General features: G+C 28.1%; 2 protein-coding genes across 3 annotated transcripts in view; both read right to left on the bottom strand.

The window, feature by feature from the left end:
• LOC100210127 (uncharacterized) overlaps positions 1-850 on the bottom strand; it is a 28,666-nt gene extending 27,816 nt beyond the window's left edge. Inside the window, exon 1 of one of the 2 annotated variants that reach the window (XM_065800229.1) lies at positions 713-850. The gene's annotated coding sequence lies outside the window, so the exon portion shown is untranslated. The remainder of the gene's footprint in view (positions 1-712) is intronic. The other variant, XM_065800228.1, reaches the window with a different exon arrangement.
• Positions 851-6,389: 5,539 nt separating this feature from the next.
• On the bottom strand, positions 6,390-60,427 carry LOC100213646 (endoplasmic reticulum lectin 1). The gene is made up of 19 exons (XM_065800231.1): positions 60,360-60,427; positions 58,490-58,619; positions 47,095-47,184; positions 46,928-47,014; positions 46,491-46,580; positions 46,341-46,395; positions 44,000-44,046; positions 43,697-43,834; positions 33,951-34,033; positions 29,954-30,010; positions 29,724-29,772; positions 16,655-16,759; positions 16,497-16,556; positions 16,309-16,360; positions 13,717-13,765; positions 13,564-13,641; positions 11,340-11,412; positions 11,155-11,225; positions 6,390-6,524 (listed from the first exon to the last, which is right to left on the bottom strand). Coding segments are annotated over exons 2-19 (1,305 nt in total). The 5' UTR covers positions 58,610-58,619; positions 60,360-60,427; the 3' UTR covers positions 6,390-6,523.
• Positions 60,428-62,086: the final 1,659 nt, after the last annotated feature.

The following is a 62,086-nucleotide window of genomic DNA, read 5'->3' on the forward strand; positions in this document are numbered from 1 at the left end:
TAAAACGAAAAATGATATAGATAACAAGTTAGTAATATAAAATATTTAGTTACAATAGCAGCGTTAAACTCGTCACTAGAGAGAATTCATAAGTTACACCTCAGCCAAAAAAAAAAAATAATTTATTTGTGAGTTAAAAATATTCTCATGTGTGTAGATTTTATACTAAGTAATTCAGACTTATTTAAATTTTAGAAAGCTGGTTTCAAACATCTAAACCTTTAACTTATTCTAATCTTATTAAATTTTACTAATTTTTCAATATATATATATATATATATATATATATATATATATATATATATATATATATATATATATATATATATATATATATATATAATAGGAGTTAATAATTTAATTTTTATTATATGTATTTCATTATTTCAATTAAATATATTTAATTAATTCTATTAATTTATTTTGTCACTTATTTCTAAAGATTTAATTAAAAAATATATATAGCAATCAATTATAGGTTCACTGGAGTTTATTTTTGAAAATCATAAAATACACAATAAAATACACGACAAAACGAAGCAATTAACAATAAAAATAAAAATATTTTAGAGCACACTAAAAAACTAAAAAACAAACAAACTCAAAACAAAGGGTTTTTTTAAACAATTAACAAAGTGTTTTTATGCTATTCTAATCAGATTATTAATTTATAACTATATAAATTTATAAAAAATAAAATATATGAAAATACCTTTCCTGTAAAATAAGCTATACTTGTAAACAACTATAACACGAAAGTTATTGTCTGAAATTTGCTAGCCATATAAAACAGTTTATTTGAAATGCACAAACAGTTTCGAAGCAATGTTATGAATTATTTATTACCACCTACTTACATCAGCGGTCGAATAAGAAAAGAAAATGTTTATATTTACGCTTCTACTGCTAAAAGCCTATTGATAGTTGATAGCAGCTGTTAAAAGTTATGAATTTTCTGGAAGTAAAGAAAAATCGATTATAATTAAAACACATAGGTTTGCAACAAACCAAGCTATGCAGCTATGCTCATAAATAGCCGAGCGCATTGGTTAAGCCCGTAAACAAATAAATTTAAGCTGCAAACCTTTAAATAAATTTTGTTTAACTATGGTAATACTTAACCTCCTACTTGAAAGAAAACCCATAGAAAACATTTAGGGCTTTAATTGCTGCTAATTATAAATATCATTAAATAACTTTCGTACAAAATCGTCTGCTTTTAAAAATGAAATAAAAAAATAAAACCTTAGTATTTAATTAAAGTAAAAACAAACTTTTAGCTGTAGTTTAAAGATATAAATTTGAAATTTCTGCATGGTTTATCACAAGTAAAACGGACTTTTTTTTTTGTTTTTTACTTAACTACTCTTATATTTACCCAGTCGTCACGGCACGTAAAATAGACTTCTTTCAAACGTCTTTTTGAAAGTTTAGGACGTCTCTTAAACGTTCAAAAGACAACTTTTTTAGGTCCCGTTGCCCACTGGGTAGTTTCTTTAGAAGCATAGAAACTTTTTTAAAATAAAACATTTTTTCGTTAATTTTAAAAAGATTTAATAAATTGATGTGTCCTTTTTAAAATGACAGGTTCAATTATTGGTAACGATAATTAAAAACTCTCAATAAAGTAATTATTTTCAAAAATAAAAAAATCATCAGTGTGACTTACGGTCAACAAAGGTTACTTCAGTATGTGATTTAAGCGTTGTGAATTTATATGCACTATCAAAGCTACAAAATGGTACCGATTAAAACATCTGAGTAAATGCACTGTCTAACAAAAGTTTACAAAATTTATTCAATTTTTTCAATTTGCTTTTTTAAATAAAGTCTGTTATGAGCTTTTGAACTTTAACGCAATGCGAATTAATTTCAAACAAAAATGTTGATCAACAAAATGTATGGTGACGCCGGTGTACGAACCTGAGGTTTGTGATGTCCATCCATCTATCTTTATATTTAGTTAAACATTTAAGGTTTTATTTGTGATAAAAAACATAAACCATGCAGAAATTTCAAATTTATATTTTTAAACTAACTGTTAAAAGTTTGCTTTTAACATTTAAGGTACTTGAAAGTAAATCTACCTGGATTATCTCAAGCAGTATTGTATTTATTATCTAAAATTTAAAAAAATATATCTAAAAGTTGCAGCCTATGAGTAGTAAGTGATGATAAAAAAGATAGTTGTAGCTTATGACTGCAAAGATGATTATCTTTGATGAGTCATTGTTGAATCGTCGCGTCCATGAATTTAATAAATAAAAAGAAATATTTTTATAGTTTTCTTATAACCTCACTAATCTACACAAAAAAAATCTTCTGTCTATATCAAAAAAATATTTCTCTCGAAACAAAGTTTAAAAAGTCCCATGACAATACTTTTAATTACAATCGTTTAAACAATAAAATAACGCGCGACTTTCAACACGTATCTACGTGATTTCTACCATGTACAATTCACCAACATAAAAATAGAACATGCCTTCTTGGTGAACTAACTCTTAAGTCTAATCTTTGTGGGAGCCTTACTGTTCGTCCGAAGCGTGTTCCTTGCAGTACGTTATGTTCTTGAGAACCATTTTGAACTTGAGCGGTATCATTGTTATATCTTCCTTTATCAGTTTTCCTTTATCAAATATCAGTTTTATCTTTTAGTCTATAAAAAACATCGTTGACTGATTCATTTGAACTCTGTAAGTCTGTACGGTGACGCAGGTGTGAAATGTGACACGGATATACCCGATTTGTAGTTTCGACGTCAAACGACAAGGTATTTTGCTTTCATACTACACCTGGTATCCACGGCTGGTTACATTTTGTTTCTTAAGTCGGTTTGACACAAACATTGTCACCCTCTTTGAATTTTGTGTTTACGCCTTTCTGGTCTGCTTTCCTCCGAGTATCGACACCTGGGATGAAACAACTTGATTTTTTATTGAATTGCTTAGATGGACTTTGAGTACAATTGGATGATACTGTGTCGTTGTACAGCAAGACTGCCAGAGAGATTGAACAATGTGAGCGAGCGAGTGTTCTTTATATCGTTCTGTGTATGCGTTCAACTACACCGTTACCTTAAGCTCGTTGTGTTGCTCAATTTTCTAAATTAATATACCATTTTTCAGCAAAACTTGTTAACGTGTTGGACCGAAATTCGTTGTCTATTCGTAGACATACTGGTGGTGCAAATAAAGATAATATTTCTTCAAGTTTACTGACAACTTTAGTAGCTGTTTTAGTTACTAGTTTACGCCATATTGTATACCGCATATTGGACCACAGTCAATCACCAATATATCATGTCAATGGCAAACCGATTCCAATTTTTTTCTACACTTAGTTGACCGTGCTTCCACTTTACGGAGTAAGGATCAAAGGTGTACTGGTTGCAATTCGCTATTACTGCTGAAACCTCCTTACGTGATACATTCTGGTTATTTCGCAAGCAAAGTTGTAATGTTCGAGCGGCACCAATATGACCAATTAAATGAATTTTCCATATGTCTTTTTATTCAAGTAAGCACACAGCTGTTCTGCACCATTTTTGAGGGATTCGTCAGAGTTGGTCGGCCAAATTTATTTCAGATGGAATCCATTGTCCTACGATCTGGATATCTATTGCCACTTCCTTAATAGTATTCAACCGTATTTGTACTAACAATTCAGAAATTCCCCGAGTTTTACTATTGTTTCGCAGTGAAAGCTATTAAAGTTTTACCACTTATATGGAACCATTATGCCGTAATAGCCTTAAGAGAAGGGAGAAATATTTTAAATAAATAAGAGGAAGTGTTAGATAAATTATAATATTTGAACAGATATCCAGTATTGAGAGGTAGTGTTTGAAAGGGGAGTATTATGCAGTGATTAAGTTTGAGTTAGGTGAGTGTTGGTTATGTTAGATTTAAGTAAGTCTTGTTTCAGTGTTCTGTCAGTTATTGTGCATTGTGTTTGTACTGTTCTAAATCTTAAAGTTTTATGTGTCATTTAATGTCTTAATTTGTATGAATCTGTGTGTTCGTAAATTATTTGATTCTCCGTCTTTTCAGTTTCAATGTTATTATGTTCTCTTTATATATACGGTGATTGATTATATTAGAAATTGTTTTTGTTTTTACTTAATTACAGTTTTGTTTAACTTAGTACAGGTTCAATTATAATTCATAACGTTTAGTGGAGTTAATTGTTTTAGTGAATTTGTTTTATAAAAACATGCACCCTTATAGTGAAAATATTCGTATTACATTTAGTTTATATTCTCAAAGAGCGACAAACACAATTCCACCCGAATCCCTTCAGCCTCAGATAAAAAATAGGAAACATCTAATTCAATCTATAAGAATTTATAAGATAAATATACAAAAACATATTACAAAAATCAAAACAATTATTAACAATTGCCATGTAAGCATAATGTGATACACAAATTAGCATAATATAACAAAATTACTCAATTCATTAGACATAAAGTACAACTATAAAGTAGAAGTATTACAACAAAAACAAACATATTATAAAAGGGAAGCGTGCGCATAATTACTTAAAGAAAGAGAATAAAAATATATCAAAGTTAAAATAAAATTGAAATCTATTTTGTATACTACCAGATTCTCGTTAGGAAATGGATATAGTATTGACCTTATAGCAATTCAATACTCTGGTATATGACGTTTCGAATGTTTTAATGCTCGTTTCTAAAAAACCCCGTCGGGGTATCATCCTCAAAACAAGCAAGTAAAACCCACTTCTACGTCTGCATCAAAGCCTTCTTATGTTGCAACACTTGAGAGAACATACTACTGCTCAGCCAAATACCCTAACTTGTTCCATTTTAAACAAAGTACGCTGTAATACTTTTATAAAAAATTAATAAAACACGTTGCACAAGAAGTAACATTAGGAGATAAAAACAAGTTACATTATTCCTAAGTACTAAAGTACGAATTTAAGGCAAACAAACACAAAATAAAAAATGTTTAAGATAAAAATCTTCCCATAATTTGATATTGAATATATATAAGTAAATATATAATAGAATATAAGTCTTATGGAGGATATTTTGCGCAACGTCAATGTACAGTTTATAAAGCGCACGTAAGTTGTAAAATTGTACACATGTGTTGTATGGCGTATTTTGCGGTAAATCAATGAAAAGAAAAATGTCCTTTAAGATAAGCCTCAGTAAATAATAATGCTATTGGTCAGAGAAAGTGTTACTTGATTGCAAGATCAAAGTGTAAGGTGATTAGTTAGTAACTTTTGTGTGTTTGGAGAGCATAAAAAAGAAAAAAAAATAGAAAGCATCTAAAAGTGTCCTAAATCATTAAAAGAACATTTTATGACTTTGCAGTTTTCTCTTGTTATTGAATTGCGATTAACTGTTTATATACCGTTTTTAAATTTTCAAGTAAATTTTTGTTTAAAAAAAATTATATTTCTATAGTTATAATGGTAAACTTTTGGGGCAGCTTGGAATATTTTTAGTTTTTGGTGCGGTTTATAGGATAGGCCAATCTTGAAGATTTAGATAAAAACATTGAGATAGGGTCGCCACATCAGCTAACGAAGGGTCAGTCGGAAAACCGACCTCCTTAAATTGTTGACCTATTGGCAACAAGGCTTCCTTGCTAATACCTTCATCACGCAAGATTACCGTAATATAGCCAGGAGAACGCCCAACAACATTCAGGAATATAACAAAACAGACTAGCGAGACAGAAAGCAACACAAAATGATCACTGAGTTTGCCAACGAAGGGCCAGTAGGAAATCGAACTCCTCAAATAATTGAATTTTTTCAATAACTTGTTTTTAACGATGTTACAAAAACTTTAAGAAAAAAACAAAAAACACGCATCATATGCAATATTTTAACCGTTATTAATCTCTATATAAATAATTTTTCATATAAATAATCTTTGAAAAATAGCATACGCAATGATTTTTAATGCAATAAAACTCTGCAGCCGTTTTTTAAAACGCCTTAAACTAAAAAAAAAAAAAAAAATCAATTTTGACTTTTTTACAAAATATTCTAGTTTAGATGTCTACAAACATTATTGAATACTTATTTTCAGAGAGTTCTGATAAAATTCATAAAAATTATTAGTTTCAAGAAACGTTTTACAAAGAGTTTTTCCTAATAATTTTTTTTTGCGTTTTTCTCGAAGTACGTAATAAACATCTTGAGGCGTTTGAAAAACGGCTGCAGAAAAATCGTGTGAAAAAAAGTACCTTTTCTCCCCCCAAAAAGAAAATTCTTTATTTAACACTACCACTAGAAAATTGGCAAAGCGCCCAAACCGTAAAACATATAAACCATAAAACGTACAAACCATAAAGCATATAAACCATAAAATTAAAACAAAAATTAATATACAAAAAAAATAAAATAAAAAAATTTACATTGCAAAAACTTAATAAAAAATATTTTTCTTAAAAAGCAAATATATAAACAGGTATTTACTTTTTAATTACAAATGAATAAAAAAAAAGAAGGCTTTTCTACTTTCTCGAGATGACCTAGAAAAAGTAAATAGAAAATGTCTTAACGTCATGAATTTTACAATTATGTTAATTTTTATCGCATTGATTATAGAAATGGGTATATATAGAGTCTAATAACAACTCGAGGGTAAGGAGATCGGAGACTGGTTTACATATGCAATGTTGTCTTATTTCTTATGCTACAACTAAATAACACAGTTCAATAGATGTGGCATGAAAAATACTTGTATGAATAACTGTTTACAAATATTTCTATTAATATTTAAAATATTTTATTTTCAAAGAATCGTTTAAACTGCTATAAGTAATAACTTTTTCATTAAATGTCATTAAATTCCTGCTCGGGGAGGAAAATCAGTAGAAATGATGTAACCGATCAAGAACTTGTTTAAAATCTTGAGGAGCCCCTGAAGTAACAGGATATGAAAAAGAGTGCTGTCCATTTGAGGGCAACTTTTATATTATAAAGGAGTCAATAGTCTTAAAGAATATACTTGATACACCGTAAGTTAAGCTTATGGAAAAAACCAGCATGCCAAACTTTATCAAAAGCTTTAGAAATGTCAAGAATGATAGCCTTAACCTCTCCACATCTATCTAATGTCCGATAAAACCTATCAGTTATTACCGTTAACAAATCAGCAGTCAACAAATCAGCAATCAACAAATCAACGAGAAAATCGAAATCCATGATCAAAAATTTATTAGATTCAAGATGAGAGATTAAGTGTTTTTAATTAGACTCAAAAACCTTGCTTATGATAGGAAGAAGACTAATGGGACGGTAGTTAGACGAGTAAGATCGCTCTTCAGAACTTTTGAAAATAGAGATAACATATGCCGCCTTCAAGCACACTAGAAAACAAGACTTTGATAAGCACTTGTTAAATAGTTTTGAAAGTATAAGCTCCGGAGAACACTTCTGCAAATATATATCAGGTATGTTATCCGGACCACAAACTGTTGAAGGGTCTAAACAGGAAATCACTTTAGATGCAGAAGCTGGAGTGATACAAATGTCAAGCGATGGATCCTCCTATTTGTCTGCTATACCAGGTAGGATGTGATTAGTGGAATCAAGAGATAAGATTAATGAAAAGTTCTTAGCGAACAATTTAGCTTTGCTTTTAGGTGAGGTAACAAATAATGAATCATGCAAGAAAGGAGGAATAACAGATTTGCCCTTATTACAGTCACTGTTAAAGATTCTCTAGAATCCTCTGAAGCCTAACTTTTGAGATGAAATGCGAGATTTTCTGACCTGAGAATAGCGGGCTTTGACATTAGACAAAACCTTTTTAAAAAGGTTTCTAGCAATAGTAAACAAACGTCTGTTTTCTTAAAGGTGAACTTAAGGGTGAATGTAGAGAAACTGAGCACTGACTAGGATCAGAAACAAGACATAAGTCGAGTGGAAAAAGTAAATGATTCGGGTTGTCTAAAAAGCAAGTTGGATAGTTGACTTTTTGTGTTAGAGATTGAGAAAGGCAAAAGATGTGAGCCGTAACGCCTGCAGAGTCACTGACACTAGAACCAAGTTATTCAGTGATGAGCATTAACGTTACCAACAACAACGATATTGGCTGAAGGATAAAGAGAAAGGGCTTGGTCAATTTGATCAGTAACATCGAAAAGAGTGCAGTCTTGAGATGAAGGAAAGCAATATATAACAAAGAGGTATAGAGTGATTGAGTGAAGTGGTGCTAAACAAAAGCACATAAAAGAATAGTCTCTGGAATCAAACATATTTCCCGATATATGGGTGAATTTTTACGAATGTAAATGCCCACGCCAAGCATATGACTATTAGAGTCAATAAGCATTAAAGGAACATCAACACTAAGATCACAAGATGAGTCAGCTGAACTTAAATTAGTCTTACAAAGAGCAAGCAGGTCTAGTGAACTTTGCACGAGATAAGACTCGACAGAAAAAAAGAGTCTTCAAAGACCACGTATATTAGTGAATGATAGATTTAGAGAACTTGGAAATGGTTCTTTGTGTTTTATAGATTTTAATACTTTAGTCATTTATTAAATTGGTTTAAGGACTTGACTCAACGCACAGATAGTACTCAATACACTACCTAATAGTCCAAACAATTGCCTCATTATTGTTAATAAACCCTAAGCATTAAAAAGGGCTATAAATTTGGCCTTGACAATGCACACCAAAAGTATGAACAGGACACCATCCATGCGCAACATGGCACTGTTAGTGCTCTGATAATTTACAGCTGTTGATGTAAATTATTAGAGTATATGTATGATATATATATATACATACATACATACATACATACATATATATATATATATATATATATATATATATATATATATAGATATATATAGATATAGATATGTATATATACTTATATATACACGATCCTCGGAATCAAGGTTGGCATTCGACAATGCCGACCTCGTTTCAATGCTTTATGGTCAAGTCTTTTTTTTACATTTTTTCTGCCAACCTTATGCTGACCTCACACAGATTAAGGTCAGCAAATTATTAGCGACCTGATTTTTCCTAAATCCAAGGGCTGTATACATATATATATATATATATATATATATATATATATATATATATATATATATATATATATATATATACATACATTTATATACACACACATATATGTGTGTATATATATATATATATATATATATATATATATATATATATATATATATATATATATATATATATATATATATAACCTGATAATATATAGGATAACCTGACCTGTCGTCAGATTATATTTATAAATATAATATATATATATATAAATATAATACATAATATTTATATATACATAAATATATATAAACATTTATACTAAAAATTAAATTACAAGACATAAATGTCTGTTAAATGTGTGTGTGTGTGTGTGTGTGTGTGTGTGTGTCTATATATATATATATATATATATATATATATATATATATATATATATATATATATATATATATATATATATATATATATATATATATATATATATATATATATATATATATATATATATATATATATATATATATATATATATATATATATATATATATATATATATATATATATATATATATATATATATATATATATATATTAGTGATGTACCGATAACACTTTTTTGGCCGATGCCGATACCGATGCCGATGGATAGGAAAAAGCCGATACCGATACCGATGAATTAACTAATTATTAAAGTTTTGAAGATATAAAGCCATAGAGCTTTAAATTGGGTAAATTTTTTCATGTAATCCATACTGGTAAACAAATACTTGGACCCAAATAAATAAACTTGCCTGTAAACAAAGTCAAAATAAACAATTTTTCTAAAAATTCTAAGCGATGCATAAAGTTTAGATTATTTATTATTTAATAATTATCAAAATGCAGGATAAAAGTATTAAAATGCCATCGGTAATGCATATCGGTAAGTTAATAAAAAAAGGCCGATGCCGATACCGATTGTACAAAAAGTGGCCGATTAAGCCGATGCCGATGCCGATTAATCGGTACATCACTAATATATACATATATTTCTTAGAAGAAACAAAGGTCCTGCCTATCATAAGCAATCCTTTAAAAATAAAAAGCATTCGAAAGACGCCATGCTGTCAAAATACATATAGGAATTGAAATATAAAAAAAATTGATGATTAATTTTGCATTGATCCATTCTCAAAACAGCACATGCATATAATAATATTTCAAAAAAATGTATGTGTCTATAAGAAAATATTGAAATAATTTTTTTTTTAATACTATTTCAATTCACCTCCCCAAGGTGTAGTTCTACCTCCCTGTAGTGGCCATGAAGGCCACTATAGTTGAGGAGGCTACTTTAGTTGTGGTTGCAACCCTCTTCCAAATCTATAACTCTGAAACACGAACCTTGTCAAACAAGGCCACTGCGCGGAAAAAACAAGTTTAGCGCGGTACTACCAGGGGTATGGTGGGGATCAAACTCGGACCTTCTTGCTTATGAGGCAAGCGCTCTAATACTGCACCACTACCGCATTATGCATGCAAACCAATAAAATTCATTAAATAAAATCCTAACAGATTTCTAAATACAGGGATGAAAAAAAGTTTTTCTTGAAAACTATAAAAACAAGCGAGCTGAAAAAAAAAAGCGAGCTAAAAAAAATAAAATAATAGTAGCAATAAAATGATCCTTTTTTTTTAATTATTTAAAAAAAAAAAGAAGTAAAAAATTCTAAAGAACTCTTTTTATAATAGTGACAACATTTTCCGCAAACGTATGAAATAATACAGTAGTTAAGACATTAAGACATTTACGACTTCCTGTATATTAATTTTTGGTATAAATTAGAGACATACGCACAAATATACACACACAGAAATATATATATATATATATATATATATATATATATATATATATATATATATATATATATATATATATATATATATATTTAAAATAACAATATGAATAGCATTGTTTAATTAGCAAAATTAATGCTAAAAAAATCAGTGCAATCACTCAAAAAAATTTTCCCATACATTTGTTGTTCATGCAATCAATACAGTAACAAAAATCAGTGCAAAGAACAAAATAAAAAAAGTGACAAAACTAAGAACGAAATTATAAGAAACAACTTGCTATTTTATGCTGGTAAATAATCCAAGTTCATCAACATTTTCAATAAACTGACAGAGGATCGGTGACTCAACCTTTTAGCATAAAATTATTTTAATATTTATAATGCATTGAATATTATTACAAATAAAACAAACTTTTGTAATATAACAACAATAAAAACAGCAATCAAAAAATTGGGCATTTACCGTAACTTTGTATTGACAACTCTTCTCTTCTAACATTGATATAATTAACTCCTGACCATTACCTGGACGACACCTTAAAATAAATATACTAATTTCAGTTGCCCATTAAAATATTTGTCAATTGAAAATGTATATCGGCAAACAATTTTTGCCCAAAATATACTGATATTGCATCTCATTTAATATACCATTTTACAGTCCCATGCAAAGCTCTGATATTTTAAATTGAATAAGAACAGCTCTATTTGAAAAATCACCATTTATTCAAGTCAAATCAAGGTAATTTCATCATAAACTTTCCATCATTCATTTCATCATCATTAACTTTACAATATTTTCTAATTATTAAAGTTGTATTTTTTAACATTATTAGAATGTTATTACTATAATATTTATAGCCAAAACATAAATTTCAGTTTTTAAAATGTACCATGAGGGCACCTATTTTCCTAGGCTAGCTGTTGAACCATGAGGGCACATATTTTCCTAGGCCAGCTGTTGGACCTTTCACAGATATCCAAATATCCTCAGGGCAAAGCCCACTGGGCAGATAAAACAAACTATTTATATGCGCTGATAAATTCTTAACAACAGCCCAGTTTAATAACAGATGTCAAAACAGGTTTACATCAAGTTGCTTTTTTTATTTTAGCAAAAACTCAATTACAAATTAAAGATTTTTTACAAAATGATGCAATTAGTTTTGTAAGTTTTTTTTAAACTGTATAAAAATATACAACTACTATTACTAGGCTTTGTAAATCTATTTCATAGAGAACAATTAATATTGAGAAAACATTCTTTTATAAAATGAATTTTAATTGCTAAACTATTTCTAATTTTCTTTTTTCAAATAAATTCCTAGTTTACTACATTTATCAACTTTTAAAGAAAAACGTGCAAAACCACTTTAGGTGTACAAAATCTAGCACAAGTTCACCTCCTTACAACTTGCCCAGCGGCATTTGGTCAGAAAGACTTTTTTTTTCAATCAAAAGACGTTTAAAAAACCTCTTTTTTGAACAAAACTCAAGTATATTCATGCTTAGGTCAAATTAGAATGTTTTGCAAAAAAATTCTGTAATTATAGCCTGGCAACAAATGGGGACAAATACGTATTTGTATTTGATAATAACAATAAAAATTTAGCATATTTGTATTCATATTGTATTAGACTAAAAAATTTCTTAAGTATTTGTATGTGATTGAGATGTATATTTTAGTAACTAGATTAACCTGTTTTTTAGAAAACACCAAAAGGTTCCTTGTTTTTTTTCTCTTCCCATTTTTAACAGTAAAATATATTATTAATTTTTTTTAAGAGATATTTGTTAGAAGGCTTTTTTTCATTCTTCTATTAAATGTTGTCCGTTAAGAAAGAATTTTATTCTCTGTATGGAATTGTTTTCCTCCATTTCTCATGCTATCTACATCAGTGAAAGTATTCAAAAAACGATTAGACAAATATATATAAAGCAGACATAAAGTCACCAGCTGATATAGAGTGTGCTTATTACACTCTTGTTAAAAATTACAAACATGGTTTTTTACAAACCAATTTAATTGTTATTTTGTTAAACTTTAGCAATAAATAATTATTAATAGTTATTATTTAGTAGACAATTTTATAGTGTTTGGAAATCTAGAATTAATGCATTTGTATTAGATCAAATATGTATTCAACCTACCCTATGTGCTCACCTCTGCTCATGAGAGCGCTGAGTTAATAAAACTATCTTATACTAAATTTATCTACAGTTTTTAAATTTCATATTTTAGAGGTCAAAAGTTATGACAATGTAAAATTAATAACCATCTCACTTTGGTCAAATATTGCCCACTAGAATACCAGAAAAAATACGAAAAACTATTACTGTTAGCTTGATATAATTTTTATAAATAGTTAAAATACAAAAAAAACTAACTATTGTAAGATTTGGGGTTCGATTAGATTTGCAAATATAGGTGAATATATTTAATTCTATGTTTAAATTTCTAAACTTGCAAGGACCATATATATATACATATACATATATATATACATATATGTATATACACACACACCCACACACACACACACACACATATATATATATATATATATATATATATATATATATATATATAAATATATATATATATATATATATATATATATATATATATATATATATATATATATAAATATATATATATATAAACCGCACATACAAACAATACCTACATTAAGTATACAAATGTTTTTCTTGGTTCTCCAATAAGATCACAGAAATCTCCACCAGTGTAAAGGTGTACTACATGCCTAAATCCAAAATTTGGGATATACCAAAATAAAATTTTTTTTGATTTAAAATTAAAACACCTAAAAATACGCTACTTTTGTTCTTTTGATAAATTCTTCTTTGATTTGAACCATTTGATGTGCTCATAAAGATTTGATTTATATAAAACAAAAATGATTTTAAATGTATTTTCCTAGGCAGAGGAATTGCTCCTAAAGATGTGATTGATGTAATAGGTAAACTTAAAGAACAATAAAATAAAAATAAAGTTTTTAGAAATATATATATATATATATATATATATATATATATATATATATATATATATATATATATATATATATATATATATATATATATATATATATATATATATATATATATATATAGAACTCTTAACTGGTTGTCAGAAAGTTTTTCCGTACTTTGTTGACAAAAAGTAAAAATTAAAATGCAAGACCGGAATTTTTTTTTTTATTAATTGAAAAACTGCCTGCCCCAACCAAACCCTCAGTAGATGTAGCAGCACTCCCTTGCGAGTCAGGCTAAAAGATAGTCGATATAGCAGCACTCTGTTGCGAGTCAGGCTATTTGTCAGTTGATATAGCAGCACTCTGTTGCGAGTCAGGCTATTTGTCAGTCGATGTAGCAGCACTTTGTTGCAAGTCAGGCTATAAGATAGTCGATGTAGCAACAATCCGCGCATGATTTACAGTAAAAAAAATAATAATAAAAACATTTCATCAAAAAAAATAAAAATATTTTATTAAAAAAAATAAAAATAAAAACATTGTTTATATTATTAAAAGCATTCAGAATGTTTTTAAAACATTCTGGTCAATTAAATTTGCGTTTTTGAGGTTTTTTTAAAAAACGATTAATTTGTAATTAAATTAATGGTTTTAACTTTCTAACAACACGCAAATGTTGGACGAAAGTCAAAAGTAATTAAAAGTGACGTATTTGTTGGCATAAGAATCATTTTTTTCCTTCCGTACTCCCAAATGCAGCAATCTCTCTCTCTCTCTCTTATATATATATATATATATATATATATATATATATATATATATATATATATATATATATATATATATATATATATATATATATATACTTATTACATATATACATACAGGGGCTATTCTAGAAAAGTAATTTGGGCAGCGGTAATCCACAAGCCGGCACTTGCCATAAGAAAATTTGGCAGAAATATTGCCGTATGTAGGCATTTTTTCATGAAAAAACAATATTTGAGGTAAAGAAAATTTTTTCTTAATTTGGTATTCAAATCAAATCCTGAATATGGTGGGCAAAAACGGTCTAAAATAGCCCCTAATATATATATATATATATAAATATATATATATATATGCATATAAATATATATATAAAAAATAACTTATGTAAAGTTGTTGGTCACTTTGACTCCGTTGTTATCTCATGTTGACCCATAAGTTTTTTCCATTTTAGGATTACATATATTTTGCTACTTTTTACATTTTATATAATTGATTTTGTACTTTTTAGATGGGTAAAGTTACAGGTAAATCAAATTTGATATTTTCAAAAACGCATTGCTGAATTAGGTAAATCCGGCAAATATATATATAACAGCCCTTGGAATTAGGGTCAGCATTCGGGAATGTTGACCTAACAGCCAACCCTAATGTGTTTGAGGTTGGCAAAAAACTGCTGACTTTATTTGTATGTTTTATGGTAAAAACTTTGAGTCAAATTTTTTTTGCTGAGCTTATGCCAACCTCTAACAAGTTTAATGTCTTAACAAATGATAAAATAAATAAAGGATAAACCGGAGAAAATAAAAGCATAAAACTAATATACTTTTTAATTTTAAACTGTCTCAATTAATAAATCAAACTCAATTAATTTAAAAGCATTCAAAAAAATAGTTTAAAGCTTATAATTTTTACCCCATATAGGCCTATAAACCTATAAATAATATAATTTCCCCATAAATCTATAAATTGTTGGCTTTAAGAGTATGGAAGGTAAAATTAATTCTTTTGACAATTGTTTCACTTGCAATTACTTTTGACTTTTGGTACTTCTGTGTTGTCTGAAGCTAAAAACTATTAAATTATTTGCAAAATAAAATTTTTTTAAATTACCACAAAAACACAAACTCATTTGACTTGAATCTTCATTATTTTAATGCAGAATGTGTTATTATTATTTTTTTTTTTTAATGTTTTATGCTGTTTTTATTTTTAAATTTATTTTATATATATATATTTTTTATTGTATATATATATGACTGAAATAGTTAGAATATTTGAGGAGTGCACATACATTGTCTAAAATAGGTAGAACACACAAGGAGTGCATTGACTGCAATAACTAAAATAGGTAGAACATGCAGGAATGCAGCAATATCAACTCAAGGCTTTGACTAGCGCAGGAATTTTTTGTATTTAAAAAAAAAATTCTGGTCTTGTTTTTTAATTTTTTTTTCAAAGTCAACAAAATATGGCAAAACTCATATCCCACGTACAAGTTTTATATATATATATATATATATATATATATATATATATATATATATATATATATATATATATATATATATATATATATATATATATATATATATATATATATATATATGTAAATGAAGATAAAAGAAAAAAAAAATATATATATGTAAATGAAGATAAAAGAAAATACTTCTTTATTCCATGAACCTAGTCTTATTGTTGCAGTTCTCCTGTTTGCTTCCTAAATAATATTTTATCTATTATACTTTGTAAAAATATCTTATAGAAACTTTTAAAAATTGAAAAAATCACAATTGATAGAAATATAAAAAATTTCTAGAAATAAAATACAACATTTTAAGTAAAGAAGAAATTACCACATGAAATTGGTTAACAAATTTTCCATTACAAAACTCATATTGCCACCAACCAGTTCCCTGTTATTAGAGCAAACAAAAGATTTTAAACAAAAACATTTTAGATATGAATGTGAAATTTCTTTATAATATCACAAAAAAATTTATAAATTTCTTACCCCAGTTAAACAGTATTCCCCATTTAAAAATCGTCTATTTATATCAAGGTCTATATTTGGTTTAGCTTTAGCACGATGCAAGGATTGTTCAGTTACTATGGGAGCCTAAATATTGTATTGTATTACTAAAAATAGCATTCATTTGTGTGTATAAAGAGTCTTTCATTTGCATAAAAAATACATTTACTTGGCCATAATTATGATGATTATGATAATTATGATGATTATCATATGATAATAATAAAAATAATGATCATGATGATGATAATGATGAAAAACACGAAGAAATAAATAAAATATCTCAAATTATGTGTCGCTTTTGAGTACGGTATTGTAAGCAGAACAAATGGAAAAAATGATGATAATGATGACAAAAATGATAGTTGTATAAATGTGCAATAACACAACTCAAATGTTCTATATTACATTTGTTTGGTAAAAAAGCCCATGTTTGTTATTGCAACTTTTTTGTCTGTTATTTAAAACTCCATGTTTACTTTAATTATTGCAACTTTATTATTATAGATTAAGTTTTTCTTTGATAGCACAAAATTTATTTGATTAAAATGTGATTATCACTAGATCATATGTAAAATAAATGTACTTAATACATTTTACATTTACAAACATATTTACTAAATATAAATGTTTTGATTTAAATCAAACAAGCTTAATCCAATAGAATAATTTTTTCTTCTTTTTTAAAGCATACTTACAAACAGAGAGAAAGGCCTTGAAATACTGATGGGATAATTAGGAAACTTAAAAATATTATAGATACTACAGAGTTTAACTTAATTCCATTTTACAACCATATGCGAAGTTACATAAATCCAGCGCTGGCTCAGCAACCATTTTTTAAATAAATAGCAGCAGCAACAACCTAGTTTATATTTGAAATATTTCTATATAAAAATATAAAAGCCTATTTATTGTTTATATAAAATTATATTAGAGATTTTATGGGTGGTTGACTCGCATATAAACGCGCATATAAAAATGAATAAACCGCATATAAAAATGAATAAACACGCATATAAGAATGAATAAATGCGCTTATAATAATGAATAAATACATATATAAGGATGAATAAATGCGCATATAAGAATGAATAGACGCGCATATAAAAATGAATAACCCTGTAAGTTGATTTATTTGATTTTTACTGTTTTTAATTATTTATTAATTTATCAACTTAAAGTCGACTGCACTAGCTAAAAATAACTCTTAAATAATATAGTATAAGTTATAATAATCTGGTAATACATTATATAATATATATTAGTCATATAATTCATTATATTAATTTTTAAATTTATTGTAACATTTTTATCCAGTTAAGTAAATTTTTTTTTTATGTTTTTTTTTTTAACCTATAAATTAATTATTTCAATTTCTATTTTTGTTATTATTTATATAATAAATATATTCCTTTTATATAAGAGTTTTTTTTTTCAAAGATTACTTATTTATTTATAATTGCTTGTTAGTTGAAAATAAAAATAATATAACTAGAAATAAAAATGTCTGATGCTGGTAGAAAAAGAGATGCAGCTTAGATATGGTTTGACAATCTGCAAAGTTTTGTGAAAAGTAGCAATAAAGGTAAATGCAAAAGCTGAGGTGTACAAATGCAAGGTTGCAGGATAAGAAACCACAAAAGTCTTAGTAAATGTTAATGATAATTGGTAAATTCTTTTTGAAAGATTTTTAAGATGATGAAAACATTATTTGTCAAGATACTGTAGAAAATACCACCCAGGCAACGGAGGTAGCACAAACTAGTCAATGTTCTGTTAAGAAAACTGAATCTATTCATTTATATCCTGGGCATAATTAATGGACCAAGAGTGATCCATTTTTTATGCCTAGGATATAACCCTCCTAATAGAAATGATATTGGTGAAAAACTACTAGATACTGTTCACAAGAACAATTTAAATAGCTGTTTAGCTTTGCTTCATGATCAGTCTGTAACCATAAGTATTGATGGTTGGAGCAATGTCCACAATGAACTAATAGTTTGTGCAACAGTAATAACAAAGAATCCAGATATCTATCTTGCAGATATAATAGATATATTCTGCCAATGCAAAAAACAATTTGGTTGTTAAGTTTGCTGTGTAACTGATAATGCAGCAAATGTATCAAAATGAGACAGTTATTGGAAACTCGAGATGACGTTAATGTTATTACATTTAGATGTTCAGCTCATATTCTCAATATATTGGCCCAAGATTTGAGAATTCCAAACATCAAGGAGCAAATAGTTCAAGTTGTTAAATATTTTAGAAACAACCATTTTGCTGCTGTAAAGCAAGAGGGATTACAACTTATAATACCCCAAGATGTCAGATGGAACACATCAGCTGATTGTCTTGAATTATCTAAAACACTGGCCAATTCTGTTAACAATTAGTGAAGAAAACAGAGCAATAATTGAAAAGAATGTTAAAAAATTGTAGTAAATAAGTAGTAGTGTTCGAGTAAAGTGCAGAAGAACTGTTACAAATGCTTAAATTAATTGCTGTTGTTTTAGACCTGATGCAGCGGGACAGTTGTACTACCACCTGATACAGTGTGACAGTGTAGTAATATGGAAAAACCTTCAGAGGGAATTAAGTCCCAAGTTTAGCCAAGATGCTAAGAAGAAGTTATCTAAATAAATACAGCAGGCAATGACCCTGCTCATTTTTGGCTATAACAATATGTGATTAAAAGTTATTTTTTGTCAATATATCAAAAAAATCTGATTTTTTTTAAAAAAAACACAACTTTTTATCAACCCTTACATTTACATACATTCTTAAAGGTAAAACAAGATTTTAGTTGAATATCTTGCATAACCACTCACTAATTGTGGAGTAACCACTCACTAGTTGTGGAGTAACCACTCACTAGTTGTGGAGTAACCACTCACTAGTTGTGGAGTAACCACTCACTAGTTGTGGAGTAACCACTCACTAGTTGTGGAGTAACCACTCACTAGTTGTGGAGTAACCACTCACTAGTTGTGGAGTAACCACTCACTAGTTGTGGAGTAACCACTCACTAGTTGTGGAGTAACCACTCACTAGTTGTGGAGTAACCACTCACTAGTTGTGGAGTAACCACTCACTAGTTGTGGAGTAACCACTCACTAGTTGTGGAGTAACCACTCACTAGTTGTGGAGTAACCACTCACTAGTTGTGGAGTAACCACTCACTAGTTGTGGAGTAACCACTCACTAGTTGTGGAGTAACCACTCACTAGTTGTGGAGTAACCACTCACTAGTTGTGGAGTAACCACTCACTAGTTGTGGAATGCCAGTAATGTTATTTTATTACTTTTTTATTTATTTGCAAATGTAATTTTAAAAACTTATGTGATATAACCTTAAACAATAAAACATTTTATATTATTAAAAGTTTAATATATATTATAACAATTTATAATAAATTATTAATAATAATTTTATATTATACATAGTAGTTTAAACAGAAGAGATTGTAACAACTATATAGTAATATATTGTACAAATGTCGACATTTTTAAGAAGATAGAAATCTTTTTATTTATTTTTTTACTTTTGATGTTTGTATAAATAACATAACTTTGCGCAAACATGGGATTATTAAAAAATTAAGAAAAAATAAAATGTTAGTTACTGTAAAACCGGATAAAGGTAACGGTGTGATTCTGTTAAATGGAACTGACTACGATAATGCCATCTATTCAGTTATAAATGATGGAAATAAATTTAAACTTCTTGACAAAGATCCTAACAAAATTTAGGCGAGGACAATTATATTGATTTCTTCAAAAATTAAACAAAGAAAATTTTCTTACTACTGAACAATATAAAAAAATATACCCCACAGGTTCTCATCCTGCAAGAATTTATGGGACACCCAAAATGCATAAAAATTCAATGACATTCCAAAATTTAGACCTATTATATATTCTATGAATTCTTATAATTATAAATTAGCAAATTTCCTTAGCTTAGCTTAACTTAGTTCAACAATGCATAAACAATAAATATTCACCAAAAGATTCTTTTTCATTTATCAATGACCTTAAATTAAATAATTTTAAAGGAACTCATATTGTTTCATTTTTTTAAAATTTATTTACTAATATACCGTTAGATGAAACTATTGAACTAGCAGTATCAAAAATATTTTAAAACTACCCTGAACTAAAAATTTCTAAACAAAACTTAGTTAAATTATTTCACTTTGCCACAAGCAATACACATTTTCTTTTTAATGGTCAATATTATGACCAAATTGACGGAGTTGCAAACATCAACAAAGCTGTCAAAATATTTTTCTTATTTCAAATGTCACCAGAGCAGTTAGAAAAACAAAAAAAAATTCTACATAACTATCTATAAAATTCTTTATCATCGTTACTTTCAATCACTAAAGCATCTGAATTTAGCAAAACTACTGTTTATATGGTCATAAAACAATACAAGAGCTCTTTATCTATCGAATGAGCAAAAAGATCTGGAAGAAAAGGTGGTTTTAAAAAAAGAAAATAGCAATGATCATTCACGCAAAATCCTGACTTATCAAACAGAGAACAAGACAAAAGGTATAAAGTTTCAGAGTTTTTTTGTCAGGAAAGTCAAGAAATTTTACAATTCCAAGTCTTATCGAGCTATTAAATATCCAAACCCATCAGATAAGCAATCACTGACTGCTAAAACTTGAGCACAAAAATTTTATGACAAATGCTTACAAAATTCAATAATTTATGGATGACAAAATGTACATGAAATGTGACTTCAAACAGCTCCTAGGTCCAAAATTTTACACTTCAATTGTTTGTGGAGGTATCAGCAACAAGTTCAAGTATAAATCATCGGATAAATTTGATAATTTTTTAAACTTCTCTTGCAAAGCAATATGCAGCTGCAGTTTGAGATCTTTCATCACATCGTCAACTTTAAACTCGGATGTTTACATCAAGGAATGCTTGCATTTTATCGAAGTCACAATGTCCCCTGTTGGTTCTGGCCTGGTCTGGCTTCTATTCATTATTCTAAGAAGTCCATAGTACAATTCGTGGTACAATTCGAGAGACAGAAAATTCATACCAAAAAGCTTGAATCTACCAAACTGCCCACAGTTCCATCCCATTGACAAATTTTAGGGAATTGGCAAAGCATATTTGCGTAAGAGTGGCAAAACAATAATTACAGCTAAAGATTTGATTAGAGAGTGGACATTAGTTGGGGAAAAAATTGCCAAAGAGACTGTGCAGGAGTTGATGTCGTCAATTAGCATAAATGTTTGCGTATTTATTCGATGCAATGAAAAATATTAAAATAAAAAACATTTTTATAATCTTCAAGTTTATTAGATTAAAATAAATGTTGAAGTTTTTGCATTAGTTTAATTATTTATTTTTATTGAATTTTTCATCATTATGAATTTAACGACCACATGCTTTAAGTAAGTTCAGATGAAAGTTTGACTATTAAGTAACAATTTAACTAGAAAAGAAAAAATTTGAACTATCAATCAACCAATATAGCTTGTGCAGATTTTTATTGTCTACCTCTATAAATTATATTCAGTAAATAGGATGTAGTTGTGGTGGTGGGGAGGTAAGGGTGGGGTGGTGGTGGTGGGGAGGTAAGGGTGGGGGGGGGTGGGGGAGGGAGGGGTGGTTTCAAAAATTTACCTTTGGAGATGACTATCTAGAAAATGAACTTCATTCCAAAAGATCGTCAACAATCAATAATAAAATAATATCAAACTTTGCAGAAGCTCAAAATTAATGCTCAAATTTACTCAGTGCAGCTGAACAGAGTTTTGGTCATTTAAGGTCAAAAACAGCCTGGTTTAGTAAACAGGACAACGCAAGACCAGGCACAGCAAGAATCAATTCTAAAAAAAAATGAAAAAATTCTACCTCAATCTCCAAGCTCATCAGATTTTGACCCTAGTGAAAACCACTTGTTTCCAGACTTGGACAAACATATGCAGAATCTGCAATTTCAAAATAGAGAGATTTTGGAAAACAAGTTGATATCTCAATTCTTAAAAACAAAATTCTACAAAAATAAAGATATGCGATTTTGTGTCAAGATGGAAAAAGGTAATACTTGCTGAAGGCGATTAAATTTTTAAAATAAATAATCTAAATTAAACACATTTTTTGTGTTATTATTTTTTAACCTTTAAAGCCGCACAAACATTTTTGGTTGCCTGTTATTTATAAATACAACACTTGATGGGAACTTTTTAGCGCACATTTTATTTTTGCTCCATTTGCTTGATGTCCTTGATAAATCCAACCATTTTCTCCACTTTAGACTTCATAATGGCCCAGTATTTCTAAACTGGACAAAGTTCTGGATAATTTGCAAGACTCATAGTTTTAGGCACAACATCAACCTTGTTAGCATTATATTATTACAATGTCGTTTGAGCATAGCGATGGCTAAATCTGGTCGAAATAAAGCAAAGGTAAAAAACCTTTTTGGAGGTATCAATGATGTAATATTAACTACTTATTTTTTGCAAAGTGATTAATGACACAACTGCATAAATCTTGTCAGAATGAGCATTTTTATAGCAAATTTGTCTTGCATCACATATTTAAACTTAATTGGAACATTTCCTCACATAGCAGGTACATAATAACTTTTTCCTGCAATTAGTTTGAAGTCACATTTTACATCATCATCAAGCAATAAACAACCTCCATGTTTAATTAGGATTTTATCATGCAACAATAGAGTTTGTTTTTTTCCCCATTGTATTCTGCTTGTCATATTGGTTATGCAGACTTGGCCAGGAAGGTGTGCGATTTCAAGTCTTTATATGACCACACAAATAATATTTTGTTTTGACAATTTAACCATGGCTTTTAACAATTGCACTGAAAAATTGGTTTAATAATAATTACAAATAATTACGTTAAAAATAAATAACTTCAACAAGATTATCATTACTAATATTTTTATATTAACAAAACGCTTTCAAATAAATTAGCTAATGATTTTAATTAAAGTATTATCAAAAGTTGTATAAAGTTTTATTTATATTATTTTATTATATAAAAAATTTTTGTATGTTAAATAAAAAAATTAAAAATTTTTAAAAATTTTTTAATTTTATAAGCGACAACTTTAAACACTGATGGTCTCTTTAATAAACTTTATATAAGCATCATTAAAGTTAATTCACTTGAAAAGTAGAAAGATTTTGTTGAGAAGAAAAAAAAAAAACTTTTTAAAAAGCTGTTTGAATTAAGAGCGACTTTCTGTAAGAACCAAAAACACCAAATTTTAAGAGTGAACTCTTTCAAAATTGCTAATTTTTCATTATATTGTTGCTATTCATACTAGAAGCTCAATTCCAAAATTTTTTCAAAAAATATTAATTGGTTCTCAAGATATTAGATGTCAAAGTGTGACTAAATTTTTCGAAATATTGACCAAATGGTGTTGAAGGCATGTTTAAACTCAAAAAAACAAACAAAGTAAATACTTTAGAATGAGTATTTCATTTGATTATTGTTTAATTGGTTAGTTCAGACCAAAAATTAATAAAATTGGTAAAGAAAACTTTTTTCCTTGACTAAATATCATGCTTCAAAATATGCAAAAAATGATTTTTTTGTCATTTTTGATCTTTGTTTCCATTCGAGACATAACGTAAACATATTTCAATTATTTATCAGAAGAATAATAGTTGTGGGGCATATTTGAGAGTTTTTGAAAAAAAATTACATGTTGTTTTATAGTAATTTTTTTTCTTGTAATACTTAAATTTTTTTTTTTTAGCTCATTTCTTTATTAGTTTGTTAGCTTTTTCAAAATCATTTGTTGCTAAGAGGTAATCACCATGGTGATTAATTGGAGGATTTATTTTACATAAGATGTCATCATCTAAATATACCATGCTATCTTTCGATTAGGCCATTCATAAAAATTTTTTCAAAATGAAACACTTTTCATACAGTCAATTAAAGTACCAACTTCAGTTGGCTGAAAATATTAAAAAAAAAAATTATGGATAAATAAAACTTCATTTTTATAATAAATAATCATTTAAGTTTTTTCATTTTTGTTTTGATGTAATGTTAGCTTTTTACTTAGTTTTATGTATTATAAGTTTTTGGTTTAACAATATATACAAAAATTTTACCTCTGCAACAACTCCTGAATATTATTTCATTTTGAATACCATTTTATGAACAACTGCCACCCAATTATCTTTCAACCATATAGAAGAAAGTTTGGTTGCATGTTTATGTATTTCTTTTTGATATTTCTCGGCTTCTTTATTTTCAACTTCATTGTTATTGTCTTCTTCATTAGTTGGATCAGTCAACTTTCCAATTCTTAATAGCTTACTCCATCTAGAGAACAAAGATCTTATTTGTTGGCTTGAAACAAGCTCATTAACTGTAAGACATTTTCTTATCACTGTGTTTACACCTGCTGGTGATATCTTATTTCCTGTATTTTCTCCATTTATGAAGTATTCATAATTAAGTTTATTCAGCTTAATGAAAAAATGAAATTTTTTGTTGGCAAAGCCCAACCTAATTTATGGAACTTTTGAAAATATATGTTGTTTATTGGGGTAGGAGTGACTTAACCGATGCAGTTGTAGAATTAGAATGAACTTGCAAAGTTGTTTTCAACTTTTCAGTATAAACTTTTTTTACTAAAAAAGATTGTTTTTTTGTGCTGTTCTGTCAGCATGCTTTTCTAACTCAATAATAGTTTCAAAAGATTCAATACAACCAGTTTCCTGGCAAAAACGTTGTGTATTTAAACCCAAAGTGGAAAAAAGAAGATAAGAAATTAATTTAAATTAAATTAATTTCTTATCTTCTTTTTTCCACTTTGGGTTTTTTACTTAAAGCTTCCTTTAGTACTTGTGAATGGAACAAGCAAATCAATTGATGGTTCAACTGAAAGGTTGTTGTAAATCACTTTAACTCCATCTTCAATTTCATAGTATTGCCACAAAGTCATGTAGTTTTCTTGGAACTCATTGGAGTAGTAGTTACTTATATTTGGAATTTTAGGACCAGCTAAATAAACATTCTCAATTTTTGCTACACTAACTACACTATTTTTGACGCCATATTTCACTGCTTTTGCAACATCTACTGCTGTTACTATGTAATTGCCAGCATATACATAACTTCTTAGTATTGTTTTAGCAGATGCAGATGCTTTAGCAGATGCAGATGCATATGTTTTAGCAGATGCAGATTTCCCTATCGAATTGGTCTTTTCCACAGCAAGGCTCATTAAAGTTGTACTGCAGAAGTTTAATGTTTTTATTTTTGCAGAGCTTGCACATAGATTCAACTGAACAGATAGCATTATCCAATTTTGCAAAAATATTTGCTACTTCTGGCTCATCTAGGCTAAACTGATTTAGAACTGATTTCACAATAGAGATAACAGGGCAAACACCTTGATTGCAGCAATTAAAATTGTTTGAAAAACATGGTTTTTGAGAATGTCATTCTTTTGGTAAAAAAAACATCTATATGCAAACTTATGTATTATGCTATTTATATGTATCATTCTCTGCCTTTTTCTGTTATGCATCTCTTAATAGGTGTTTCATATATTCTGTGATGCTGCCTATCGATAGTTTAACATCATCACCAACATTGCATCGACATTTGGAGTAGGTCACATGTAAGGTCCACAATAGTAATATTTTTTGTAAACATTTAATCAAAATGTTTTTAAAAAAGTAAAAAATCTTAACTAAAAATACACAAAAGAGATTTATTATAATATAAAATAATAATACTCGAAATCGTATTCAGGAAACATATTCGGAGTAAAAATTATACATAAAAAATATGTGAGTAACAAGGAAACATACTGCATTCAAGCGCTTATAAATAAATTTAGAAGTACCTAGAAAACACTTATACTATACATATTTTTTCTGAATTATTGCAATACCCTATAGGTATTTTTTATAAATAAGGTAGATTAAAGGTTAATACAAGTTTTTTTAAATTGAAGTTTACAGTGAACCCAGAGCTTTAACCATAATCATATCACAATCAATGCATCAAAAGATTAGAATTTCGCTTTTGAGTTGGATTTTGTGGCTAAGCCTTTACTTCCCCATAGGTGTTTTTATACTTTTAGGTACTAAACTAGGTAAAGATTTATAATAACAAAAAAAAATTATGGGATATTTGCGGCTTCAAATGAAAATAAAGATCAAAAATGACAAAAAAATCATTTTTTTCATTTTTTGAAGCATGATATTTAGTCAAGGAAAAAAGTTTTATTTACCAATTTTATTAATTTTCGGTCTGAACTAACCAATAAACAATAATCAAGTGAAATACTCATTCTAAAGTATTTGCTTTGTTTTTTTTTCCGAGTTTAAAAATGCCTTCAACACCATTTGGTCAATATTTCGAAAAATTTAGTCAAACTTTGACATCTAATATCTTGAGCTCTATACTAGAAGCTCAATTCCAAAAGTTTTGGAATTGAGCTTCTAGTATAGAGCTCAAGATAAAGCTTCTAGTATGAATAGCAACAACATATTAAAAAATTAGCAATTTTAAAGAGAATCACTATTGAACTCTGTCTGATTCTTACAGTAGGTCGCTCTATAATAACTTGGATCTTTACTTATGTTTTTATATTATTGAAACGTAATTAAATAAAGTAACAAATCACTGCTAATGATTTTTTATAAAAATAATTATGAATAATATATATACTTTTTTATATTTATATAAGGTTGTTCTTTTTTATTATAAATGTGTTTGAATAAAAAAAAATTATATCAACTTTTTAAATAAACAACTTAACTATTTTTTCTTTTGTTTACGTTACTGCAAATAATTGTTAAGAATCTTTTTTTTAACTTTTAACTGTGCGCATTTATTTAACAATCATTACATGCAAGTCGTTACATTATTTAAAAAGGATTTCGCATAATATTATATTATAAAAACAGTAAAGATAAACGATTCAAAGTTATTTATTCTAAACAACCTTATCGTTATAGTTTATTATTTATTTTAGTTAAGTCTTAATTTAATTTTTTTTAATTTTAGTTTTAGTTAATTTACTAGTCTTTCATTATTTTTTTTATGAAGATTTATTTGCTTCATTACGATAAGTTTTTTTTTCGTGGTCACGCTTTAAATTCAAATAGTATTTGAGTGGTCATATTATGACATGAAATCTCACGCCTTCCTGGCCAAGCCTGGTTATGATGTTTTATAACACAATAAGATGTAAAGCCAGCATTTAGGCAAATTTTTTGGGTTGTGATGAGTGATATTCCATATCTTTAAGCTTGATCTCTGTCAGACTCAGTTTTTGCTTTGATGATGGGATAATCACCTGATGAAGGTTTCTGATGATGCTTAACTCATTCTTGTATTGAATAAACACAGTTAAGATTAGAGGCACAAAGCAATTTCAATTTTTTTTTGCAACTGATCTGAGTGAAGCTTTGAAATTTTTTTCTATATTTGTACGTGATTATTTTTAACTTTGTTTTCGCATTTCCTTTTAATTAGCTTATCAAACCGTAACAAAACTTTTAATAATTATTAATTAAACTATTATAAACTTAATTAAACTAATTAATAATTCCATAAGGTTAAAAATTAATTCCTGGTTACATAACTTATATGTAAGCTTATACATTTGTATAAACTTATATTTGACTGATCATAATGAACATCAAGAACATTTGTATGTTCTTGATGTTCATATGATAAGTCATAATTTTTGGTTTTCTGCCTAATCCAGACTTACAAGACATTGGTTTATTGTTCATCTACTTTGCCACATAATGTTTAATACTTTTTAGGGATGATTATTCCTAAACAGAAATTCATATATACTTTAGTCGGGATTGGTTTTTTTTATTTCAAATATTACTAAATTGTTTTTAAACATTCATTATGCTAAATATTGCATTTTTTTATCGTGTTCATATTAAAAAGAATATTTTTAAAAATATTTGGGTTGAAATTTAAAATAAAATAATAAACGTATACCAAGAAAAAATTAATTAGTAGTAATACCAAGAAAAAATTAATTAGACAAAATTCACTTTTTTTGACGTAAATTACAGACTTTATAATTTATTCAAGTATGTTAAACTCTTTAGAGTTTTCGTATAAAAAATGATGCCATTGTAGGATTTTTTTAATGAAAATATCAAAAAAAAAATTTCACACACAATCAGAAAAAACTTATGTTTGTATTATTTTTCACTAAATTTCAAAATATATTCATAAAAAAACATTAAAAAAATTAGTATCTTTTTTATTTTAAATTTTATTAGATATATACAATTTATATTAATTAATTTAAATATTATATTAATTTAAAATATTATATTAATTTAAATATTTATTTTATTAAATATATGCAATATATATTATAAATAATGCCTACCTTTTTAAAAATTTAAACTAATGTAGGCTGTATTAATAAAAAAAATTATAAAAAAAAAGCGTGTTCATTTTAAAGACTTAAAATTCTAACAAAAATGAAGAATCCCAGCTTCACCTAAAAAAATAGGGTTAGTTTTCTTGGCATACGTTTACTATTTTGTTTTAATTGAAAAAAAAAAAGTCCAAACATTTTAAAATTCTTTTCAACATGAAAAAACTAGTATCAGCACTTGGGGATCCTTTTAAAAATATCACAATGATATGAAAATTGTTGAAGATTTGGAAGGTGGAAGGATCTTTTTCCTTTATGGTTTGATTTAAAGGAAATATATATAAAAAAAAACACATCCAATTGTCATTTGAATGATCTCATGCATAAACCCTCCTTTTTTATTTATTCTGTAATGAAACAAAATTTATTTCAAAACTAACATCTAAAAAGTTTATGTCTTTCTGATTAGAAATATGAAAAAAAAATCCAAGCAATACAGCTAAATTTCAAAATCATGTGTGCCAATGACCTTGTTGCAATAACAAACATATAACAATGATGATGATGATGATGATGATGGTGGTGGTGGTGGTGATGATACTATAAAACTATAAAAATATATATATATATTTAAAAAAAGTTACTTACTACTGAAGGAAAGAGTTGTGTGTATTCACTTGTTAGTTTCATTGGTTTACTATTAAATAATTTCAGATTTTAATTAAAAAAAAAATTAAAATATATTCAAGTGGGAAAAAGAAAATGACAAAAAAATAAATTTACATACTTGTACAGTTATGCATAATACATAAAAATAATGAAAAACTATATTTATAATTGATATATATAAAAACATAAAAAAATAATAACTTATATACCTTGGTGAATCGCCAAGTGCATGACATTTTATTTCATGCACAGTCTTTGTTTTCATTCTAATATATTAATATTTTAATTGTTAATTACATTTTAAGTAATGCTGCCAGCAAAAATAATAACAATAAAAAATTATAAAATTTTCTTAATTAAAAATTATATTTTCTTAAAGAAATTTAAAAAATATTGTGGTAGCGTTTATGAATTTTCAGTCATTATTTTTCCATTTTATTCAACATATATATATATATATATATATATATATATATATATATATATATATATATATATTATATTTATAGTCATTATTTTTCCATTTTATTCAACATATATATATATATATATATATATATATATATATATATATATATATATATATATATATATATATATATATATATATATACATACATATATAAACTATGCGAGCTGCTCCTCTAAACAGCTTTTTACAAGAGCTTTCGGTTTTTGCATGAGCTATCTACTTTTTCCTTTAATAAATTGCTTATTAAATACAAAACTTGATTTTATACTTGTTACAAGCAATTGCTTTTAACATTAGAGTTACAAAAATATATAGCAACAAGTGTCATTTTATAGCGCTATAAAAAAATTCTTTAGACAAGTGTTTTTTTTCTGGTTTTTACACAAGCTATCCATTTATTATCATTTATTATTAACATTTATTTATTACCATCCATCTATTAACAATTATTTATTTACAACATTACTTATTTGTTAAAAAATTTGACAAAGAGCTATAAAAGTTTTAACTGCTTATAAAAAATGTTTTATATTTTCTTATTGTAATAAAGTGCAGGAACTTTAAGAATCATTAGAACAATAAAAAATTCCACCGTGTTTCTATAACTATGAATTTTTTTAGTAGAACATTTAATTGTAATTATACTTTTTTCATTTTGTTGAAACTGAGACAACTTTAAATAATTCATAATAAACTATATTAAAATATATAATTCATTATATAGAATAAAAATTATTATACAATAATTTAGAGTGTTAATAATTTCACATTTTATAAGTTAAATAATTTTATATTTTAATATAATTTAGAGTGTAATAATTTTATAATTACCAGTTAGTCCAATTTAGTTAAAACCATTTGCATTTCAATTAACACTCTTTTTTAGTTTTTTAATTTTTTAAATTTATTTATTTGCAATAAATGTGCTTTAAAAAAAGCAATTTATTATGCAAATATCAGTTAATTTTTCAAAATGTTTTTTTTATCTTATTTACAATAATGCTTCTTTTTTATAAGCAACTTTAAAAACTTGACCATACTGTCATACCAAAAACTCAATTCTTTTAAACAAAACTTTTTTATAGAACTACTTTTGAACTACTTAGCATTTTTCTTAAGCATGTTGTATAACAAGAGCTTACGTTTTAACCTTAAATCCTAACCTTTTAAGAATATAACAAGTCAATCTGTCATGAACATGATTTTACATAATAAGAATGTTGTTTTACTACATGGTATTTTACACCGAAGATTTTAGGTGAAAAAAAAACTCTGCATATCAGTGTTTTTAAAGAAAAGAAAAACTTCTTTTCTTTTTTACTAATTTTGTTATAAATTTGTATTATAATTATGTAATAAATATATTCACATTTACAATACTAAAATTCTGCTCTATTAAAAACAAAACAACTGTTGTAGTATAAAATAACTTATATTATAAAGCGTCTTTTTTATTCGAATTATTTTTTTTAATACAAAAAAATTATACTTTTGTAAGAGCCAGAAATTGCTCCCGTAAACCACTTTAGGGGGAGTGTGGGCAATAATGAGAGCCTAACATAAAACATCATTGATGACAAGTATACATATACTACAGTGAAATATGGGCCAGATGTAAACTTCTAAATGCTTATAATTCTCTGGAAGTTACCTTGTGAACAAAACTAGTTGAAAGTATGCCCCACAGATACCATCCTGTTGATAATGCAAAAGGTTCTGCAAACAAATATTAAAATTAAATTAAATACTCCAAGACTTATTGTATTTTTATTTAGTTGTAATGAGAAAAATGTAAATGTATTAAGTATTCATTATTTAACAACAAAAATATAAAAAAATTGGAAATCATAACCACATTTTCTTTCCTTTTTTTAAAAAAAAGAATATTCCCACTGTAGTTAATTTTTATCATTCCATAATTTTGAATCTTTTTATACTGTTTTATATGAATGTACATTGTACATTGCTCCGTTGTTATTTATATACAAACAAATATCTTAAATGTCTACAAATGGCTACAATAATCGCTTTTAAGTTACAATAACTCCTGCGAATTGGAAACCACCCTGCTTAAGAGGCGATCTTTCAGGTGATGCAGTTTAGATTGATTTGAAACTAAATAGTTACATACAAGTATGAACATTACCCAATATTTTCAATGATTAATATAATCTATTGACTGTTCATAATATTTTTAAAAAACACAAGGCGTACCCATAGTGTCAGTTATAAATAATATTTAAATCGAAAAATACAGCATTCTAAAAATAATGGACTCATGTCAAAATTGTTTAAACTGTCAATTTGGTTAAGCTTTGATTAAATTCTGTTTATTAATGACTGTTATAAAAAAAATTCAAAAACATCAATTAAAATTCTAAACTTAGAATGTACCTTAGAGTCAAGTATAATTTAACAAACTAAACATAGAAATCATAATATAATCTCGATATATATAATATAATCTTTTATGTCGGATATTTTCAAAAAGTCCGACATAACGCGAGCATCACTTAACTTGAACATTCCCTAAGTCTGACATTTTTTTAAAAAAAAGTTTTTTTTGTATATATATATATATATATATATATATATATATATATATATATATATATTTTTTTTTTGTTTTGTTTTGAATGCAATGCATTTTAGTAGAATTGTACTGAGCAGTGAATGCCTTAGAGATGCATAATAAGTTAAAAAGGGTGCAGCAGATTGAAATAAAAGTACATAAGGACAGACATCCTTGTGGAAACCTCTAAGAAGAGAAATAATAAAAATTAAACATAGTTAAATGTAGTGAATATAAACAGAAAATATAAATAATAGTAGAGGGAAGTAATGAATTATTGTGCTAATGAAAAGTTGTTGGTATAGAGCATAAATGCGATGCACTAAAGTGTCAGTCTTTGAGCAGAATTATTCATTTTATAAGCAGATGCCATGTGGTTTGTGTTGTTAGTAAAGTACAAATATATTATAGGTGCGTGTCATGGATGTCTCACGGATGGTATGGATTTGTGCCTAATGGTACAGTATGAATACAAGAAGAATGAACACAATGAAGCATAATCATATGAAAATTTCAAAAATGATAATTATATTATAAAAAACTCCATTGAAAAAAAATATGTAAAAAAAACTTATTAAGATACACTTTTTTCTTTTTTAGTTAATAAACTTCATTTTTAATGCTGTTAAGTCTAACATATTTGTTTTTATATAATATAGTTATCATTTTAAACATTTTTATATAACGTTGCTTCATTTGAGACCCGACATGTTACACTTTTGAAGAATTTTTTTTGTTGTTGATAATTTTAGAAACTTGTTATATGTTCAAAGGTCTTGGAGACCCCTAAAAACATTTTTAATTCAAAAAATTTTTAAAACCAGTGTTTTTTTATCATATAGAACACATTAAGAGGGTGGCAGCAAATATATTTTCAAAAATATTGTTTTTTAAGACATCCATGTATATGTGTATATATAAATAATATGTATAATGGTATATCACATATCCTACCCTAAGGTAGGATATGTGATATACCATGAATAAAAATTTTTGACCTTTTTTTAGTGTATGTGTGTGTGTGTGTATGTGTATATATACATATATATATATATATATATATATATATATATATATATATATATATATATATATATATATATATATATATATATATATACATATACATATATAGTACATGTAATATGGTAAATTAACTTACTTGTAATTTGGATTTAAACAAAGAACTGAAGTGAGTACAATTACTTCATAATGACACGTAGTTACTTCTTTAATACTCAGCAACTAAATTCAAATAACTATTATTTACCAGTTAAGTTATAAACTTAATGGTAAATAATATTATTATTATATTATTTAAGTTCAAATATATATAATATTATCAAACTATTTTCATTCAAGTAACTACTATTATTCACACTTTAAAAAAAATCATTATCTGAAGAACCTTATTTTAAGTGAAAGTAACTAATGACTAATAGCTAACATGAAAACAAATTTTTGTACCAATAATACAGAGTTTTATGGTATTTTTTTTTTTGTTTAAATTTTAGATAATTACTTAGGAGTAAAACTTTTTTGATAGAAATATAAAACTCTATAGGTTTTAAAAATGAAATTAACAATACAAATTTTCCTTAACTTTTAAGTTTCAAACTAAAAACTATTTATTTTATAAGTTAAAAACAAGGATATTTACAAAGTCATCAATATCACTATAAATGTATAAAAAATAATTGAAATTTAAACAAATTATGAACAAATGTACTGTTAAAATGTATATGGTATCGCGTCTTTATTCTACAGACACAACTTTATTTTTTTAACTTTTATTCTTTTAATTTTTTGAATTTCAAAATCACTTTCAAAATCTCTTTTTCATTCTTCTTTTTGCTCAATTTCAATTTTCGATTATGAATAAGCAATTGCTGATATATTTGACAAGAGTTTATTTATATATTTGACAAGAGCATTTGTCAGGTCAAGTTATCCTGCTACTGCTACTATGCAACCCAGTACAATCTGCTTCATGCCCTGCTGCCTTGTAGGATACACCTATTTAGGAAAAGGCTAGGAGATACCAACTCCAACTCAAAACACCCCCTACCTTGGGGCTATTGGTTGAGTAAAGGCTAGAGATGATGTCTCAATAAAAATACTCATCTTGGGCAGATGTTAAATGCATCCGACTACTGTCTTGTAGAAGGCCTCTAGGCAAAGACTTAAGGGGTAAACAGATTCTACCTGTTGAACAGCCTCGCACCCCTTCTTCATCTATTAGGCTGGCGCAGATGTATTTTTAATACATTGTTTCCAGTTTAGGATGTTGAACGTATTAACGTTCAACATCCTAAACTGAAAACAATGTATTAAAACGTATTATTAAGGATGTTGAACGGATGTTCAAAGTATTAACAGTGCCATGTTGCGCATGGATGGTATCCCTGTTTGTACTTACGGTATGCATTGCCAAGGCTACATTTGGAGTCCTTTGTTACAGCTTAGGGTTTATTAATAGTAATGAGGCATATGCGTGGGCTATTAAACAGTGTACTGAGTACTATCAATGCTTTGAGTCAAACTCTTTAACAAATTTAAAAATGAATAAAGTACCAAAAACTATAAAACAGAAAAAAAACCATTGTCATCACCAAGTTCTCTAAACCTATCATTCACTAATATTCGTGGCCTTCGAAGTAACTTTTTTTCTGTAGAGTCTTATCTCTTGCAAAGTTCACCAGACCTACTAGCTCTTTGTGAGACTAATTTGAGTTCAGCTGTCTCATCTTGTGATCTTTGTGTTGATGGTTATCTTCCTTTGATTTATAAAGACTCCAATAATCACATGCTTGGCCTTGGCATTTACAAGAATTCACCCATTTGTTGTGAAACTAGGTTTGAATCCACAAACTATTCTTTTGTGTGCTTTCGTTTAGCACCACTTCACTCTATCGCCTTTCTCTTTATTCTATATTGCTCCCCTTCATCTCAAGACTGCACTCTTTTTGATGTTATTTCTAATCAAATTGACCAAGCCCTCTCTCTTTGTCCATCAGCCAATATTGTTGTTGTCGGTGACTTTATTGCTCATCACACTGAATGGCTTAGTTCTAGTGTCAGTGACTCTGCAGGCATTAAAGCCCACAACTTTTGCCTTTCTCAATCCCTAACTCAAATAGTCAACTTTTTAACTCACTTTCCAGACAACCCGAATCATTTACCTTCTCTACTCGACTTATTTCTTGTTTCTGATCCTAGTCAGTGCTCAGTTTCTCCACATTCACCCTTAGGTGCTTCTGATCACAGTTTCATCTCTCTAAAACTATAATCTCATACTTCTTCATAATCTGAATCCCCCTATCATTGTATCTCTTACAACTATCTTAAAGCTGACTGGGACTTTTTATGTGATTTTCTTTGTGATGGCCTTTGGGTAGAGATCTTTCGTCTTCCTGTTGACAAATAAGCTTCCTACATAACTTCGTGGATTCAGGCTGGCATGAAATCTTATTCCCTCTCGACAATTTCAGGTTGATCCTCACTCTTCTCTATGGTTTTTCTCACACTGTGCTGCTGAAATTGGCAATCAAAACCATTACTTCCATAACTATCAGCAAAATAATTCTCCAGAAAATAGACGCCTGTTTATTACTGCTAGAAACCAATGTAAAAAGGTTTTGTCTAACGCCAAAGCCCACTATTCTCAGGTCATGAAATCTCGTATTTCATCACAAAAATTAGGCTTTTATGACTACGGGAGAATCTTTAACAGTATCAATAATAAGGGCAAACCTGTAATTCCACCTCTCTTGTATGGTTCAGACTTTGTCACCTAACCTAAAGACAAAGCTGAATTGTTTGCTAAGAATTTTTTATCAATATATCGTCTCTTGATTCCACTAGTTGCATTCTACCTGATTTGCCGTCAAACAGGTTTATCCATTGCTTGACATTCATACCACTCCAGCTTCTGTATCTAAAGTGATTTCCTGCTTAGACTCTTCTACAGCTGGTGGCCCGGACAACATACCTGTTATAGTCTTGCAGAAGTGTTCTCTGGAGCTGTCCTCTATACTTTTAAAACTATTCAACAAGTGCTTATCAGAGTCTTGTTTTCCAGCCTGCTGGAAAGTGATCTGATTTGTCTAACTACTATCCCATTAGTCTTCTTCCTATCATAACGGCATCTGTTATCCCTATTTTCAAAAAATCTGGAGAGTGATCTGATTCATCTAACTACTATCCCATTAGTCTTCTTCCTATCATAAGCAAGGTTTTTGAATCTTTAATATTTTGAATCTTTAAACACTTAATCTCTCATCTTGAATCTAATAACTTACTTTCTAATCATCAATGTGGATTTCGATCTTCTTGTTCTACAGCTAATTTGCTAACAGTAATAACCGATAGATTTTATCTTGCATTAGATAAAGGTGGAGAGGTTAGGGCCATCGCTCTTAACATTTCTAAAGCATTTAATAAAGTTTGGCATGCTGGTCTTCTCCATAAGCTTTCTTCTTACAGTGTATCTAGTAACATCTTTAAAATTATTGAATCCTTCCTTTCCAATTGTAGTATAAAAGTTGTCCTCGATGGACAACACTTTCCTTCTTATTCTGTAACTTCAAAGGTTCGTCAAGGTTCAGTCCTTGGGCCTATACTCTTTTTAATTTACATTAACGATCTTCCTTAACATTCTCACATCTAAGGTGGCATTGTTTGCTGATGATACTACCATTTATTCTTGTCATGATAAGATGCCCACACTCTCTGATTGCTTGGAGGGGGCATTTGAGCTTGAAAAGGATCTCACTTCTGCTACAGCATGAGGCTCACAGTGGCTGGTGAACTTTAATTCAGATAAAACTCAACTTTTTTAACCAATCGTTATAACAATAGTTTAAATCTTCCTATATTTATAAATGGTAATGTACTCGATGAGTCATCTACCTATTATCTTCTAGGATTAACTCTTACTTCCGATTTTTCTTGGAAACCATATATCAAATCCATTGCAAAATTAGCATCTGCTAAGGTTGCATCTCTTTATCAAGCCCGACACTATCTTACTCCAGATTCAATTCTCTATCTCTATAAATCTCAAATCGAGCCTTGTATGGAATACTGTTGCCATATCTGGGGCGGATCTTCTAATGATACCCTTTCTCTTTTCAACAAGGTGCAAAAACGCATTGTAAACATAGTTGGACCTGCTCTTGCAGCCAACTTCCAACCATTGTTGCTTTTCTTTCTCTTTTCTACAAATACTATAATGGGCACTGCTCTAAAGAGCTAGCGTCTCTTGTGCCATCTACTAAAATTTATTCTTGTGTTACTTGTCATTCAATTAAATCTCATCCTTTTTCTGTGACTGTTCGAAAGTGCTCCAAAAACTCTTATTCTTCAAGTTTATTTCCTTGCACATCAGTTCTTTGGAATTTGCTTCCTTTGTCTTACTTTCCTGGTTCATACAATTTGCGATTCTTTAAGTCGTCTGTCAATCATTATCTTGCTCTACAATTTTCATCTTTTCTCTTCCAATAACTTCCAACTCTAATTAGTGGTTGCTTGCAACCTTGTTGAACGTGAAGATGTTGAAAAAAAAAAAAAAAAAATTTAAAAAATTTATTAACTTAAACAAAATAGTCTTAAAAGTCAAAATAGCCAAATTAGGAGCAAATATTACAAAAATACGATTCCACAAAAAAAAATTCCAAAAATACTGACATTTACCTTGTGGTCAAGTGGCAAAAAATCCCAAAAAATCCCCCAAATTGTTCCTAAACTATTTGGCTTTAAGCGCAAGATAAATCCCCCAAAAATTTTTTCTAATGTGAATTTTTTTCTCATAATTTATTCAAAAAAAATATATATATTTTTGCGCATTTACACAAAATTCTTTTTTTGCCTATTGGTGCAAAAATTCTTTTTTGCAAAATTTTTTTTAATTTAAACAACAATTATCAAAAAACTAGGATACACAACAATATTAAAAAAAAAACCTCACACCATTATGATCACATAAGAAAAATTTGGAATATTATTAGACTTTTGTTACAGTTTCAGAAACCAGTTTTTTTTAAACCAAGGAGGATTTCATGCATTTTGTCTTATAAAGCTGTTGACAATTCAGCTGTTAAGAACTTAGCTGTTTCTAACATAGGTTTAGGAGAAAAACACAAAGTACTTCGAACAAGATTATTCTTTAAGATATTTTTCTCTGTAAAAATCTACTATAAGCTTGTACACAGCATAACAAGAGCTGTAAAGGACACACTGAAAATTGAATAATTATCGCCAAAGATAATCTGAATCCCAAACACTGTCTAGTGTCAAATTGATTCTGAGTTGCATTTCTTAATGCAAAACTGATATTGTTTCATTTTATCATACTATATCTGATATAGTTTTATAAATTATTATAACTTGCAAATTATGAAACCAAACATTCTAGCTTTGATGAAAAAAAGTCTTCCACTTGATGTAAATAGTTGCATTTTCAGCAAGTCTACCAAATGTTAAAAATAGTTCTATTTTCAGCAAGTTTTTCACTGTAATTTCAACATAAATAGTTGCATTTTCAGCAAGTTTTCCATTTGATGTAAATAGTTGCATTTTCAACAAATCTTATGCAAACATGTATTTTTTAGCTATAACATGGTGAGGTTGTTGTGTTTTATTAATGAAATTCTTTTAGCTTTTTATTATGCTATTATTTTTATAAAAAAGCCCAAATATTCAGCATTTTACCATATATGTTTGATCTAAAGCCCCATAAATATATAAACGCAATTTTTTATAACAGCATGTAACTACATATAATAACATGTAACTACATATATAACAAATTAATTGTTACATTAAGTTATAAGAAAAACAGCATTGTCTTAATAACAAAATGTAGATAGATTTCAAATGAAGGTTAAATGATTAAGAGAATGTAGAATGACTAATGGATAATTTTTGAGAATGTAAAACAATCAATGGATAATTTTAATTGTGTTACATTAATTATTAAAACAACACTTTGAAAATATTTTTATAATGATGAGTAACGAAGCAATAGATAACCAGGCATTATAAATACTTTACTAAAATTATAACTAACATATATCAAGTTTTATTGTAAATAAAAACTTGCCTGATACCGCTTTAAGACTAATAAAACTAGAATTTTTTTTAAGTGTTCACTTTTGTTTTAAAAAATGTGCACATTACTTTAAAATCAAACAAAGAAAGTTGATATTAAAGATAGTATATTAGCATATTTGGGTGTTTGCATTTTTACAAAACATTTCAAAGCACAAATCAGAAATAAAATTCTTTGAAAACGATTTTTTCATAACTATTTACAACTTAGAAAAAAACTGAACTTTTATTAGTCTGACAACAATTTTAGTGCGGGCCACTATGTTTCAAAAAAACCCTTCATGTGTACATGCGTGCTACAAGCAAACTTTTTGTTGATTTGAGTTCCTTTTATTAAAAAGGATTTAAAAAATTACTTAATATTTATGTTTTGTGCCATGTGGTATGACATAATAGACCCTATAGAAAAAAATATATAACCAGTAGAAAGAGCATTAAATAAGCTTTTGAAATCATATAACAAACATATGCTAAAAATTTTTACTTCCTAAGATATAGGGTGTAATGTATTTTACCATACTGGGGGTCATTTAAAGAAATTACAACTAGATAACACATTTTTCGTAATTAAAATTATTGAGCTGGTACATATACTAAAATTTGCATTGTATAAACATACAAACGCTATTATATGTAAACCAGAATGGTATTTACAATTTACAATGTTTAACCAAGAGAAGAAAGAACCCCCGGAAAATATCTAACTGATGGCATTAAATCATTTAACCTTGTAATATAAATGGAATTATATATATATTATATAATTAAATTGTGTCTTTTATTGAAAAAAAAATCTCTATTGCCATAGTCATACATGTTTTCCTTTTGGTAATTTACATTATTATTTGTACATCCGTTACACTTGCACATACCAGTACAAACAAGTTTATTTTTAAACATTTGCACCTTTTTTTATTCTACAGTCTCCTTTACAACAACAAATTCTCAACTCAATAAGTGCTATTAGTGCGGGCAGGTTATCAGTCATTATGGGGTCAGGAGATTCGCTGTTTAATTCCCAACCATACTCCACAGATGACAGGAGATACTGTACGGGCATGAGCGTTTAAGCACTAAACATACAAAGTGACTACAGAATATATGGTACTTAAGGACATTTATTGTTGGTGGAAGTTGTGCAGCATTATACTGGAATTTAGAGAAAAGGAACCAACAAAGTTGTAAAAGAAAAGCAACCAGTTTGGTCACAACCATTTTTCAAACATTTGTAACTTTTATTACTACAGTCTCTTTTACAAACAAATGAAAACCTGAAGAAAAAATATATATTTCATGAAGACTCTTATTGTCATTAACAATGAAAAAAAAATTAAACAGAAATACCTAAAATAGCTTGTGCTTGTTTAGAACCAATTGTTTCATAACATTTTTGAATCGAGATGTCATGTATCTACCCCCCTCTACCAGTTCAGAAAATCCTGACATGTGGCAGGACTTAATAAAAGTGAACCAAAAGTAGAAAAACTTCAGTATCTTGTAAACGCACAATACATTTTTTACATGGGTTTCCTTTTGCAATGTCTATGGCATGCAGAATTACCAAAGTGTCAGCCTTTTGTTGATCATGATTCATTATTTCTGCAGACAGATGTTCCACATTTACTTCTGTTGTGTTTGAATATGTTACAATGAAGTGAACCGCACTAGCTATATATTATTTTTTGTATATTTAACAAGATATTTGGTAAAAGCTTGCATGGTTTCAATGTGTCCTAATAACTGCTTTAGTGACAAATAATAGAGTCATCAGTTACATTTGATTTCATTGCCAGAGGTGCGCTTTTTTCTTGTTCTAGACTTTAATGACTGTTCCATCTATTTGTCAAAAACCAATCTTATCTTGTTACAGTTTTGAGGAAACTTGCATGCAAATAAATTTTGCTGCAAAGTTCTGAATAAAACAAATATGAATATTACTATAAGTCATACATATGTCAGTTAACTTATCAATTCTACATACATGTTAATAAAGTGAACAATAAATATGAAATGATTGAACTAAAATACTACCATAAACAATAAATAATAGTTACCTACCAAGTGTTACCTTATTGAATAAGTGTTACCTTCCAAGTTTTAATAATGTCATTTTTATGAACTTTATTGACCAAGGCCATGCCATCAATACTAGTTTATGTATTTACAGGCATTTCTTCTACTTATGTGGTAATCACTAATCTTTTTGACAAGTCTTCTACTTCAAGCAGAATTTTTTCTTTATTAGAGGTGAGAAATAGGTGATCACCTTGAGTAAACATCGATTTTGGTACAACTGAAAACTGATAACTACCGATGCTTTTTTCCAAATCAAGCTCTGGGGGTTTTCTTGCACTAGGTAACAAGATAATAAGGTGCGCTCTTCTTTTAGTTGAATTGCTTTATTACCTATCTTTGTTTTCACAACTTTGGCCTGAATTTGGAATGTTTGCAGATTTCTCATCTTCATTGGCGACCAAATAGATATGCCTCCTATTAACCTTTCAGTAACAAAAGAACATTAGAGCTCTTTTCGGCTCTTTCCATGATGAACTAATTTATCTGCTATTTCTTTCAATAAAATGGCTTTGAATACAATATTAAAAACCACTTGATTTTTGTTGAAGTTAATGCCAAACACATCAAATGTATCAATGACTTTGTTTACATTATATAAAATTCTTTTGTTTGTAGATCCTGTGAGTTGGTAGTATTGTTTGCAAAGTTGTGACCTAATGTTATTTTTTTCATAAAAGATTTTTGATATGGAATTTAAAGCAGAAGGTACATAGTGGCCTGCACTATTTCTTTTATTTTTTTTAAGGCAACTTTGACTATTAGCATAATAAGCATTTTTATTTTAAAATTAATGAAAAATAAATATAGAAATACCTTTCCTTAAGGCAATTAAAATTAATGAAAAATAAAGCTGAAATTTCTTTTTTCTTTTTAAAACTTATAATAAGACATGGTTTCAATTCCACGAGTAAAAAGCAATTTAATGAGCCAGTGGCTACACAAGCAATAACTAAATTTAGATGATGATTCCTTTATTAATTAATTAGATGACGAATTAATTTTACGTGATGATTTTTTTAAAGTTAAAATTTTTTTAATTGAAAAAAATATATTTTTATTTTACAAGCAATTTTTTTCAAATATTTAAAAAATTGGTAGAATAAAATTTTAAGTGTTACAGCAACAATCCATTATTTATACAATTCAGAATTCTTAAAAGGAAATTTTATTAAATTAGATCATGAATTATTTTCTGTCAAGATTAATTTTAGCCCTTGATGCAATTTATTTAATTTTTTTATGATCGCTAACAGTAATTTGTGTGACATAGTTAAAATACTTTTACCAAATATCTATTTTGTTTAGAGGGTGATGTTAGATAATAGTTATGTTTTATTATGCAAAATACTAATATAGTTCTGGTCAAAGTTTAACACTTTAAATCAGACAGTAAAGAATTTAATTTATAGAACGATAAATAAAGTGAATAAAAATTTATTTGTAGTCATTTTAGAGTATAGTAAAAAAACTTTTTTCCAAAAAATAAACAGCTTAAGGCTTATGCAGAATACCTGCATAGCCTCTGCGGCCAGCACGCTACTGCACTTACTGCTAGGTACAACTTATTTTAACTTTAAAAATAATAAAATAATAATTTAAAAAATAAATAAAACAAGTTTAGAATTCCAAATACAAAAGAATGTCTTATCCAAGAATCTTTAGTTTTAACAAGAAAAATATTCTTTATAAGAAATGTTTATATAATCTAATGAAAGTTATTACTTCATTATCTGCACTCAGATGGCATATGTAAAAAACTGATGTTCGTCTTGGTTCACCAGTTAAATCACAAGGATCTCCATGAGACATTTCTATTAAAAAGTATGGTGCTTCTTGATCATTAAATTTTTGTTTGGGCACCTAAACAAAAAGTTATTGTTGTTGATCATCATCATAACTATCATCATCATCATCAGCAGCAGCAGCAACATCAGCATCAGCATCATCATCATCATCAATAACAATAACATCATTAACAACAACATCATTAACAACATCATCATTTTTATTTTTTACTTATATTACCTTTTTTTCTTTTTCCAAAACTGGTGAACTTGCTTTCTTCTTAAACTCTAAAAATTGAAAATATTATACATAGATGAGTTTTTTCCAGAAATTTCCGGAATTCCAGAAATTCAATTAAATTTCATTTAGAATTTCCAAAAATTTCTGAGTGTTTTTTGCTATTGATTTGTGAAAAAATTAAAAACTTTTTGACAAATTTTCGAAATAAGATTTAGTTAAATAATTTTAGTCAAAAAAGTTTTAGTTTTTCTTGTCAAACAATTAATGCTGCATAGTAATTGCTCTGAAGTAAATATGCAGAGCATATTTCTAGTTCAATAATACACAATAATCACTCATTCCATATGATGTAAAAACCTGAGTCCAAAGAAGAAGCAGACTCAGTTGACATAATCTAAAACAACAAAAAGATTGTAATTTTCTGTATTAACTATTCTTTTATTTAAATACCATTCGTTAATATGGAATAATATTCTACTAAAGTTTAACTTTTTTTGTTTTGTTTGAGACCACATAAGATTGTGTAAATTTTGTGCCATAAAAAAGGTCTGTAAACAAAATTAGCAAAATTTATTACTAACTATCCGTTGAACACAATGAAATTCAGCATCTTTTAATCGTTAATTACTCAAAAACTGCTGGACAAATTTTTAAAAATTTTTTGCACACGAAAGCTAATGTGTTGTTTGATTGTAATGGTAATAAGTATTGGTTATCATTGCTATCGGATTAAAATGAGTAAACAAATAATAAATCAAAAAGAAGTTTTTCTTCAAAATCCTTCATTGTCATAAGTTGACATTTCAAAACTCACCGGTGTTTCTCGATCATCAGTTGGATTTATTTTGCGGCAATATAAACAGACTCAATCTATTGAAAGAGAGGCTGGAAGTGGGAAAAAAGAAAGGATTTTTTTTTTTTTTTTTTTTTTTTAGATTATTCACCTCCCCAAGGCCCGAGGGGGGCCACTACAGTCGAGGAGGCTACTCATTTTTTTTTTTTGTGTTTTTATTTTTTAGTTGTTATTCGTGGTGCAACCCTCTCTCAACTCTTTAACTCCGAAACACGAACCTTGCCGAGCAAGGCCGCTGCGCGGAGAAACTAAGTTGAGCGCGGTACTTCCAGGGACGTGGTGGGAATTTAAAGATAAATATAAAGTAAAATTGATCATTTGCTCCATAAAGGCAAATCCATGTCAGTCGCAGAGAGATCTTGCAAGAAAATTTAAATGCAGTCAAGCTTTGATAGGAAAAGTACTTAGATCTCAAGAATATAAAGCATATCATAAGAAAACACCAAAGCGATCCATTGATAGAGAAATTAAAGCAACTTGCTGTTCAAAAAAGCTATACAAACTTTTAAACCAAGAAAACTTGTGCATAATTGAAGACGATGAAACCTATTGCAAAAAGGACTTTTCACAATTGCCAGGGCAGTAATATTTTTATCAGTCAAAAGGTAGATATGTTGCCAAAATATTCAAGTATATTCAAACTGAAAAACTTGCTCCCAAGTTCCTTATTTGGCAAGCAATCTGCTCTTGTGGTTTAAAAAGTACACCATACATTACTCTTAAAACTTTGAACGCAGAATTATATTTTAAAAAATGCTTTAAAAAATGCCTTTTGCCATTTACTAAAAAGCATGAAATGTCCACAATATTTTGGCCTGATTTGGCTACAATTCACTACTCCAAAAATTCTCTAGAATGGTATGAACAAAATGGCGTCGAATTTGTTCCTAAGGAAACAAATCCTCTAAATTGTCCTGAGCAGCGAGTTATTGAAAGTTATTGGTCAATTATAAAAAGAATCTTATTAAAAAGCAAGAATTTAGCTACAAAAAAAAAAGATTTTAAGAAAAAAAGGATAGCCGCCTCAAAAAAGTAACTCAAAGCAAGATCCAGCAGATGATATCAAGTACTTACCTAGATATTCGGTTTCTATCTAAGCGCCCAATAAAAAATGTAAAAAACTATAGAAATAAATAAGTCAATTAGCTTTATTGCGTCAAAAAATTACAAAAATCTGTCAAGTATTTTTCACGTAATTAATAATTAAAGGGTGCTGAATTTCATCGCATTCAACCGATATTACATTGGTAGGTATAAATAGAAACAAAAGTTTAAAATGACCCAGTTTCTACCACAGGCATATAGACCAATGTCTAATGAAACATGGATATATATATATATATACACACACACACATATATACTTATACATATATATATATATATATATATATATATATATATATATATATATATATATATATATATATATATATATATATATATATATATATATATATATATATATACTTTTAATTTAAAAAATCACCTAGACGTTCCTCTGGATTGAAGACTCCAAGATTAAATTCACTAACACGATGAAGCTATAACAAAAGTTTAACATTTTGCTAAGCATCTTCTCATTCACAAGAATTAAAATCCTTTTATGTTACCAAGTACAAAAATAATTTTATGCTACCTTGGTGACTCCTTCATCAGTGTAACTCTCCTCGTGATATTGTGTTATTGAATAACCATGACATAATTGATATGTCCAATAAGGTTCTAGCTAAATTTAATTGAAATATATATTATTTATTGACAATAATTTAATAAAACATTATAAAACAAATAAATATAAAACAATCATTCAAACATATTGGTTAAATTTATTATAAGATAACTTTAGACAATTTACATTAAAATTATTTGAGAAGCTGATATAGCTGATATTATTTGAGATATCTGCGAAACGTGCAATGTCACAAAAATAAAAATTTTTAGTTAATTTCATTTCCACATTCTATATAATCTATCATCTATATAAATTTTTTGTTGTTATCTCAAAATGAGTTTACTTGTACTTGGTATATTTAGCAAATGGGCTCCTTATTTTTCTTTTCAATAATAACATACCTTTAGAGAACAAATAGCAGTTGAACTTAAAAAAAGATTTTGAAATAAAGCCTCTGGAGATTGATAACCTTCAATGTAAGCATCATCCTTAAAACAATAAATTCAATAGCATCACAAGATCAAAGTTTAAGAATATGCAATAAAAATGTAGTTTTAAAAAAAGTTACTTGATATTCATCTTTTGCATCCGGAACTATGCATTGATATTGTTCATTGTCATTTGTTTGAATAAAAACATTTTGGTCATCAGGATTTAACTAGGAATAATTAATACTCTCATATATAGGAATAATTAACAGGAAAAATTAACATAATTAGAAATAATTAACACAAAAAATATATAAAAAATCAAGATTCAATAATAAACCAAATCAATCAAAAAGAAACTAATAATAGCAGCAGATCAAAGAAAAAAGAATATTTACTGAGATTTACAGATTGTTGTGGAAACATACAAAATGATTGTTGTGGGAAGTTTAAAATAGTACATAGATACTTACATACAGAGGAAATTATATTACTTACATACAAATATTTACAGATACTCATCATTTACTTTCTCTGACACTTAATTGAATAATAATATATAATAATGATTTTAAAGTTACTTTCTATTTTTTTTTTGATAAAAGTAAATAAACTATAAAGAATAAATACTAAACAGCAATCTTCTGAAACCATGAAAAGGCACAAAGTAACTAATAATTATTTAACTAGAAGTAAAGTTTAATTGATTGAACATCCACAAGAACATTTAACAGAAGCTTGTTTGCTGTTGAAACAAAATATTATGCATAACTTTATTTTTCATTATTTAACACTAAAAAAGACCAAAATAGACAACACGAAATGAGTTTCTGACCAGCTTATGCCATTTTAGTTGAAATTTCATTTGCCAACTCAATGAAAAGATCATTTAATAGAGAAATTTGTTGGTGTGTACTATTTGAATTTGATGAAAAATTAAGTTAGAGGAAGTGAATTTTAGAAAACTTTTTAGAAATTTGAACAGAAAGCTTGATTGAGTTGTTTGATATAAGTCATGCAGCATCTAAAGTAATTGGTTCACTTAACAAAAAAAAAATCTGACAAAGATAAAAGAGTTGTTGAAAGAAACTTGAAAATCCAGAATCATGTAAACCTGAAGGAGACATTGAAGATTTGCGGATTGAAGATTTTACAACTAACATAGTATCAGACAAGTCATATGAAGAAGTCAGATTTTTGTCAGATCAGGTTATCCTGCTACTGGTAACATGTAACCCAGTACAATCTGCTTCATGTCCTGCTGCCTTGTAGGATACGCCTTTTTAGGCAAAGGCTAGGAGATGCCAACTCCGATTTAAAACACCCCCTGCCTTGGGGCTCTTGGTTGAGTAAAGGCTAGAGATGGTATCTCGATAAAAATACTCATCTTGGGCAGATGTTAAATGCACCCAGCTACTGTCTTGTAGAAGGCCTTCTAGGCAAAGACTTAAGGGGTAAACAGATTTTATCTGTTGACCAGCCTTGCACCCCTTCTTCATCTATTAGGCTGGCGCAGATGTATTTTTAATACATTGTTTCCAGTTTAGGATGTTGAGTGCTGGATCTTCTTGACTTAATGCATGGGTTTTGCTTGTGTCTCTGTTTTTATGACTAGGCAACTCATTCTATTATCTCCTAATGAGGGTACAGCTCTAAAACTCAGTTTTATGGTTCTGAGGCCGGCTGGTAGTCAGGTTTCCCAAACTCTGTGGTAGCTCTCAGAGAGGCTGATTCCATCAACAGCTGAAAAATATCAAAGTATTAACAGAAAAATATCAAACTATTAACAATTGCTTGGGCTATTAAACGGTGTTCTGAGTACTATCTATGCTTTGAGTCAAGTTCTTCAATCAAATTTAAAAATGAATAAAGTACCAAAAACTATAAAACACAAAAAACCATCATCATCACCAAGTTCTCTAAACCTATCATTCACTAATATTCGTGGTTTTCGAAGTAACTTTTCTTCTGTTGAGTCTTATCTCTTGCAAAGTTCACCAGACCTACTCACTCTTTGTGAGACTAATTTGAGTTCGGCTGTCTCATCTTGTGATCTTAGTGTTGATGGTTATCTTCCTCTGATTCGTAAAGAATCCAATAGTCACATGCTTGGCCTGGGCATTTACATTCGTAAGAATTCACCTGTTTGTCGTGAAACTAGGTTTGAATCCACAAACTATTCTTTTGTGTGCTTTCGTTTAGCACCACTTCACTCTATTGCCTTTCTCTTTGTTCTATATCGCTCTCCATCATCTCAAGACTGCACTCTTTTTGATGTTATTTCTGATCATATTGACCAAGCCCTCTCTCTTTATCCATCAGCTAATATAGTTGTTGTCGGTGACTTTAATGCTCACCACTCTGAATGGCTTGGCTCTAGTGTCAGTGACTCTGCAGGCATTAAAGCCCACAACTTTTGCCTTTCTCAATCCCTAACTCAAATAGTCAACTTTCCAACTCGCTTTCCAGACAACCCGAATCATTTACCTTCTCTACTCGACTTATTTCTTGTTTCTGATCCTAGTCAGTGCTCAGTTTCTCCACATTCACCCTTAGGTGCTTCTGATCACAGTTTGATCTCTTTAAAACTAATATCTCATTCTTCTTCATCACCTGAATACCCCTATTATCGAACCTCTTACAACTACAGTAAAGCTGACTGGGATTCTTTCGGTGATTTTCTTCGTGATGGCCCTTGGGTAGAAATCTTTCAACTTCCTGTCGACAAATGTGCTTCTTACATAACTTCGTGGATTCAGGCTGGCATGGAATCTTTTATTCCCTCTCGACGATTCCAGGTCAAGCCTCACTCTCCTCCATGGTTTTCCTCACACTGTGCTGCTGCGATTGCCAATCGAAACCGTTACTTCCATATTTATATATATCATATATACTATATATCCAGAAAACAGACGTCTGTTTATTACTGCTAGAAACAACTGTAAAAAGGTTTTGTCTAACGCCAAAACCCGCTATTCTCAGGTCATGAAACCTCGTATCTCATCTCAAAAATTAGGCTCTCGTGACTTCTGGAGAATCTTTAATAATATCAATAATAAGGGCAAATCTATAATTCCACCTCTCTTGTATGGTTCAGACTTTGTCACCTCACCTAAAGACAAAGCCGAACTGTTTGCTAAAAACTTTACATCAATATCATCTCTTGATTCCACTAATTGCGTTCTACCTGATATTGCCAACAAACAGGTTGATCCATTGCTTGACATTCATATCACTCCAGCTTCTGTATCTAAAGTGATTTCCTGCCTAGACTCTTCTACAGCTTGTGGCCCAGACAACATACCTATTATTGTCTTGCAGAAGTGTTCTCCGGAGCTGTCGTCTATACTCTCAAAACTATTCAACAAGTGCTTATCAGAGTCTTGTTTTCCAGCCTGCTGGAAAGCCGCATCTGTTATCCCTATCTGCAAAAATTCTGGGGAGCGATCTGATTTGTCTAACTACTGTCCCATAAGTCTTCTTCCTATCATAAGCAAGGTTTTTGAATCTTTAATTAACAAACACTTAATTTCTCATCTTGAATCTAATAACTTACTTTCTGACCATCAATATGGATTTCGATCTTCTCGTTCTACAGCTGATTTGCTAACAGTAATAACTGATAGGTTTTATCGCGCATTAGATAAAGGTGGAGAGGATAAGGCCATCGCTCTTGACATTTCAAAAGCGTTTGATAAAGTTTGGCATGCTGGTCTTCTCCATAAGCTTTCTTCTTATGGTGTATCCGGCAACATTTTTAAGATCATTGAATCCTTCCTTTCCAATTGTAGCATAAAAGTTGTCCTCGATGGACAACACTCTTTTTCTTATTCTGTAACTTCAGGGGTTCCTCAAGGTTCTATCCTTGGCCCTATACTCTTTTTAATTTACATTAACGATCTTCCAGATATTCTCACATCTAAGGTGGCATTGTTTGCTGATGATACTACCATTTATTCTTGTCGTAATAAGAAACCAACACCCTCTGATTGCTTGGAGGGGGCATTTGAGCTTAAAAAAGATCTCACTTCTGCTACAGCATGGGGCTCACAGTGGCTGGTGAACTTTAATTCAGATAAAACTCAATTTTTTTCAGCCAATTGTTATCGCAATAATTTAGATCTTCCTATATTTATGAACGGTGATGTACTCGATGAGTCATCCACTCTGCATCTTCTAGGGTTAACTCTTACTTCCAATCTTTCTTGGAAAACATATATCAAATTAGTTGCAAAATTAGCATCTGCTAAGGTTGCATCTCTTTATCGAGCTCGTCACTTTCTTACTTTGGATTCTATTCTCTATCTCTATAAATCTCAAATCCGGCCTTGTATGGAATACTGTTGCCATATCTGGGGCAGTTCTTCTAATGATGCCCTTTCTCTTTTAGACAAGGTGCAAAAACACATTGTAAGCATAGTTAGACCTGCTCTAGCAGCCAACCTCCAACCATTATCACATTGTCGTAATGTTGCTTCTCTTTCTCTTTTCTACAAATACTATAATGGGCACTGCTCTAAAGAGCTAGCATCTCTTGTGCCATCTACTAAAATTTATTCTCGTGTTACTCGTCATTCAATTAAGTGTCATCCTTTTTCTGTAACTGTCCCTAAGTGCTCCAAAAGTGCTTATTCGTCTGGTTTTTTTCCTCGAACATCAGCTCTTTGGAATTCGCTTCGTTCATCTTGCTTTCCTGATTCATATAATTTGCAATCCTTCAAGTCGTCTGTCAATCGTTATCTTGCTCTACAATCTTTATCTTTTTCCTTTCAGTAACTTCCAAATTTTATTAGTGGCTGCTTGTAGCCTTGTTAGAAGTGAAGATGTTTAAAAAAAAAAAAAAAGATAACAATTGACAGACAACTAAAAATAATAATAAACGTAACAGCATTCATAGTAACATAGTAAAGAAATTAAGAAATGGATAAATCTATTTACCAAGTGGGCGAATAGACTTCAAATGTTAAAGTTTGTAAGATGGCCCAAATAAACCTATATCCATACAAGGTAGTCCATTTGGAACATATTTTTTAAAAAGTAAAGTAGCTTAAATCTTGTTGAATTTATTAGGCCTGGCAAGAAAAAGGGGTATCCTGTTGTTACTGATCTCAGGTGTATAAAATATGAGCCGCCTGATGGAACAATCCAGGTGAAGTTGAACCATCAACATGAATTTTTAAATCTTCCTAGAAGAATAACAAAACCTTTGGTCAAGATGGAAGATATTCCCCCATTCAACAAATCACAACTACAATGGGATTCAATACTGTTCAAGCACCTTCCAGAGCTTAAGTTTGTTATTTCAAAGGAAATTGTTATAACTTACAACATTCTTTTATTGTTTGTGAATTCTCTTTGCATACAGAAAAAAATAGACTGAAGTAATGAGAAATAAACAAGATAATTGTATATTGTTTACTATGTGTTTTTTTTACAATTTAATTTTTAACTTAGCAACTCAACTTTAATTTTTAACTTAGCAAGTTAATATTTTCATAAAGACTTAATTTTGAAAAATTATTCAATTTAAATAAGTTTTTTTAAATTTTAAGAATTTAGTTATTGTAATAATTTATAATATGTTATACTACTTAAACTATTTTTATATACATTGTAGCTAGTGAGTTTTTGTATACACACTGTAGCTTTTTTTTCAATTTGTTTTGATCTAGTACATAATTTATCATCATAAAATTGTTTTTTTTAATCTTATTTTATTTTATTTTTAACTTTTTTTTTGTTGCATTGTCTATTTTTCTAATTAAAATATTGTATTTCGTCACATTAAAAGTCAACATTTTATAAAGTCAAATATGTTGCAAATAAGACAGCAAAACATCAGTTAATAAATTACATATAGTTGAACTTAAGACTAAAGCTGAATACGAGAAAAAACTTTTTGAGGTCATATTAGATATTACTCTTTTTTTTTATCTGAACTTGGTTTAGCTTTTACAAGTTCAAAAATAATAGATTGGTGACTGTTCAAATGGAACTATTTTGGGCATAATTGAAGTTCTTGGAAAATATGATCTACTTTTGTTTAAGCATGTATAGAATCCTAACAATCTATGTAAAAAAGTGCAAATTCATTACACTTCTAGACCAATTCAAAAAGAATTCAAAAGGAATTGGCTAATTTATGTGTCTCACTGACACAAAAAGAAATTCTTGATGAGAATTTAAGGGTCAAATATTATTCTGTAACAGTTGATACCACTCCATATTGTTCTTTCAAGGAACAAACTACTTTAGTTATTTGTTATGTTAACATTTTAGAAAATATTTTTTGTTAAAGATTATTTGATAACTTTACAAAAAAAAAAAGGAAGATACATTCAGCCCTCAGAATTAGGGTCAGCATTTGCCAATGCCAACATAGAAGTGTTTGAGGTCTGCAAAAAATCGCGGATCTAGATTATGTTTTATGGATAAATCTTTGTATCAAATTTTTTTTGCCGACTTGATACCGACATCTATTAGATAATTGTCAAAGTATTGCCGACCTCACTTTTCCTAATTCTAAGAGCTGTACATTGCTGCTTAAACAATTCAAATTTTAGAAATTTTAAATTTGGATTTTCAAACATGCGTAAACCAGACAATAACAATGGAGCATATATAACAGAGGGTAGGAAAATTCATATATTTCTTTGCAAGCACCATTAAAAATTGTGGAAATTGTACTCCAATTTTTTGCTTTACACAATTCACTGTTGATTACACTGAATTGTGCAAAGAAGCAGTAAGGAGTATTTTAGGACCATTCAGAAAATGTACAATTTATTCAGCAGTTTAATATTTTATAACAAAATAAAAAATTTTATAACAGAATTTCTAAATCCAAGTGGTCAGCTCAAATCAATAGTATTATGCCAGATGTGCTGCATTGAAATTCATTAAGATGTTCACTGAATAAACTTGAGTTATTTCATTTAAAAGTAGCAACATGAGTCACTAAATTTAATCAACAAATATTAGCATATTAGATGAATTTTAAACCAATTGCCATTTGCTAAGTGAAGCTAAAGCAGAGTTGTCTTTTAAAATTAATCATTTTTTTTTAATTGACTTGGTCAATTATGTCAATTCATTCAAATTCAATCAATTCAATTATGTCAACTCATTCAAAATCAATCAAGGTTAACACATAATTTTCAAGCATTACAAGAAGTTTGTTGGAGTTTTAGGTTTTTTTGGGAGTTTAAAAAATGAAGTGACAAAGATCGAATTTTGGGTGCTAACAACTTTCAACAGCGGAATTACAATAAAATTGCACAAGATCTGAAATCACAGCAATATTTTGTTTTTGAAAGGATTTTATGATTTTTAACCTATTTTTAACTTGAATGTGCATCAATTGAATTGTTCAATGAAATATTTAACTCGGTTTGTCTAAATGAAAACAGTTGGCTGCTAACAGCATTCAAAGACTGGAGTTTTCTGCAATATAAGAATTGCACCACATATTTTCATCAGTTTGCTGGAATCAGCAACTTCCAGTGAACATTTTTTCAATGTTTCTAAGCAAATCAAAAAATTTTATAGTTATAGACTATGGGACAAGAGCTATTAAACAAACTTGCTATATAAAAATTTTTTCAATAATTTTATTAAGCATTTATTAAATAAAACAATTTGAAACAAGTTTGATTTAGGATACTTCTAAATAGATGATAATTTATAATATGCAGTCTTCTTTGTTTGGCCAGGGGTCAAAATAAAGAAGACTGGATAGAAGACAAAATACCGAAGACAAAATCAAGAAGGCCAAAAGAATAACATTGGCGAGCACTTAAAAAAACCCTTGCCAAAAAAATTTAAAAATTTAATTTAAAAATGTTCACTTTGCTGTTTTTATTTTATTCATTTTATTTAGAATTTAAAAAACTCTTTTTTGTTTTTTTTCCCCTGCTTCAATTTATTTTATTTAGAACTAAAATAAAATGTTTCTTTTTGCTGTTTTAGTTTAATATTTTTGTACAGAATTTAAATAAAAATTCTTTTTTGTCTTTTTTTGTTTAGAATTTAAAAAAACCGTTTGTTTTGCCATTTTTATATTATTTTATATAAAATTTAAATAAAATGTTCCTTTTTGTTCCTTTAATTGTATTTTTATTAGAAAGAGTAGAGTTGTTGGTAAAATGTTGATAATGAGACATTTGCTTCACCATTTTAATTTTTATTATTTTAAATTAAAAATAAAATTTAAAACAACCTATAATTTATAAATAAAGAAATTAAAAACAATACCTACCAGAATTTAATTTTTTTAACAAGGTTTGATTTTAATACAAACTTTAATTTCATTAAACATTAGATATTAGGATGCTTTAAATATAAATATTATTTATAAAAAAGCTTGTAATGTTTAACAGATAATTTCTCTTCAAAAATGCTTTTATTAATAATGATTTTTAAATAAAACAATTTTTTAATATTTAGTATATTTCTAGTTAGAAACTATATAAAACTTTAAATAAATAATTGAAAAAATACTTTATAATAGGATCAAATCATTATATTTCAACTAATGGCCTGTGTGTCACCACAAAAATCTCTGATTTTCCTGATATTTACATATTTTTATGTGCATTATGTAGATAGGTTAAATTTGAAACTTCAGACTTCCAAGTGCAATGTGTTTGCCAGATTTTTCAGCAAATATACAATATTATGGTCTTAACAGGGCATTAACAAAAGTTATTTAAATTACTAAAAGTTGGTTGCCCCCTCCCTCTCCATTAGATTCGAGCCAGGAAAATCAGATATCAGGAAAATCAGAGATGGCGTCCCACAAAGTTTTCTTTAAATTAGTTGAATTATAATGATTTGACCCAATAATAAAAAAAGACAACAAAAAAATTGTGTTTTTAAGAGTTTAAAGATATGTTTTATAATAATAGATGGTCAATTATGCACCAAAACATTTAACTTTAACTGCTTTTTTTTGTAACAATGTTTTTAAAAATAGAAGCAATAAGGTAACAAAAGTAACAAACTAGTATAATAGTATTTTATTACTTTAAAAACTAGTATAATAGTAATATAAAAACTAGTATAATAGTAATTTATTACTTTAAAAATATCAACATATCTGTATTGCCTTAAATGCTTGCTATGAAGCTGGGGATTGCACAACTGTTAAACAAAATTTAAGAATACTTCAGAGCATACAATCGGAATGCTTTAAAAAAAACATCAATAAAAGAATATTTAAATTTGTTTCTCACCATACTAAATGATGGGAAAAGCATCTACTCAGAAAAAATCTTCTCTTAAGGAAGCAACTCCCTACCTTCATGAATAAAGAAAGTTGACCAGTATGGTGTTTGTTTCTTTTGATATAGAATACTTTGGCATAATAAACAGAGCTTACTTGGCAATAAGAATCTTAAATAACAACTTCAAAGTGTTGAGACTTTTAAATAACTATACCCAAGATTAATAATATTTAGTACCACTTGATTGGTTATGTTCAAATAACCAACAAAAAAAAACAAACATTTCTGCTACTCATTATATTTAGTTAAATAAAAAGATAAAAGAAACTATTTATATTTTAGCTCATTAACCCTTTGCAGTCCAATGTCCCACGTGACGGGACATCATTGTTGTTGCGGTCTAATGTCCCATGCCACAGGGCATCTACTATGTTGATGTTTATTCAGAAAAAATTATCTATTTAAGCTAACTTGGGCAATTTACTAGGTTTATTTGGTAACATTATAGTGTGTTTTCAACTTAGTGCTTTTTAGTAACGTTTTCTAATCATCTAACCTTACTTTGAAGCACTGCCATTCACAGAAGCAAATATAGGTCCTCAGCATTCAACAAACTTAACACGCGAACTAGATTTTTTACTGATTAAAGTTATTTTTTACTGATTGTTACTTGCAGATATTGTAACCGAAATTAATCATTATGCTAAGTCAAAATTGAAAATAACGATTTGGAATCTTATTCTATTTGGCATAAATAAAAAGATGCGACACTTGAAGAAACACATGCTTACTTTGGTACTACTTTGAATATGGCTCTGAATGAAAAATCAAGTATAAAACATTATTTTTTTTGTGATTGGCTGAACTACATGCCATTTTTCAGCAGTTTTCTCTTGAACTCAGTTTTTTCAGATAGATTGGATGCTGCAGGTATCCCCACCATCAAATCCATCTAATGAATTGAATAGACGTGCAAGGAAAGTGCATCGTGTTGTATCAGAAATGAAAAGTTCCTGTTCAGGAAATTTTGTTCCGTCTTGTAACATTGCAATTGATGAAAATACTATTGGATTCAAAAGTAGAGTTGCATTTTGTATGTACTATCCAAAAAAAACTCATAAAGTGGGGCATTCTTGTTTTTGTCTAAGTCGATAGTGAAACAGGTTATATTAGTTTCTTAGAACCATATTATGGTAATTGTATTACTGAAAGTTTGGCAAGCCATATGATGCAGTTTACAAGTCGAATCATACTGCTTTTGTGTGATGAGCTTTTAGAGGCTGCCCAAGGTTGTGGTTATCACTTATTCACTGACAGATTATATACTAGTTTTCCTCTTGCACAAAAGCTCCTCAAAATGAACACACAAACTACAGGGACAATATTGAAAAATAGAAAACAGTTACCTGAAGATATAAAAAAAACTCAAATTAAAGAAGCACAAAGTTTTTGCATATGTACACTCTTCCAATTCAATTCTATGCAAGTCTTTAAAATGGTAGAGAAAAATATTTTTCTGGTTGTTGGAAGTTGCAGTTGTAAACAGTTATATATTGTTCAATAAATTTTGTGAAGGCAATGGTAAAAACAAACTTCGACACCTAACCTACAGACAAAACCCCATTGAGCAATTAGTAGGAGTATGTCGTAACATTCAAGAACGAAGAGGAATGCAATCATCATTAGATGACAATGAATGCCTCAACCAAAAACCAAAACCCAACCAAAACCTAATTATTTTGAACTTCACCATACAAAAACTGACTTTTGTGTAAAATAGGGTATCCAAAGACAATATTGTAATTTACTTGTGAATAAAAACAAGTGTTTACATATTTTTGTTTTTTCTTTCTTGTTTAGTGCTTGCACTTAAGTCATAGCGTTTTTGGCAGAATAAAAATTAAACAATTTAGTGCTACAATCAAAACCTATTTTTTATGAGACATAAAGAGAAGCCATAGGTCAAACATATTTTTTCTGTTTTTTTTTTAAGTTCAATAAGTAAAAAAAAATATTTGGACCTGATAGGCAAAAAAAGTTCTTTTTTAAAGACCTCAAAGGGTTAAGGGAAATAAAACAAATATAAAACGTGATTACTCGTAAAAATACAATTACAATACTAATTTAAATCATTAACAAACCATTTTAAAAAGTAAACTAGAAAAAATTGTCAATAAAAAGATAATGAAAGATCTTTTATAAATCTATTCTTATTTAGTTTTCTTTTGATAATAATTTGTTTTAATATGGCTATATTTTTAGTAATAAACAATCAACTTATAATCAAACAATTTACAATTTGTATACATACCTTTTGCTTAAAAGGTTCTTTCCAAGAAATTTGATATTGAACTTGATCATCAAATTCACGTGTATATACAAGTAGTACTTTTGTGAGCAGAAAAAATATTTTAATTTTTCCTTGTAGCATTTAAACTAATCTAGAAATAAATTATTGAATAATAAATAATCAAATTGAATTAAATTTCAAAAACTAATTCTAGTTAATTATTCTTTCTTTATATATATATATATATATATATATATATATATATATATATATATATATATATATATATATATTTTTTTTTTTTTTTTAGATTATTCACCTCCCCAAGGCCCGAGGGGGGCCACTACAGTCGAGGAGGCTACTAATTTTTTTGTGTTTTTTATTTTTTTAGTTGTTATTTGTGGTGCAACCCTCTCTCAACTCTTTAACTCCGAAACACGAACCTTGCCGAGCAAAGCCGCTGCGCAGAGAAACTAAGTTGAGCGCGGTACTTCCAGGGACGTGGTGGGAGTCGAACTCCGAACCTCTCGCTTACAAAGCGAGCGCTCTTACCACTACACCACTACCGCATATATATATATATATATATATACATATATATATATATATATATATATATATATATATATATATATATATATATATATATATATATATATATATATATACATACATATATACATATATATATATATAAATATATATATATATATATATGTATATATGTATGCATATATATATATATATGTATGCATATATATATATGTATGCATATATATATATGTATGCATATATATATATATATATATATATGTATATATATATAAATATGTATATATATAAATATGTATATATATATATATATATATATATATATATATATATATATATATATATATATATATATATATATATATATAATTAGTAAAAAACACTTATCTAACTTTTATCTTCGACTTGAAGTTTCACCATTGCTGGATCATCAGGAACTCTTCTTGATGATCCAGCAATGGTGAAACTTCAAGTCGAAGATAAAAGTTAGATAAGTGTTTTTTACTAATTAATTATTGCTCTGTTCTTTAAGAACATTGAGCACTCTATTTGTAAAATACACTAACATAATTTACATGTATATATATATATATATATATATATATAGGCCTCGACGGGAGTAAATGAGTGCGAGAGCGGAGAAAAGTTTAACTTAATTATCTCTTCTTTAATCATCTTTAATTTAAAAAGTGCCTTAAAATCACATTGAAAATTATTACCTCTAGTTAAAATAAAGTTAAATGAACAGATTTGCTAATATTTAAATAAAAAATTTTAAAATTAAAATAATAGTAAACACATTCATGTTTACTATTATTTTAATTTTAAAGTTTCAATTTAAATATTAGCAAATCTGTTCATTTAACTTTTACTAAAGGTAATAATTTTTAAAGTGATTTTAAGGCACTTTTTAAATTAAAGATGATTAAAGAAGAGATAATTATGCTAAACTTTTCTCCGCTCTTGCGCTTATTTACTAATGCTTATGTTTTTTTTATTTGAACAGTTATTTGAATACAAGATGTGAAACGATTTTGTAAATTTTACAAATATTGTGTGACTTAATATATGTAAATATACTAAGTAATGTAAATATTGATTAAAAATGGTCAAAGTATTTAGATTTAATAATTATTCAAAACTTTAATAACTATTAAAGTTAAATTTACTAAAATATAGTTAATGTTTAATATTCAAAAAAAATTTCAATAATTATTTACAAATAGCGTGGTAATTGCAAAAAAAGGGTTTGTTAAATTCTTAAGTAAAATAGTTTTCTTATCATAACTCAAGTATCATGGTTACACCCACCGGTAAATTTATGTATTCAAAGAAATACCTTTAAATTCTCTTTATCTTTGGATAAAAATACTCCTTATCTTTGGATAATACTAAACAAGATGAATACAAATGATTAAAAAAATTTTGATTAAAAATCATCCTTGTGGCACCGGTTTTAACTAGGGGAGGAGGAGGGGAAAATCTCAAAAATATCACCCCCCCTTCCCCCTCCACCACCACCAATCCACCCAAGGTTGCCGGAAAAAAAATGGTATCCCCAAATAAACTCTGGGTTCATCGCTGTAAGATTACAGTAAATTTAAAACAATTTTAAAATAAATATTAAACAATCACCGTTAACCTATAATAATTCAGATAAATGTAACAGATATGAAAGCAAGATTAGTTAAGAGAAAGATTATTAGAAATAATACATATGAAGTGATTATTCTTGATGTTGATAAACACTCTTATGAATACATTTATAAGAAAAGACAAAATAAATTACATCTAGACTACCAAATTGTAACTGTAATTTAAATTATAAACATAGCACATTGTTATAAATGTCAAGAATATGGTCATATAGCCAAATATTGTTCAAATATAGCCAATATCTGCCAATATTGTGCTAATGAGCATAAATCTAAGAAGTGCCCAAATGGGACACTTCTTAGATTTATGCTCATATTTATGTCCTATGTATAAAGCAATAAAAAAAAAGGAAAAACAAATCAGATAGCAACCAAAGACTAATAGAACATTTGTGTTCTAGTTATTATAAATGGTCAACAAAATAAAAAAGGTGAAACAAAACAAAAATGGTAAATAACAAAATAAAAAAGGTGAAACAGTTTGTTATGGATTTTAAACATTTGAAATATTTGATTTGAAATATTTGGTGTAATTGAAACACACTTAACAAAAGATCACTATGAGAAATAAATAAAAATAAATGGATATAACAAAAGAAGTGTATTATCACCAAGTGTTCATACAGGACGATGCAAACAAAATGTTAGAGAAGATATAAAAATAATGAATTTAAAATAGTTATTGCAGACAGAAAATGGTGGTTAATAAAAACACTTATGAGATATGTTAATAAGTCTATTTGTGTAATGTGTATATAGGTCTACTCGTCAAAACTAGATAAACTAATTTATTGACTTCTCTGAATCTTATAACTTAAGCTTTAAGTAGATTTTTAAGATCATTACTAAGATTATTAAGATCTTAGTAATGTAAGCATTAAATTTAAAGAAGTTGTTGCTATGGGAGATTCCAACATTGATATTTCAAAAGAAAATAATTTGTCAAAAAAAAATGGAATAAAGTTAACAAGAACCTTAATCTAAAGATCATAATCAATTATAATGTACCAACAAGAGTTACTGAATATACAAGCACTAGTATTGATTAAATTATTTATAAACTAAATATGAATATAGAGAGTGACGAATCTGTAAAAGTAAAAATGTCAGATCATGAGGTAGTAAGTACAAAATATAAACTTGATATTAATGTTAAGAAATATGACAATGCGTTAGTAAAACAAAAAACTATTAAACTTTATGACAATATGAGTTGTAATAAACTTATACAGAAAATTATGATAAGAAGTGAAATTGAAATGAGTGATAAAGACATGAAGTAAGTAAATGTTAAAAAAATATGGTGATTAAAAATATTTATGTGGAAATCATTAAAAATATTCATGAGGAAAAAAATGAAGTTAAAACAAAAAAAATATTAAGCAATAGAACACAATACTCTAACTTGTTA

The sequence above is a fragment of the Hydra vulgaris genome, chromosome 06 (assembly GCF_038396675.1).
Source record: "Hydra vulgaris chromosome 06, alternate assembly HydraT2T_AEP".
Lineage (NCBI taxonomy): Eukaryota > Metazoa > Cnidaria > Hydrozoa > Anthoathecata > Hydridae > Hydra > Hydra vulgaris.

What these genes read in the sequence shown, in the direction of transcription:
- LOC100213646 (XM_065800231.1), bottom strand. Translation starts at nt 58,609, where the DNA reads ATGCTACAAGGAAAAATTAAAATATTTTTTCTGCTCACAAAAGTACTA. An exon ending in AAGAACCTTTTAAGCAAAAG is followed by an intron (nt 47,185 to 58,489) that starts GTATGTATACAA and finishes AATTATTCCTAG; the next exon opens with TTAAATCCTGATGACCAAAA. An exon ending in CACAACTCTTTCCTTCAGTA is followed by an intron (nt 16,760 to 29,723) that starts GTAAGTAACTTT and finishes TACAATATTTAG; the next exon opens with GCTCCCATAGTAACTGAACA.